At 31.8% G+C, this 60,948-nt stretch overlaps 1 protein-coding gene across 2 annotated transcripts; it reads right to left on the reverse strand.

Annotated features, from left to right (window-relative positions):
* Window positions 1–1,207: 1,207 nt before the first annotated feature.
* LOC143233922 (succinyl-CoA:glutarate CoA-transferase) lies at window positions 1,208–54,451 on the reverse strand. 2 transcript variants are annotated; one of them, XM_076470809.1, is made up of 12 exons: window positions 54,292–54,451; window positions 49,392–49,452; window positions 46,862–46,935; window positions 39,996–40,081; window positions 34,475–34,525; window positions 33,965–34,085; window positions 25,862–26,097; window positions 13,694–13,861; window positions 9,140–9,237; window positions 4,736–4,838; window positions 4,004–4,067; window positions 1,208–1,594 (listed from the first exon to the last, which is right to left on the reverse strand). In XM_076470809.1, exons 1-12 carry the CDS (start codon window positions 54,407–54,409, stop codon window positions 1,446–1,448), a joined length of 1,329 nt encoding a protein of 442 aa, XP_076326924.1. In that variant the 5' UTR covers window positions 54,410–54,451; the 3' UTR covers window positions 1,208–1,445. The 2 variants fall into 2 exon arrangements, with proteins under 2 accessions (XP_076326924.1, XP_076326925.1); XM_076470810.1 differs by lacking the exon at window positions 54,292–54,451 and adding an exon at window positions 53,987–54,081.
* Window positions 54,452–60,948: the final 6,497 nt, after the last annotated feature.

A 60,948-nucleotide genomic window follows, 5' to 3' on the forward strand; every position in this document is an offset into this window, starting at 1 on the left:
TTTCACCTTTTTTACTATGTGAGGTACGGTACACCTTACACATATCAAAACTTTAAGCTAACTGAAAATAATGTGTATCATGTTCCATAACTTCTTGTTCCTGCAATCTCAATTTCTTATTTCTATAGGCTGCCTCAGCAAGCTCTTCTGTTGGGGCAAGGAACAATTCTATAATGATCATTGTTTTATTTGAACACACTTACTGATTCCGTATATATAGAAATATTAAATTATGGTTGAAACTTTAGCAGTAGTTAGTTAATGTTTTATTATACTATCATAGTTAATGATAAATGTTAAATGTTCAATTTAAACATTTCCATTAAGGATAGTGATGTTATGGAAATTCTACTTGCTTCATACAACGAACTCTCACAGACTGTTTTATTTTTAGATACATAAGAAAATATGTGGTGCCAAAGAATTACTTACATTTTGCTTTTAATTATAAAAGCTTAACAGTATTCTTGAGATAATTATCTGAAACATTTCACAGATGTTTATGTTCTCAGACTGTAAAAAGTATTAATTAATTAATCTCTAACATTTATGCATTTGTAAAATTAATTATAAAACTACTGATTTTACTGAATACCTATTCTTAAATATGTACTTAATATTACATTTTTCAAGGCTAAAACAATTTTATATTGTTCCCCATATATTTTCTTATAATGTTATGTTGGAAGACACATATGTGCCCATGGCAATGAAAGAATAGACCTGATGAAGAAAGAACAAAAATACCATCTACAAATCTAGAGAAAAGTAGTGGCAGTCTATATGTAACTATTCAACAAACTTAGTAAGCAAAATGAATTCTTGAAATGTTGATTTGGAGAAAAATGGAGAAAACCGGTTGGACAGAATATGATCAAGATTTGTGTTTTGTTTGTTAAACCTTCACAATGCTACACAAGGGTTAACTGTGCTAGCAATCTGTAATTTTGAAGTGATAGACTAGAGGAATGATAGCTAGTCAAGACCACGCACCTCAAAATATTTATGAGGAGTTCTACTTGCATGCACTTTTAATTCTAATGTTTACAATCTACTTGTTATTATATCATACAGACTGTCTTTTTGTTTTTAGCTGAAATTTTCTTATAACCTGTATTTAAAAAACTATAACATATCAGAACTGGCAGTGGTCTATTCTTAATAGAAGCTCATATATACAAATGTATTTAATCTTCTACTCAAGAGATTGTTAATACAACAATTTTCTTTATTTAAATAAAACACTTTTTTTTAAATGAGGTTAAAACTTTTTGATATTACAAAACAGAAGAAAAATACAGTTCAAGCCTTTTTATTATGTAGACAAAATATTTATGCATGTCACTTAAACCATTTTTTAATATTTCAAAATTAATTTGTGACCTCAATTTTTGAATGCCAAAAGAATTATGATACTGTTAAATAATTCTCTATAACATTTAACACTAAGAAATAACTTTTTCTTCACGGAGGACTTGAAGATCTGTTTGTGTTAAACCTAGGAGACTTGTTAAAACATTATTTGTGTGTTCTCCAAGACTTGGAGGTGGAAACCGAGGTTCGTTAACACTATTGCTATATTTTACTGCTGGACCTGAAAGGAATGGATATATATTAATCATTTTAAGTTGTAAACTTTAAAGATGACATACAGAAATAATAGATATATAAAATGATAAAAAACATATAATCCAACCACTTTCAAACGTGCTTAGGTCATAGGTTTTTTATCATTTTGTATCAAATGTTCTTGAACCTACATCATGAATGTGTGTGTGTATATATATAATGATTTAATTAGTATAAATAGTCCTGAAATAAATGTTATTAGCACTATCAATCTAGAAAAATTATAAATTGAAAATACTTCAATATCTAATACAGAAATACGTTATTTATTAGAGTTTAAAATTAAAATAATTGATAAGGATATGAATGCAATTATTTTTAATAAAAGAAAATATTTTGCTTTTCCAATCTATAGTTTACTCTCTTTTAATAGTAATGTATCATATCATTCTGTTATAAGCATTATAACTTTGCAGTTATTCAGATATTGTAAAATTTGTAATAAATTACAACACATTATCAGTAGTGTTGAAATACTAATACAAAAAATAACAGTTAATGGATTTAATAATGAAGCTTTTAAACAAAATTATCATACTATTCTGTAATAAATATAAGAATGTCTTAAATAAATATAAAGAAATAAAAATTAGAGAAATTTTACTTAACATTTCTAATAACTATTTTTAATTATGAATAAGGCCATTTAACAACTTGGCACTACTTTATGTGAATGCACACCTTGCTGCATATAAAGGCTTGTTTAGAGCATGATAGTCACAGCAGAATTAATAAATGGGTGGTGGTTGGGATCTATGCTACTTTGTTTAGATAACTGGATGGGATGCTTCATATTAGTATATTTTGTCTTCTGTGCTATCAATTATTGCTTTTCTACCATACTGGGGTATGGAATGCTAACTTTAAGAGGTAGTTTTCAACTTACTTACCCCCAAATTATTCTTATTCCAATTAATTTTTCTTCTTTACTTGGGGGAGCAATCACCTTCTCATGACTGTTTGCAGGCAGTGAAGGATGATATAGATGTGGGCTTAAGAACCCACATCTTGCTCTCCTAATTTCTATTTCTATATCTATTACTACTATTTTATTTCTTACGTGAGAGTGGCGAATGGAGGTTAAGACTGATAGATGGTGTATCCCCATCACAATGTGGTTTCTACATTTTCAGTCACCTCCAAAGCCTAGGGTACATTTTATATTTCCACATTATACTTTGCACCCTGAGATCTTTTCAATGAGTGCAGCATTTTTTGTTTAATTTACTTTTTCGTTTTGGCATGTTTTTTTAAATTATAACAAATTAAAATAATTAGAAGTTTGGGTTTGCTGTTTCAACACAGTCCTTCCTTGTGATTTTTTTACTTAACTTTATTATCAAGAGTATTGATTTTCACTAAATTTTTACAGATATATTACTTTTAGAAAAGAGTTTATCTGATAAGAAAAAATATTCTTATCAAAATACAGAAGAATTATTTGAAATACTAACAAATTAATTCAGTAAGTTTTTTTCTGCAGTTCAGTCTTTGTTGAATCAAATAACTTAAAAATGGAAATTTAAGCAATGAAATAAAACTATTGCAATTTTTAATTTCCCTTTTCAAAATTTAAAGTTATATTTTATTTTACATCAGTGGTATAGTGAGAAATAAAAAAATTGGTAAACTCCCATGTTTGATGCTCCTGGCCAGAGTATGAACTCTCTTTGCCCCAGTGAAAAGTGAGTAAATGTTGCTATGTCATTCAAATGATGAAATAAGTAATTGCCATTTACCAGCATATTCCTTCAACTATACCACTGTTTTACATATTACCATTACCCATACTCTGAAATAAAACAAATGTTGCTGTTTATCTTCTAGCACAATATAAACTCATTCAAACTTAGCAACCATATTTAACTTTACCTTGATTGAATCTCAGTTAATTTTTTGAACGAGGATATGCAATTTTTTATTTATGTTTGATAGCTAGCTAACTTCTGTTTTCTCTGGGGCTTAATTCAGTTACCACTTACATATAATTTTTATCAAATTTTCTCCACGATACTTTTTTATTAGCTGGGTTAATAATTCTATACTTCCTCTCTGCAATCACTATCATGAATATTTTTTGAATACAAGAAAAGTACTAACAGTTCTTAAAATAATAATACAATAAACCCATCTTATATACAAATAAGATTTATAAATTTAGATTTAAGTTAGTAATTTCCATGTTATAGTTTAAAGAACTATCAAATAAAGTGAAAATAAAGAATAGCTATATCACTGTGATACATTTTAAAATACAAGAAAAATAGCATATAAACATTTTAGTAAATAACTGTATTACTCGATATTTGAGCACTTTCACTGTTAGAAGATATTGGTTGTTATTACATTCTTGTTCACAGAATGTCATACTAACCTATTACTTTGATTGACCCAGCATTTCTTTGTTCCATTTCTACAACCATTCCATTGTGTTGGACCTACGTTTATCAAAAGGAACCAATTTATTCTAAATTTCTTGACCAGTGAGGAAGGAATTCAATGCAACAATTCACTGATTTATTTTGACAGTTACTAAAAGGTTTGAATGTTAACTAAAAGCATGTGACTGGTTTAAAGCATGAAATTTTGTCCTACATTGAAACAAAGTTTAAAATACATATTGTTAAAAAATTTATCCCCAAAATTAAACTTTTTGTGATCTCTATAATCCAAAGTATTTGATAAAAATTAAAGTGTTAATTTCTACAAAATATGTGTTTGGAATGCTTTCAGATTTTTTCCTTTGCAAACTTTGAATACAAGTTAAGATCAGTTTATATAAATACATTTATTACATTTTCTAAATATAATGAAGTTGTACCTGTATTTTTCATTTCTATGAAAGTTAATGTGTTTACATTTTTAATTTTACAGACCTTATTCTTTTACTGAATACCCTCATTTTCCTAACATGTTTAAACAATTTCTTTGCTTAATACAAATGCAAGCCACTAGATATATGATCAGTGGAATAATGACAATGAAGAAAACTTTCCATTAGTGACTAAATACTTGCATGATTAGTAGGTTATGGAACATGTAAATTGTTAAGTATATTTGACAACTAATGAGTAGAAAAGTATTTTTATATAACATAATAATTTACCTGTGGATCATTAAAAACTTGCCCTATGTTGTTGATTGGTCCATATGGAATGCCAGAACCATTAAATGCTTTCAACCAGTGATCAGTGGAGTACTGGAAAAACCTGTACAATATATTTCATCCTATTATAAGATTATTAAACTAAAATAATAAAAAAAGAAATTAAATTAACAGAAATGGATAAATAGAGGTTTTTTTTTAAGGTATTAAAGCTACGCTATGCTAAGTTTGATATTCTGGACACCAAACAAATATCCTGATAAATTAACCTTTTCCAGACTGGATATCACTTGGTTGTTTTCTTCTTGTGTCAAAAATATTTAACCAAACATGACATTTAGAACAAACTTCATAAAAGTATCTAATTTTGGCCAAAAGTTTCAAATAATAGGATTTAGTTTTACTGTTATTTTTTATGTAATGAAATTGTGATAGACATTGTTTTTAAAACAACATTAAAATTCTTTATTTTTCTTGGAATTTAGTTTTGATTACTATATTTCTTTTGATACTTTATTTTGCCAACTCCAATTATAAATAATGAAAAACACCACAGAAACTAATAGACATTTATCAGTGATCTAGAACTTGATCTCAAAATCAAGTCGGACCAGGTAGCATTGTTTTTACTAATAATATTATTAGTCAGGATGAATTTATATCTGATAAAAATAGTTTATTTTTCAATACAATGTAGGTTCTTTCATTTATATGCATTGCTCGAATACGATGAGATTAATAATATTCAGTAAATAAGAATTTGAATATTTTGCCATCACCTACAGTACTGTCTAAACTTAGCTCTATAAGCTTATCTGATATCTTATAAGAGAAGAACATTTGTGTAACTTTCAAATTAATTTCATTTAAAAACATTTTCAGTAATGAGAAGAATATCTAAAGAAACTATATACAGTTCTGAGATCTGTAATATGCTTAAGTTTTATTAACTTCCCACTTGATTCCCTTCTTATCTGAAGGAGCTATATTTAATTTCTTTCAAACCAAAACCATAAGTTACTTTCCACACAAATTTAGTGACTCTACATTGAGGTAATTAATTTATAATCTTGTCTGTCTAATGACATTTAAACTTTTCCACTTTCAATCTGAGCTTCATTAATACTTGTTAAGACTACATGTTACAAAACAATAAAAGAGTGGGATTGAGAGGATGTATCAGTAAAAATTAGTGAAAGGGAAGGAAAATCATTTGAGAAACAATACATACACAGATGGTTATGTTCCCAAAATACAATAGTTTCTTATCACATATAAACCTATGCTTTGGGATGAACAGAAAATTAAAAAAATATATATAAGTGTGGTGTTTACAGATGAGATTCTTGCAAATTAAATAAATGTTAAAAAATTGGTAAAACAACAATTCTAAAATATTTCTATGTTAAAACATTTTGAAATAGATAAATTATTACTTTTATTTAAATCTTGAAATTTGATGTAGGTGTATACTCAACACCTGAAGAGTACTCCCTAGTTCAGTAATGGATAAATTACTTTTGTATAATAATGCACAATAATAACATTCTTAGTATTGAAGTTTAAAAAGAAAGAAAAATTAAATGAACTCTTTTGCTGCATATTCAGATATCCCCTTGTACTTACAATAATTGACAAACATACATGTATATAGCAAAACCTTCATGATTATATTCCTTATTACAAAACTGTCAACTTTGAAGAACAGAACCTATATAAGGACAGCTTCTTTATATCTTGGACATTGTTATCTAAATAATTTGTTTTATATTTTGTACTGATTTTGGCCTCTAAATGAATCAGTTTTGCCAATTATTATGCCATTTCCTGGATAATGCATTTCTTATAATTTTCCTCAATTTGCAGTTGAAACATTATTTTTCGTTATCCATTATAGTTTTCAAGGAATATTGCTGTCAGCTACATGATATACAGCTTCTTTCAAATTCATACTTTTATTTGTTGGTGGATAATTGACACTTTTTAAGAATAAGCCTGAAAATTAACTGTGCTGTGGAAGGGTAAAACTAACTGTAAAAATTCCCTTTAGACTGGTAATAAAGCAGTGATATTAATTTCAATTTTTGAACACTATCAAGTGCTCTGAATGCACAAAAAAAATACATAGGACTAGAATAAATCTGAAGAGCAGTGCTTAAAACAGAGAAACCACTCTGTGGAGAATAAACTGAAGGTTGCAAGTGACAAAATATTGGGATATATAAATAATGATTTGTGGTATTCCTCTTTATCATTGATAAACCTAGAAAAAACCAATCTAAGATATAATGAAGCAGAACAAGCCTAGTACAGGCTATCAGTTTCTGCTCTGGTGCAAGGACAACACCGTGAAGAAAGATTATGACTAGGCAGGTGGCAGGATCCTAAGTAATGGGGGGTTAAAAGGGTACCAGGGACAAAGGATGTAAGAAAAGAAATAGTAAAAGAAGTCCCTCTCATAAAACCCAAAAAACCTTTGGAACTGCAGTGTAAGATTGTCAAAGGGTAACAATATAATATTGTCAAATTCCCACTGGACTGGAACTCTTTGGTCAGTCTCTAGTACTGTTGGAGACATGCCCATCAATTGGTAGTTGGTTAGATAAGAACCAGGTTGAGAAAGGAATAATGGTGTTTTGTCTGGTGCAAGGACAACACCCTCAAGAAAGATTATGATTAGGTGCAATGACCTTAGAGACAGAAAATACTGTACCTCCTCAAACAGATGCAAGCTGGTGGCAGGATCCTATGTCATGGGGGATGAAAAAGGTACCAGAAACAAAGGATGTAAGAAACGAAATAGTAAAACAAGTCCCTCTGATAAAACCCAAGGAACCTTTGGAACTGTAGTGTAAGATTGTCAAAGGGTAACAATATTATATTGTCAAATTCCCACTGGACTGGAACTCTTTGGTTAGTCTCTAGTACTGTTGGAGACATGTCCATCAATTGATAGTTGGGTAGATAAGGACTAGGTTGAGAAAGGAATAAGAATGTTTTGTGGCTCCAGCTGTGACAAATGTGTAACCAAGGAGGAAAGGGTCAAGTGTTGACACACTGTTTACACAGGAGGTTCAAAAACCTCAGATACATGATTGAAAACATATCACCAAAGAAAAAATACAGAAATCCAGAAAAGAAAGATATAGCAAACATATCCAAGACAAGGTTATATCAAGACTCAGAAAATTCAAACTACAATGAAACCATGTGTAAAGCAAGATTGAAAGACAGCAAACGAGGCAACAAGGAGGTAATACGGAATCATAAAAAAACAGAAAAGTGGATGAAACATAACATACAAGGAGGGGTAGACAAAAATGCAGCAAAATCTGGTGGTGTAAAAGACTGTCAAATCTTCATGAGCCTAAACAGTTTTGGCTTGATCAGGAATAGATATTGGGACAAGTTCAGGAGAAAAAGGTTGACCCATACAGCAATCACTCTTATAATTGATAAATCCCATGATGGTCCTCCCCCATCTTCAGCCTATGAAAATAGTGCTTGACATATGACAACCAAAGTGAGAATACGAACCTCAGATTTCATTGTAAAAATACATATAAAAGGCAGCACTGAACAAGAATAGCTATTCATGTGAGAGGAGTTAATGTACTGTATTGGAAATCATTTCTTGATGCAAAATATTTCTTTTTTAGTTGAAATCTTTTCACATGCAAATCTTACATATACTTTGTGGCATTTAATGTAGTGATATGGTGTACTAACCTTCAATAACTACACCTACACTAATCAGGTACTTTCGATAGGGAAAAGTGCATTCACGATGTAAAGCATTGATTCTGTAAATGTTGAATACAATATTTTTCTTAGAATTTACTAGTATGTATCAGTATCCTATACATTGTAACTTGCAGTAAAAACTTACAAAACATCGTAAATGAAGAATAAAGCCACTGAAAATATGAACAATCATTCATAATAATTAAGAATCCAAATGTACAATATTGGGGCCAAGGACTTCTCAGAAGCATAAAACATTTAGATGAATAACTTATTTTGTATAGCACATTTTTAAATATTGTTTTAAGTTTACATATGCTAAAACGTTTTGAGCACTAAATTTAAAATATGATTTTTAAAAACTAGTAAAATTTGGGATTTTTATATATGGTTTTGAACTTTGTTACCAACATATAATGATTCTTATTATAAATTAATAAAATTTAAATTCATCCTACATGCTTTATGATGACAGATCCAATAATAACTTGGCATGCCAGACAGGATCTGTTAGATAAGTTACACAGAAAAGATAGAAAGACAAAGTTGAAACAAAGAGGATATTTGAATATTCTAAACCTAATAATCTTGTTCAAGTCCTCTGACAGGATATAATTTATTTTGCAAGAAGAAGAGATCCTTAAAACAGAATTAACTTACCTAGAAGACAATTCACACAGAAGAACTTGTCGATTTGCTACACGATTTCTGTTGGTTTTATACCTTGAGTCAGTCAGCAGATGATGTAAGCCCAGACACTGAAAGAATATTATAATGCACGAAAATGACAGAATTAAGTACAATGTTAAATGTATAGATTTTGTAAGTGGTAGAGCAGAAATAAATGAACAATAACAAGTTAAATTTTGTAACTGTGTGAAACATTTATTAAATAATAAACTTGTTAAGTAATAGAGTAAATTATCATATGTTGTCTGCAACCACTATATTTAACATTTTACCAATATTATCTGAAAGAATCAGTTATAATTTTAAGAACGTATCAGAGAAATTAAGGCAGAATATGTTCTAATACATCAACCACACCACAACTGCACTATTCAGTGGTGATAGTAATCATTACAAGGTACACTGTACTTTTATTTTACATGTTTACAAACATTATTGTGTTAAAGGCAATGTTGTTATATAATAAGTGTAAATGCACTTAATGACTGTAAGAAACTACTGCAAATATTACATATCTGTATACAGTTGACAGCTGTTATTTAATCTGCCCTTAAATTACCAGTTCTAGTCCAACAGAGTAGTAATTTACAAAGATGGAAGTGATATATGTAAAACATCACAAGTCAATAATGATGACTGACTGTAAAAAATGGGCAATCAAACAGTACTTTTACCTCAGAAAAACCTTTTTACAGGTTCAATTTTTTTGTTTTATAACAGTGTTACAGAATCTAGAGTAAGCAGTAAAAATTGAAAAAACAAGGCAAAGTACATTTCTACAGAAAACATAAACGAGTAACAATTTTTAATAATACAGCCTTGATGAGGCTAATATTATTAATATCCCACTTTTCATTCATTTTGAAGTGAATCACTTATTAGATTTCTTAAACTGCTTATCAACTATTTCCAAATCTCAAACAAACAAACAAAAGACAAACACACATTCTTTTTTTCACATGTAAACATCTGCCAAACATAAATGAACTGGGCCATTACCTAAGCAGATTACTATTCTAACAGAAACAGATAACTACCATTGTCTTTCAGTTCTTGCTCATTTAAGATATTTAGTCTGACACTGAATCAAATATTCAGAGCCACAACTAAATGTTGTGCCAGTTTGCAGATGATAAGAAACTGACTCTACAAAACCAGACTGTATGCCATAAATGGAATAAAGTGCAATACACTCACAACAAGATACAAGAAAACTCACTTACAATGGAAGAAAAGAACATGTCAAGTTGACTAATGACATATATAGTAAAATAGTTTTTACAGATGAGATTTACTTCATCCTTCAACAGATTTTCACTCATTCAAAGAGAAACTGAAAACAGAAAGGTTCACTTTCCTATAGGAACATGATATGTGTACCAGTAGTTGACACATAGTTTGGACAGGGTCAAGTAAGTAAGTTAAAAGTAAAGAGCTTTACTTTCCACAAAATAGTATTGGTACTGCAATAAGTTATAAAGACACATGCAATGACCATTTGTACTTCAAGTAATCATCATTCCACTTTAATAAATAATAATGTCTGCTTCAACCATGTTAATACAACTACCATATTTTTTGAAGATAAGAATGATCAAATAGAGTGGCTCACATGTGAAATGTTCAAGAAGCACATATGAAGTGCTCTAGGAAGGTGCATTGCCATCACATACTTCTAGTCTCTAATAATGTCCTAGAAATATCCTTTTCAGGTAATTGGTTAAGAATATATCAGGATCTTATCAAAACTCAGATTTTAAGTATGTTGTCAGGCTGTCCTTGTCATTTATGGTAACCTTAATTCATATTAACATTTTATGACATTTAATTATGTCTTTTCATAGTTAAATACATTATAAATTCCAATTATCCTTCAATTGATTAGTGAAAAAAATGTACTTGAGATCTGCTAAATAACTATTATGTTCCAAGTATTTCTGTCATAAAATATTGTTATATTTATGCAAAGAAAATCCTTTCTTACATAATTAAGCAAAGGTTTATAATTATGTAAAAAAAGTCAAAAATACACTGCTCTGCTGGCCAAAATCTTAAGGCCACATACATATACACTGCTAGCCAAAACCTTAAGGCCAATGAACATAAAGGAAAAATATGCATTTTGCATTGTTAGACTCAACCACTTATTTGAGTAGAGCTTTAAAAGATGAAAATAAGAAAAGGGAAAAACAAATAAAAAACTTTTTTAGCATTTAATAGGGAAAATGTGAATACTATAAAATTAACCTAAATACTAGCTCGTCAAAAGTTTAAGACCATACTGAAATGAAACATTAATTGGTAAACACATAACGAAATTTAGTCATTTGTGTTCAAGCATTAGCATTGTCATCATCTTCCACTGACATCTCCTGTGTTATATTGGGTAAAAACATGGTAAAGGCTCAAAAGTTGACAGAGTTTAAATGTGGCAGAATTGTCGAGCTGCAAAAGCAAGGTCTCTCTCAATGTGCCATTGCTGGTGAGATTGGGTGTAGTAAAACTGCTGTTGCAAATTTCTTAAAAGATCCTGAAGGATACGTAATGAGAATTTCAAGTGGTTGGCCTAAGAAAATTTCGCCAGCGTTGAGCAGGAGGATTCGACAGGTTGTCCGGCAAGACACCAGCCAATCGTCGAACCAGATTTAGGCCCTTATGGACACAGAATGCAGCTCAAGAACAATCAGATTGCATCTACGAGAGAAAGGCTTCAAAAACCAAAATCGTCTTCAAAGGCCATGCGTCCTTCCACACCATGAAACAGCTTGGTTAAACTTTGCTGAGAAGCACCAAACATAGGACAAAGAAAAGTGGATGAAGGTTTTGTTCTCTGATGAGAAAAAATTTAACCTGGATGATCCATATGGCTTCCCACGTTACTGGCATGATAAGGATATCCCACCAGAGACATTTTCTACACTACACAGTGGAGGAGGTTCCATCATGATCTAGGGTGCTTTCTCCTTCCATGGAACAATGGAACTTCAGGTTATACAGGGTGTCAAACAGCAGCTGGCTACATTGGCATGTTAGAGGGAGCATCCTTATTGACTGAAGGCTCTCGCTTGTGTGGAAATGACTGGATCTTTCAGCAGGATAATGTTGCAAACCACAGTGCCCGCAGGACAAAGGACATTTTCATGGTGAATAACGTGATTCTTTTGGGCCATCAAGTGTGTTCACTCAAACTGAACCCCACTGAAAATGTTTGAGGGTGGATAGCAAGAAAAGTCTGTAGAAATGGACGTCAATTCCGAACAGTGCATGATCTTCCTGAAGCCATCTTCACCACTTGGAATAACATTCCAGCTAGCCTTCTGCAAACACTTATATCGACCATGCTGTGCAACTCACTATTGAGACCTCTTGTTTGGCACTTCCTACCCTGTTTATGACTTCTTTTTGGTATGGTCTTAAACTTTTGACCAGCTAGTATTTAGGATAATTTTATAATGTTCACATTTTACCTATTAAATGCTAAAAAGTTTTAAATTTTATTTTCCCTTTTCTTATTTTCATCTTTAGAAGCTCTACTCAAATAAGTGGTTCAGTCTAACAACACAAAATGCATATTTTTCTTTATGTTCATTGGCCTTAAGATTTTGGCCATCAGTGTATGTTATTTTTAGAATAGAAAGGGTATTCTTTGGGCTTGACATGTTTTCTCCATCAATATTTTTACCCACCACTAAAATAAACAAAGATTTCTGTTTTGTTATCTAAAAACATTTGTAAAACAATATTTAATGTTTTAAAATAATTTTATATTGAAGAAACTTCTTAATGAGGTATGTATGTTTCATTTATTTGATTGACATGTTATGATTTTGTGTACAAGTTATGTATATATACACACAGCACATATAAATAAAATAAGTATTATAATATTTTTGTAAAATGTACAGCATTGTATCTGAAAACACATATGAAATGAAATAATGCACAAAGGCAAAAATTGAAAAGATTCATGGTATATGCGAATTAAGGAAATTTCAATTAATACTAAATTAGTAATGGAAGGTTTTGCTCATGTTGCAAACTGACTGGCATCATTAAAATGTAATATGAAAGAACTTTTCTATGTAACGTTCCTGCACAATTTGCATTACAAAGAATTCCTAAATTTAAACAGGTAGACTTACTGTTATATTGTAAGAAATGTTAGAACATTGATTTTAGATGGTTTTAAATGTACAGACAGACAGTAAACTGTTAATTTCAGTTTACTATTTTTTATTACATAAAGTCAAAATCCATGCTGATCTGTGAGCATAAATTTTAATTACATAAATCAAATCATGAATTAATTATATTTCAAATAAAATTCATTGCTCAAATTACTTCAGATTTAACAGAAAATTACTGATATAAGAACTTGATTCATAGTTTTTTCATTGAAATGGCTAGCTTATGCATCTAAATTTTATCAGATCGTCCTTTTTTGTTTTCTTTTAATAATGTGTATCACACATTTCATAATTTTCAAAATGAAACATAAAGTAATGTTGTAGCAAATAATCATACCTTACAAAAAATCTTAAACTGTTCATCACTACCTGCACCAACAGTAATATACCCATCACTGGTTTGGAAAGTTTGATAAGGAACTATGCTCTCATGAGCAGTTCCCCAACGTACAGCCTCTTTACCAGCGTTCAGGTAGTTGGATCCAAGATTGGCAAGTAATGACACCTATAAAAAGGTATATGATGAATAGGTATTATACCTATCATAACAGAAATTTACTATTTTGTTACTGAAAATTACAAATGACCCAAAATAAGTTTATACCAACAATCAAATTATTATTTTGTTTACCACTATGAAAATTTTTTATTATTATATTTATTAACAAAAATAGAAGCTGAAGAAAAGGAAAGAACACTGATACCAAATGAATATACATCTTCATTCGTCCTGATTTTTTTGTGAAATTTAAGTCTTTTAGTTTCAAACCAGATGTTATGGTCTTTTATATACTGCATCTGAAGCATCTCATTTTAATGACCAGCAGTAATCAGCCATCATTCTAATGTTCTACCTTCCCTGATACCTTGTCTCCATTTCCCTGATGTGTTGATGAAACCTTTCCCTTGTTCTTCTCTGATGGCACTGAGATTTTCATGAAAGTAGTCAACATGTAAATGTAAGAAATGAATTCTCAAGCTCATATTATAATCCAGCTCTTTGAATTTATCGAACATCTTATTGATGATATTTTTGCAATTTAAGTTCTGGTTGTTTCCTAAAAATTTGTCAATAACATCTTTAAGGACAATCTATGCATCTTTTTAAAAATGTTTCATCAAGCCTAATTTTAAATGCAGTGTCAACCAAACTTTCAGGTCCAATGTTTTTTATTCTGGTATCAGGCTAACTCTGTGTGACCATTACTTCTTTATCCAGTGATGGTTTCATGTTCTGTTGTCCCATTCACACAAAAAACAAAAACTTTGTACAGTTGGATTGTTGTCTCAACAACATGCAAAGAACTTTAAGTCTCCATAAAGTAACCAACCACACTTTTTGTATTTGATATTATTAAGAAGAAGTTTGATATTTTTGTACATTTCCTTCAAGCGAACCAAATGAGCAACAGAAACAGATGCATATATGCCACCACTTTGAAGGAGAACACCTTTTAGACTTCTTTTGGTAGAATCAGTGAACAATCATCACTTACTTGGCTCATAGACTGCAGTTCTTAGCACTGTTATTAATTAAACAACACTGTTGCAGTAAAACAAAGGATCTTTCTCACAATTTCTGTACTAATAAAATGATGTTTTTGAAGAAAGTAACTTCTTAGCCTGAAGTCTGGACCCCAAAATATCTGATGAATTTAAATCTCTCACCAAATCATTATGTTCACCTCACGTGAAAAGTTGTGGTTCACTAGATGTTTCAGATTGTAAAAAAATCCCTATCATAACTTCTATTGAAATCAGATTCAGAATCAGATGAAACTATATCAAGAATCTCCAGTGGAATAGGTACAGCTACATCAGGTTCATGAGCAGTCATCTCTGTGGTTTCTAGCCTCATGTTAGAGCATTGGTATTCCAAAAGACATATTTTTTCTTACCTTCAGTCCATTGTCTCAACTCTTTGACACAAATAGTGCAAATTATGTGCAGAGCCCATAATTTGTTTCGGTCCTGATGTTTTATTCCAAAATTACATATAATATGCTTTTTAGATAAATTCTGTAATGTTTTACATTTATTTCTTTACAACAAATCTACCATAAACAGAATTTGCTCAGGTCATTTATACAGCTTTTTGTAGCCACAGCAACAAATAAATAATATTTAAAAGGAGAACAATGTCAAAGTGCATGAACAAACAAATACTATCCAGAAATGATAAGTTATGTCTGTTAATATTAGTAGTGTGTTTCTTGTTGGCTCTGGAATGATTGATAAGACTCTTACATCATGATTGGTCTAGATAAATCTACAGCTAGTGGTTGCCAATATTTTAAGCATAACAAAAGGTGCCTCAATTCCAATGAAAATGATCTACTTATGTAAAAGTGTGCATGATGTTTAGTGAAAAATCTGTATGTGAAGAAGAAAAATATGTATTTTCAGATTAGTAATTACTGTAGAACATGTAACAATTTCAAGACAATAAAACCTGTGTAATTTATTATTTTAAAATTATGGTCCCCTTATTGTGACCATGATATGAATTTAGAAATGAGTTTACACATTCACAGAAGTTTATATCTGTTCCTGATGCAAAGATGTCATCCTATATTTCCTATGTCAATGTTTAGAAATAACTTGAATCAAATGTTTCAGAATAAGAACATCTAAAGAATATGTTGTTGTTGTTAAGCACAAAGTTACACAAAGGGCTATCTGAGCTCTTTCCACCATTGGTATTAAATCCCACTTTCTAGCAGTATAATCTTAAGAATATACAATGTATTAACATTAAGAATAAATCTTACGAAAAATATAATGTTCCTACATTTTAGCTTTAATGCTATCAATGTTACAGAAGTAGAAATACAAATGTCATCTAGTCATGTTAGCTGAAAAAAGTTACAAACACTTACAGGGCATTTAAAATCATACTAGTAACATGGCATCAACAGGGATTATGACAGAAGATGAGCTACTATAATCACCACATTAAAAAATATATGAATGAAATTTACTGTTTGTATTATCAACAGAAATTAACTAGCATCGAAAACAATATTTCTTATGTAGAATAATACATTATGGGTATCAGGTGACATTTTAAATCTATGTCTTGGTATTCTTTACAATAAAAGGGAAGGGGATTACACAAAGGTGTACAGTCTTATGCTTGTGGATAATATTGTCTCTTTTGGCAGGCAAGTGTTGTGGTTAACCTTATCAATAATAAGACATTTTTCACTCTAAAATAATTTTAACTCTTAAAATTGTGAATTTGGCATTACGGTAAATGAAAACGTAATTTTGGATTTTTTTTCTTTCTTCAGTACTAGAGTGTTATTTTTATCAGAAAGAATTCTAAGAAAGATAAAATGTTCAAACAGGATCATAACCTAAATTACAGTTAAGGGAAGTGAAACACATCAAAATGTCTATAATAATCTGATTTGCATATATAAAAATTGTTAATAGTTATTAAGCCTTGCATGTCTATTATGCTCCTGAATTCTTTGTTTCTGTTACCTCCACTGAGTTAAAACTGGTAAAAATTTTTGTCTATGTATTTCAAAAGTCAACATTTTTCTAATTTGAATAATACTTATCTCCTGTCCACCTATATTTATTACTCGACCATCAAGGTTACTTTCTTTACCTATCTAAGCATTGGTCTGATTTTTCTCTCACTTGCTCTAGTCACTTATAACCCACTGAGTTGCCCTTGGTGATATTTATCTTGTAATACTTTCCATCTACATCAATGCACCCTCTATCCTGGTACTGTATATAAGCACCTTTTTCAGATAATATTATCACTTCTTTCAAGACTGATTCAATCACACTCTCTAACATCAGCATCTATTGAGGAGTGTGTGAAAGGAGGCAAGTATGATTGGAAATGTTATTTTCAATTTAGGAAAATGTTAACTTCCAAAACATACAAACCTGTGTTTCCACTTGTAGCTAAAATCCCACATTGATAAGGTGGAGGAACTAGTGAGAGCATTATCCATATAAAAAGCATCTGTACAGACCATGAATGTGTTAACAAAAGCTTGGCACCTTAGTAGAGGAACTGCACTACATTCAGAACAGGTACGCTCTTCAGCAAGAACTAAATTACTGTATCATAGGTGGAATGGAACAAGGGTTATCACTATAGGCCAACCCCAACCAGATAGCCAAAGCTCTACTTCTCAAGGTTAGAATTAAAGGGTCTTGGTACATATATCCTACACTGATGGCTAGGACAACTAAACCACAATGTTATAGATATATATATATTAATTATAACTTATAAAACAAGCTGAAGCAAAATAAATTAAACAAAAAATGCTGCACTAATTGAAAAGATCCCAGGATACAAGCTATAATGTGGGATTTTAAAATGTACCCTAGGTTTTGGAGGTGACTGAAGAAGTAGGACTCACATTGCAGTAGGGATACACCATTTATAATTTTCACTAAAATATATGTATATATAAACATACACACACACACCTATGAGTAGATCCCAACCTGTAGCCACACAGTGATACATTCAGAGCCATCGGAATCACAATGAGAATGCTGATATAACATTTAGGAATAACAATGGATCTGTTGGTCTATCTTAGCTGTTCCATCCTCTAAGCCAAACTAAAACAATGAAGTGGACAAACCTTCTCCTCCTCCTCCTGAAGAAGCCAGAAAGGCAATACCCCAGGCTTGGAATGATGGGATTGTGTATGCCTTACTCAACAAAAGGAAACAATACTCATCCATTTCGAATTATGAACTTCGATCCTGGCTTCATAACTGTGTAGAAAAGGTACATTCACTTGCCCCAGATATATGGGGAGGATACAAAACAACTGTGCTCAATCAATAACACAGGATGAGACCACTCCATGTTTGAAATTAGGAGGAAATACTGGGCACTCTTTCATGGTCAAAAAGAAGGGTTATGCATACCCCAACTGAATAGCAAAGTATCAAATCTGAACTAGTGTTACAAGTAAGCTTCCAGGTAGGCTGGTGACATTCCTATCAACATCTCAGAAAATATCCAGGGACTCATATAAGAGGGCCTGCAACTTTGCCCTCTTTTCCAAGAACCCCTGTCCACATCCTCAATAACTGGAATCATGGGTTGAAAAGGACTCCCTGAAAACAGTGCAATAGGTGAACCAAGCTCCTCAAACATTCAAAAGCAAACTGGCTATGATTTATTCAAACCAAAGATTGGCAGGGACAGGTCAGATCTCCTTATGCCTTACTCATGATAGTCTGTGAGTGGTGGTCCATAGCAGAACAATAATACCACACATTCAGTTCCTAGGTGGTCTTATGAAACACCTAATTTTTATAGAGCCTGTTGCAACCTGTATAAACTATATTGAATTAGTAGTTGCTGGTGCAGAATTGGATTGATAAAAGCACATCTATCTTGGTAACATTTGCCACACTGAGAGATCTTGTGAAAACAAGGTAATGGACCCTGAAATTTTGAAATGAAAATACCCACCTCTCTGGATAATCCAGCAAAAGTGATTAAGATAGCTACAGAAGGTAGGCAAAATCCTCAGGTGAAAAGACTGTCAGATCATGCAAATAATGTGAGATAAAGGTATTGGGAAATGTCAACATTCTAATCCACACAATGATTTCCAGTAGGCGATTTGATCAGGTCACTACAAACATAGAAAAAGTGACAAATATGATTATATGAGACTTGCAAAAAATTTCTCTCATTCAGAAAGAGCCCAGGATAAAATCGTTGTCTAGCATCTCTAAAGCTTTCATGCAGGTAGTAAAATATTCAAGACCCACACCAAACACAAGCAAAATGGAAGCTTGATTGAACGTGGAAGTAAAAAATAGTAATAAGATGAACCAGAGAAAAGTATTGACCAAATACTTGATAGTTCTTTTTACTATCTGACAGTGTGTTTGGTAAGAAGAACTGATCTGAGGATGTAAAGAGAATGAGAAAGTGGTCTGTGGAAAAACAGCACAAATGATTCCAACCAGTGATAACTGCAGGTCAGCAGTCACAAAAATTAAACCATCAGGTAAAGCAGATACATGCCATATAAGAGTCAGGTCACAAACAGGTATTGAGAAGGAACACTTAATGATTCCTGGTTTGTCCCTGAAAAAGAAATGTACAACTTTTGAAAGCCTTTAAATTATAGGGTTTTTATTTATTTCTATCAAGACTCCTTGAACCTACATGTTTTTCTAACACCATTAATGTAACCCTAATATACCTGGTAGGTAACTGAAATGGTCATTTGGGACCAAGTACCCAAAGAGAGAGACTTGAGGAATCTTGTAAAATGTAATTGCCTTGAATAAGGAGATTTGAGAAGATGCAAAACTTCTGCCAGAGCCAGGTAAAAAAAGAATTATAGTTGACATTACAGATTGAAATAGGCTTAACCAGTTCTCAATACACCATTGTCAATATGCATGTCATTACTATTGACAAATGTGCTTTTCAAACTGAGTGTTTGTGTTTTTCTTATAGGCTATCTGCTGAGCCCACCTAGGAGAATCGAACCCCTGACTTTAGTGTTGTAAATCCATAGACTTACTGCTGTATTAGCAGGGGGGCACCTTTCAAACTAAGAAAAACTGAGACAGATACATGGCAATTTTAGAAATTAAGTCCCAATGCTATGTGAAAGACAGCATAACCTCTATGCCAGAAACACCTGGATAGCCAGGTATACCATATCAGATGTGGCTGTCTCCACACAGTCAGCTTAAAAAGAAGTGGAAGAGATGGACACAATGGAGGGGACTGAAAAAGCAGAAACCTGGGTGTTGTAGCTGATCTAGTGCGACTAACAGAACCTGACATTGTGTTGGATTGGTTGGTTGATTTAGTGTTTTACGGCACAAAGCAGCTAGGCTATCTGTGCCAAGCATCTGGCAAAAAGTTAAAATTGAAGTAAATTTAGTAAAATTCATAAAAGGAAATTAAGGTAAAGCAAAACAAAGTTCAAAAAAACATAAAAAGCATAAAACCAATGTTTACGTCTAGTCTACAACATTAAGAGAATAACTACAGTAATACAAGTTGTAAAGGATTTTCTGTAGCGTAACTGTAATTATCGTGACTCACCAGAAAGACTAACAGGTGAGTACAAAACCACTGTCAGTCACCTGATGTTGGCCTTTCCAGTCCTGGTTCTGAGTTATTTCATGTTATGGTCATTTTCAAAATGTAAAGTAATAAAAGTTTTAAAAGACTTTTAGCAAAATTTTAATAATAACTTGCCAGAACAGCTAACAGTAGTTCAAACAGCAGCATTAGTCACCTGAAGTTGGCCTTTCTAGTCCTGGTTTCAAGTTATTTAACATTATGGCCAATTTCTAATTTCAAATTGAACTAGATGGACTGTGATTCTTAAAAGGGAACCACATTAAAAAAGTTTTAATGTATAAATTAAAAATTTAAATTGCATTAAAAAAATTAATAGCCTTTAAAAAACTAAAAACATTACCAAAGTGGACAGTGCCACCATCACCAATAACACTGTCTAATGTTATGGACAAATCTTGGGACAGAACACATTTAAAATGGTGCCATCATTGAGAGTCATATTTGAGTGTTTTCTATGGTTAAAAACATAAACATAAACAAATGCAAAATTAAAGAAGCCTTACTTATACAACAACTTAAACCCAAAATAAATCAATGCAAAGGAACACCTTTATACCTACATTAAAATAATACAATAAATAATATAAAATTATATATTCAAACACCTAACACCGCCCTCTACATTCTGACACTCAGTTACACAACCCCTTTCAAACATGTGGTCAGCTTCCAGTCAGTTACCTCTTTCTTTCTTTGTGAACCTGACGATGACCGAATAAGGTTGAAACGTTGTTCGCTCCTCTATGTAAAATATTTTCTCAACCCAAACGAGCCGTTTTTACATATATATTGAACAAATGATTTTTTTGCATCTTAGGGTTGGAGAAAAAGATGTATTTGAGGAAAATGAAATGCCTGTATCTGGAACCAAAGGATATGGATCTTGGGGTTTGATGGAATGTATGTAAGGGACAGAGACAGGTGTTGAAGTTGATTCATCAACTTTTTTAGCCATAGAGGTCAAAAGACTTTTCATTTGTTTTAAGAACAATTCTTTTGGAGGCACAGAGAGATATGTCTGCACTCCCATTGTAGTTGTGGAATGAAGTGCAGCAGCATATGTCCGAGATAATGTGGTGGACAGAAACTTTTGAGCCTCAAAGTAAGTAATGTTATGAATCACTTTCAAACGTTGCACCTCTTTTCTTCCAACTATTTAGGACAAGAATGAAAGTAGGATGGGTGAGATCCATTGCAATTGATGCAATGAAGGTCTGTTTCACACTCACAGGCATCATGGTCCTTGCCACTGCAACGAACACAAATCAAGGAACCACGACATGATGCCTTTGAGTGACTGAATCACTGACACTAGAAACATCTGAGAGGGTTTGGAATGTATGGCCGTATCCTGCAATTAAGATAACCTGCCTTGATGGTGGCAGGTGGATGTGATGATGTTTTAGAATGAGGATATTGGTCAGCATCGTAATTCCATCATTGCGAGTGGAGATATGCCTCACTGCAAAAACTCTTTGAGTGGAGAAACCAGCAAGAATCTTTGACTCGAGGATGTTCTTCAAGTTTCTCTCAACAATAACTCCTTGTGATGAATTCAAAATAGCATGAGGTGTAACCTAAATAGGTTTTTCCTCAATTGCCTTTGAATGCAAGAGGAGTTCACTGTGTTAAGATGTGGATGCTTCTACCAATATGTCATCAGATCGAAGCTTCTTTACTGAATTTGGAGAGCCAGCAAGTCCCTCCAGTCTCTTCTGAATAAAAAAGGGAGACATTTGCCCTAAAGGTTTGTCTGAAAGAGAATGTAGGATAAGAAAATGAGGTACAAAAGGTGGTATAGATGTTAAAGATTGCTGCTCAGAATCTTCATGACATGGTTGCTTACCTATGGACTGTTTTTTTTACTATTTTATTTAAGTTTTTATTTGGAGGATCCATAATAAAAAAAAGGGAAATTTCGGTGCCCACTGACCCCTCCACCATGAAGTCCTATGAGGGGATGCATTACTTGGTTGACCCTTGCTCAAGTGAACCAGCCAATTGACCCAAGGGGGGCCACCCCAAGGCCACCAGTCTACAGAAATTCAAGACCAAAGTGGTGTGTTAGGGTTGGATCCCTCAATCATCAGGATCCTCTCCTCCCCTTCATGGGTCACCATGCACGGCAAACACATGGGTGGATGTTTAGATCCCAGAAGAGGTAAAATGAAAGAACAGAACCTTCTCTGGGAGGTCCCCTAACTGCATACAGGAATCTACACTGAGAAACATTGTGTTGGAACAAAACATGTTTAGTACCCTGGGTAACATATGAAGTGAACACTAATAGTTGTAATCCCATCTTCTCCACACAGAATGTATTTAATGCTGAAGCCTATAGATGAGTTACTGGACACCAAGTTGCCAGTAGTTTGGTGATTCATTGAGAGGCTAACACACTGATTACAGTTGCAAAATAAAGAGTCAATCTAACAGAACCTTGCAGTGAAACATCTATTCTGTCAGGAGAATCTATTTGGATTGAGACAATTGACTTGCTAGCACAGGCATCACTTGTGAAACATGACAAGTTAGAATAAAAGGTGATAAGACAGGAATGGTCCTGAGGAGTAGGTTCAAGTTTCAAAAACAAGTAGCCCTAGACCAAGTGTTTCCTTGAAGAGAAATACAGGTCACTATCATGGAATAGAGTGAAGGCTCAGTAAGCCCAGACCATAATGGTGTTCTGTTAAAAAACAATAAGAATAAAAACATAGTGTAGTGAATCCACTTTATAAGTACATAGAGTCAGGAATTTCTGACTATTGGAATATGCATTCTATACCTGAAGAAAGGCAGAAGAAGAACTCATATTTATAACGGTGTCTTGATTTAACAACCCCTTGAGACTGAAGAATGATCTCCACAAAGGAAACTGGGGAAACGAGTGGATCAAAATTTATGATCGTGTGTTTACATAAACACTAATAAAAGGATCTTTTGTGTTTTTTTCATAAAGACACAATGGGTTTGAGTGATGCCCACATTATCAGAAGAGAAAGAACCATTTGTGCAGTGGGAGAAGTGAGTAAAACTGTAGTGTCCTATTTTATAGCATTGAGCTGGATAGGAGTTAGCTGAGCCATTTGATGACATACTGAAATAGAGCAAGAAAAATGTCTCAGTCCTGAAAGGTAAGCCTGTCTTGGTTGTTTCTGAAAGTATAAACAGGATCTGACAATTCATAAGATGGTGCCAGTGGTAAATAGTCTTTCAGGGAATGGTGTATGAGCAGTATGATGGAATGAGAAAAAAAACTCATACAGTACAGCAAAACTCACATGAAGCCAATGTGAGTCTGAATGTAAAAACCCAGAACTGCAGTACCTGATCTTTGTGCATAACAAACAACAATAGAGATGGAATTACACTACTATGGCAAAGTTCAGATAGGAGCCAACTACAAGCAACTTAAACATTTACAATCCCAGTAAAAAAGAACATCAGCACTGATTGAGAAATGAGTAACTTGTGAGCCTTGGAGAACTTTGGCATTGATACAGAAGAGAAAGATCAATGACTGAACACCAGTCTCCCGTCTGCAGAGGTTCAACAACTGTAAGGAATAAAAATTATGACAAACTAGCACAACTAGCAGAAAATGTTAGAGCTAAGTTGAAAATCCTGATGAACTGCAGAAGACAGAAACCTAGAGGTTAGATGGATAAGAGTGGTGAAAATGTGTACTGAATGGTTAGTTGTGACTCAAGGACATACAGTTCTCCTTGACCAATTCTTGTAATCAAGCACCCACAGCTCCTGAAAGTAAACAATAATCATCAAAGCCATTGGTGATCCAATCAAACAGTGAAAATCTTAGATATAGACAGATTCTATTTTTGGCACCAATGCACCAAGGAGCTTATTATGGAGTTCAGAATGCAAGAACAGGAAAAGAACTATGACTCCCTGTATAAGCTGATGTAATTCAAGCCTCCAAGACAACATGGAGGAATGTAAAAGCTTAAAATTAAACCATCATGCATGCTAAGAATGACTCCAGCTCATAGTCAATGAAGTCACTGATCCCAAGAGTTTTCTTTCAAAGTGAAGTGAAAGGAAAACAAAATGTTGAATTTGTAAATTTGCATACTTACTCTGTCCCATCAGGGGATATTGAACCATTAAATTTAACTGTAAACTCCACCTCAGAACTTTCAAGGAGTAGATATATTATTTAAGAGCCAAAAAATGCTTCCAACTCATGGTGGTAGGCTAAATAACAAAGTATGAACAACATATTGGATAGACTAAACTAGCCTTTCATTTAACTAAGAATTAAACCTTCCTGCATGAACCACAATATCTGTGTATGGAGGAAAAAGTTAAAAATTTTCTCCTACACCTTTCAGCCATCAAGAAAGATGAAGGCTAAAACTCAACTGGGTAAAGCTCAAACCATCACACACTTGAAGAACCAACAGAAGAAAAAGAAATCATAGGCAGCTTATCCCAAACTAGTCTTCTTTTTATTTTCAATAGGTCATTTAAAAACTGTATTGATTATTGTTGATTGAAACAGAATTTTGTGAGGTAAAACTGTTTTATTAAAGCAAAGCAGTCTTGGGCCATCTGTAATGCCCATCCTAGGGAATTGAACTATGGGCCCCAATGCTGCAAGTCCATACTCTTACCAGTGTTTCACACACTGTCTAAAAATCCTACAGCAGAAAAGAAGGCACAGCAACAATCAAATCTAAAGCATCTCAAAAATGTTGAGAAACACCCTCAACTGCACACTCATAACTCCATGCAGAACATATGTCTCCATCTCACTATAACTAAAATTACTGATAGTCTTAACTGAGAAAGATCCCACACGATTGTTTGTTGTGTGATGCTAGATAGGATGGACCCAATTTATTTTTGTGCTAGCATTAATAATCTAGAAGTTCATACCATGAATTAGCTTGACAATCGGAAGAACCTTTTTTTAAATTACTATTATTACAAAAATCAATTAGATAACACAATAATGTTCAATGTTCCAAATGCTTGTAATACTGGGAATATCTGTTAGTGAAGCTTTGTTAAGAAAAAGTGTTAACATTATCTGAATGAGGTGCTTATATACAGTACCAGGATAGAATGCTCATTGAAAGTGTGTTAAGAGAATCATGAAATATATATCACTAAGGACAATTGAGTAAGGTATAAAAGACTAGCACAAATGAGAAAAAATCAGCCCAATGCTTTTCAGTCCTTCTGTCATCTGTAATAACTAATGATATTGGTATTATATTTGTATTATATGAGAGGTGGTAGTTGGGTTAGCTGTCTGATATGCAATGTAGTCATGAATCAAAGTAAATTCCACTTTTCCCAAAAGTTATAACTTCATAAATATGAACACCTCTACTGTAAGCAGAATCACTGACAACAACGTACCTGTGTAGACAGAAGGTTACAATCTATCTTTTGACCTAGGCCTGTTTTCTGCCTTTCCAGCAATGCTGCTAAAATTGCTCCATGTGCATACAATCCTGTAGCAAGGTCAGTCATGGCTACACCAACTTTACATGGATCTCCATTCTCTGGCCCTGTAATATGGAGCAGGCCTCCTATTGAAGCTGCAATTACATCATAGCCAGCTCTGGTCTTGTATGGACCACTTTGGCCATAACCTGATACAAAAAAAATGGTTCAAATATTTAAGTTTCAAAAATTAATAACTATTTAAAACTAAAAGAACTTAGACAACATGTTGCAGTTTTTTTTTAATATTCACAATAAATAATACCTCAGGTATTTGTTCTCCAAATTTATCCAGGAAAAGTGCAATAAAATGGACTTATCCTGAATTCACGTGTATATGAATATAAGGATGGAAATCACAGTTGGTTAAATTCACAATAACATTGGATCCGATTTTATCATAAAAACGTGAGAAAAAAATCTTAGATTTTTAAAGCTTATTAAAATATCAAGAAAAACCTGCAAGCTTTAAAATGTTTCAATATCCTGGTACAGGCTAATATTGTACATGACAAATTAGAAGTTCATTAAAAAGTTATCATTTATCAATGCTTTCTGATGTCAAGATTTTGTGAAAAAGTGGAAGGATTATTTTTATTCCCTAGTATGCTATTCACCATGCTGTTTTATTTCTATTTTTAACAATGATTCTGACTAATAAATAACAGTGAACTTTTTATTAACTTCAATTATTTATTTAAACTATAATAAGCTTGTTTTATAACTTAGTAATAATTAATTTTTATCCTATGTATTGCTAGGAAGTATGAAAAAAAAACAATTTCTGTGCAGTAAGTACTGAGCTTCAATCTTCAATGTTGCTGGTGGAAAGTCTCTTCCATTATAACTTGAATCAATTATTTGAATGTTTTCACAAAGGTATCCAGATTTAGTGGACTTCTGTGCTAAGATGACTGTGTGTATTATCAGTCAGGTGATTGTATAATACTTTTCATCTTTCCTCTTCTTGTTTGTGATTCATATCCTATCACTTTAGTATAATTCCATTTATCCCATGGCTATTGCAGACAGACTGGTAATAAGTCTTGTATGTATATTAGTTCCATAAATTCTAACTTTTGTTGGTACTTTTGTTTCTACAGTGTAATGGAATTCACATTTACAAGGAATGAAATGAATGATGTTTTTCCTCTTATTTTACTTACTGGTGGTTTAACGAGTAATAGCTGTGATCATATTATGTTGTGGCTTATGAATATAGTTTCAACATTAAGCTAATTTTTACATACATCTGTACATATCTTTACATATCTGTACATTTTCAGATAGCATGGGAATATGGAAGTGAGTCTGCAATTTCTCTTCTTGTTTGTTCTTGGTTTTTCCTTTTTCATTCTTACTCAAGTGTTGGATGTACATTGTTAAAGAGGATTATACTCTTTTTTCCTTCTTAGCTTTTTCAGTACTACAAACCAGGCAGACTGTGACATTTATCTTTATGCTAATGGGATAATTCGACTTATAATTGAGGGTATTATCCATATCTCTGAGTTTTAAATTCCTGTGGTACATGGGTCATGCATCTTGGAAAACATCATTTAAAGGAATTAAAGAGTTTGTTATTTTTTATTTCTATTGCAATACCTTGTCCAGGTGCTTTATGAATGTTTAAATCTTGTCTATAACGTGTGTATTATAAATGTACTGTCAACATATCTAACCCAACTCTTGGGGAACAGAATTACTGTTTAGAAAAGGACAACGTTAAAATGTTCTATTTAAAGGTTACTGAGTGCTAGTAAAAGATTATGCCTATGGTTAAGTTTTCATTTTACTGATAGTATTTATATTAGCTACTTATTAATTAATATTTAGAATTATGTGATCATACTCACTATGACAGTTATGGTTTTAACACTTTTTTGTTAGTTGTATGAAGAAATGAACAAGAAATTTAAGGTATCTCTCGAAGACCAGATAAGTAAAAGAGTTTTCTTCTTGACATGAAACCATTTTATCAATGATAGAAAAATTTTTAAATAATTTGGAAGCATAAAATTGAAAAGTACTGCTTAAAAGCTTACTACTCATTTTGGTAAACTTAAGGCAACAGTAAAGTTTCATCTGAAACCAAAGCCATAAGTGCTACTTACAACATACCTTGCTTGATGTTTAAGCTATGTTTGAAAAACCACTGAATCAGGTTTAACATTATAAGTATTACAACTGTTTCCCAACGTTTCCAGTTATTGTAAAGTCATGGGTCAAAGTATGAAGAGAGTATAACTTAAGAAATGACTCTTTATATCAGTATTATGATGATTGTTATAGTATTTACTTCACCTGAGTTTATGTATTACTGAAATAGTAACAGACATTTTTTGCATTGCATTCTTCCATATAGAGTGCTATCACACTACTCTGATATATACAAGATGTTTAAGTGTTGTTCCCCTACATTGTGTTATAGAACATTTAATGTGTGTGTGTGTGTGTTTTCCTATATCAAAGCCACGTCGGGCTATTTTGTGTCTACCAAAGGAAATTGATCACCTGATCATTATAAATCCAATATTTATCACTGTCCCATCAAGGGACAGAAAATTTAATAAATTATATTCTTTGGTGTAAGAATATGTTATTTATGAATACAGTTAATGTTGACTTCCCTCAGAGATAATAACTGCTCAATAATATCAATAATGAGATGAAAGAGTTGTGAAACAACCATTAACATTCCCCTTTTTCAAACTAATATTCCACAAAGGTTGGTTGAGATTGGCCCAGTAATAAGTAGTTGGATAAGAGATAAACAGACAAACACACAGATTTTTGTGCCAATGCATATGTCACCAGTGGTCTTACAGAAACACTCCATCTCTATAGTGAGCATTATAGTGCAATCTGTAAATTGTGCAGGTTTGATTAAAGCTAGTGGATATAGAACATGAGACCAAAGGAACATGGCAAGCTAAGACCAACATATGGTGATTGTGGGCCAAGAACAAGAGATCCAGGGTCTGAAAGCACAGGCACTTAGATTTAGTTGTCAGTGTACCATAACTACCTTCTGCAGCAAGAGAGAAAGGAAGTGAACCGAAGCTTAATGACCCACCATACAGAATGTTGATATGGAGAGAATACACTTCAATTGACCAGAAATCAGAAATATCCAAAGTAGTAAGGTAAGCACCATGACCTTCTAAAACTAGATCCATGAACAGATGTAAATTTTGAGAGGATAGGGGAAGAACCACCACCACCATGGTCTGGTCCCTCTCTAGTCACCAAGCTAGGCATATTCTGATTGGAGAAGAAAAGAAAAGTAAAAGGGTGGCCCAAAGGATCTAAATGGAAGTTACAATGATCAAGAAATGTCCACTGAAAGGAATACATGTGAGTTTGACACATGGGAATGAGAGATTCCAAGGAATCCCATTTCCTCAAAATGAATAGAACCTCTTGAGCTATGAGAGAATGTGAGGTAAAGGAGAAGAGGAGGAGGCTGATCTCAACAGAGGTTGAATTTGAAGAAAACTCTGAAGTACCAAGTACCAAGGTAGTGATTGGTGGTAAGTATGAGCTTCTCCACCTTTATTAGAAATCAAGCCTTCCAGTGCTGTTCCTTATAGAAGTAGAAAAGCGTGGTCTCTGGACTGTGAATGGGAAAAGTGAGAAGGAAATAGTCATTCATGTAATTATGAGTGCCAAGAGCCATTGAGTGAAGATGTCAGGCAAAAGTTCTTTGCACAAGACAAAACACACAAGGTTAATTCACACAGTAGGATCTAAAACTGAAACTCTTGATTTCTAGCTATAAATAATTATTAATGATGGGGGTACTATGAGAACAAACACTAATTTGTACAGTATGAGGAGAAATATTGAATTCTAATACCTAGAACATCAGTTGGTGCAAACCAATTAGGCTATGTGCAACAAAAATGTAGGAAATTTAGCCAAAATGAAACTCAGCCCTACAAATGGGGATGAAATTATCACATCAGCAATGTAGCAATGCAAAAAATTAAGCTCCATGCTGAATGATATATACAGTACAAAATACCTAAATATATTTAGCTGACAAAGTACTCATTAATATTGAATTGACAAACCATGAAATTTTACATATTTTATAAAGTATGCAATAATAACAAACATGTAAACTGACTAAAGTTGCATATAAAACAAAGTAATGATTAATATTTCATTTAAAATAAATTTTAATTAATTTAAATGACAAAGGACACACAAATATTTAACTTACCAAAGTCCAAGCACTGATGACATGAAATACTTAATTCTCCTGTGTTTAAAGAAGGAAAAACACACAAAGAGTGTTTGAGCTGCACCTATCACTGGCAAATCAACTAGATGCAAAATAAATATGTCAAAAACTGGAAGGTATGGAAGCAATAGGAAGAAAGGTAGATAAGAACACACATCCATCAAAGTGAATGATGTAGAAACATGGGACAAGTGCAGAAAAAAAAAACAAGAAAAATTTTCCTTGTCTTAGACCCACAAAAAAGAACTGAATTGACTAATCAACTGTAGAAAAAAGGGTATGGAAAGTGAAATCTAAAGAGCTGTAGGGTGTGACAAACCAAAATATGAAGGTGCTCAAAAAGATGTTCCAAATTATCTTCTCCTTGATTTTATTTTTCCTCAGCGACATTGTTATGTTGAAAAGGAGAAGAAATTGCTGGTCAAACATGTGAATCTAGGTCCCTGAAAATTAAGTCCTGTACCTCCTCTATAGATAAAGTTAAACCAGTAATCTTTTTAACTGTAATGGGAATTACTATAGTTAATACATTAAATTGTGATTTCATACAAAGTTATTGTATAATTTGATAACAAGAAACAAATGAAAAAAATAATCAAAACAAATACAAACATAAAATAAAAATTATGCAAATTATAACTTTGACACTTGTTAGGCATTCTTGGTTATTTTTTTTAGAAATATTAATGATAAACAAAAATTGCTAACACATTTTAATAGAAGTAAAATGTAACATTTATGATGGTTTAGTAGGTCAAGGTACTATTTATGAATGGGAAAATTAAAAATGAACAGAAGTAAAATTGTGGAATTCATAATGTTTCAAAAGATTAAGTAATCATTTTTGAACATGAAATGAAAAAATCAGAGAAAATTAAATCTTGCATATAATGGGAATCAATTAACATTAATCAATCATAATACAATCATTAATTGTCAGAACCATTCTTATACAGCCTAGATGTCTGTTCATGTTTCTTGTTTATTAATTAGTGTGGGCTTTTTAAGTGTACACTTTTTTATTTCTATTGTTAAGATTGTTTTCTTTTTGTATGGTTTTATTGTAATTTTCCAAAATATTAAATTTGTAACGTGTACGTTTGCCTCATTTGTATTCTGTTATTACAGTAAAAACACATTGATATTGATAAAGTACATTTCTTCACATTTATTACAGAAAAAAAAAAACAAATACAACTTTCTTTTGTTGATGTGTTTACTCAAAAATCTGGTCAATATTCCAAGACAAACATACTAATACACAGTTGTGCCCTGCTCACACTGTTTCATGGTATTTAGCAAAAAGATGGTTTTTATTAATTATTTAATTTTGAATGCTGAAATCATACTAAATTTCAATACATACACATATATAATTTCTAACTTTTCACTAAAATGCAAGTAAGTTGATTATAAAAATAATAAACATAGTATTATGGATACAAATCTATAAAATCAGGATTCTTTGCAAATAAATGTGATTTGTTATTTATCATATTTGGATCCTGGTTTATCACAAGGAACAAAAATTACATGGAAAAAGATAAAAACGTTTAACAAACATAAAGGCAACATGTTTCTCCACATATACTTGAAATTTAGCTCTCTTTTATCAAAAAATTATGATACCTAACAAGAAAATAATGCCACTTATCATACTAAATGTAAATATTATACTTTCTATATATATATATTACATGTTCATAGATTGATTTGTCCCATGTAATTGAAGACATGGATAATGAAACTAAATAATTTCAAAATTAAAGGTATAAGACTCTCAACTAGATAAAAAAAAGGATTATCTGATTACAGTTTTCTAAATATGATTCCAACTTTATCTAATGTTTGCATTTTGAACGGTTAATGTTAGTTGATTCTTATATTATAAATATGGTTAAGTAAATTATCTGTACTGTGCCATTTGTTAATATGAAATGCTTTATGCAGATTTTAATAAAATAAGAATACAATCAAAATACAGAAAACATAACTTATTTTTTCTTTTCAATTATTAATTTTCTGGATAATTTTTGAAGACAGAAAAGAAAAAAAAATTAAATAATGCACTGAACCTAAAATTTTATAATGGTGTAATATTAAAGCATACAATGTTTTTTCTACCTTCTCCTATTACCATGAATGTTCTTCTAACTTGTTTATTTGTACAGGTTATTTCCACATAACACATTGATAAAGAATGTTGTTCAGTTCCTTTTATCTTAGCTGTTTGTTTTATTCACCTAGAGTGTAGGTTTTATCTTCCTATTGGAAAGATAGCTGTAAGATCATTTGTAGTATGTGAAGTTAGGCTGCTTTTTTGTTTCTACTTAAAAGTCATATGATTTCTTGAGGTTATGACCTCTTTTATGTCTCATTGGAAATAACCAGTCATATGAGTAGCACTAGCCATTCCAAGGTAATTCTTTTATATTAGAAACTTAATTCAGTAACATGAGCTATATTCATTCTGAAACAGGATCTCTAATCTCTGTTGCAGTTTCACCTAAGTTAATTGTTCCACTACATCCTGAAATGATTTGAAAACTAACCCTTAAGTAAGGACAACTGCCCTTAGTGGCAAGTATAGTACATTTTTACTATTCTATTTGAATAAAAATTCTGTATCATAATCGCAGATTGTATTCAGTGTTTCCTTTGAATGCAATTAGTAGCAAAATACCAAATTATTTTGAAGTGAATATCTTAAACAATTTCCCATTATTCTGTGGAACTCTCTTGTTACTCTTTGAAAAAAACATATTAAAATGGCATTTTTTAATGGATATAAAACTAATGATTATAAAAAATAATGTTTATTTCAAAGTAACATTTGTGGTTATTTTATGAATAAGTCTATTACATTTTTTTTTTTTTCATTTTGCTTGTGTTATTTATGTACATGATTTTTTTCAAAGAATTATTGGAAAGACTGAGGGGAAACTCATCAGGAATTTCCAATATTTTGTATTTTCTTTTCTCTACAGGATGGTAACTCTGTTTTTTATACAAAACCAACAACATCTCCTGTTTCTTTGTATTTAAACAACTAAAAATGTTTTGTTTTGACTATGTCATTATTTACAAAATACATCCATAACATCTTAATATATCCAGTACACGGCAATCACATTATTGTACAATAGAATACAATTATATCTAACATTATTGCAGAATAAAGAATCTAAAATTATCATAGAAATAGTAAAAAAAAAGTGACAGGAATGAAGTAAAATTAATATTCGTAATTATACCCTTTTATTTTTTTCGTCAAGACATGTATATTGTTTGTCTTCAAGACATGTATATTGTTTGTCTTCTGGATAACTGTTTTTTGAAGTTATTTTCAAAAGATACAAAATACTTCCTAATATGGGGAATATACTAATACATATGCACAATGGTCATAAAAAGTAAAATAAATATGCTCTGTAGTAGCTTGTTAAGGATCTTCACAATTTCTAAAGGGATTAATTACTTCGCTAAAGAAGAAATGTTGTCAAAAAATGTTCGAGGTTACTGACAGCTATCAAACAATTATTCTTAATCTACCTTCTTTCCACATTGTTGTCAAAGATTCTACACACCTGGTAACTTTACACATACTGTTGTCCTATATAATAGATATTCACATAAATTGGTATAATACATTTTTTTATGATTTAAGAGATTTCTGATTTTTTTTTTAGCTTGGGTATTCAACCTCATTCAATTTTACTTAACAGGCAGTTTTTTTGATACAAATATATATAAATAATTTTCTGTACCTGATATTGAGCAGTAGATTAATTGGGGTGCTACTTTGGAAACTTGGGTAAAACCTAATCCTAGTTTATCCAACTTTCCTGGCAGGTAATTCTCAACCAAGATATCTGATTGTTTAGCTAGCTGTTAGGAGACAAAGACATGATCTGATTTTTGAAAACACATGGACTTTATTAAATAAAGTAAGCTTTATAGCACATGTGTATACTACATTTTTATAAGCTGTCTAGAACAGTGTGAGTGAACACAAGGAGATTTGTTTTTTAAAAGTTCACAAAAGATAAACACACATCTCCTTTAAAATACTATGTATATATATATGTATATATATATTTATTATGTATTATGTATAACTATTAATTATGTATTATGACTTTGTTTTCTCCAGCAAGCATTTTTTAAAACAAGACATCACTTGTTTAACAATGGGTTTTTGTTTTAAGTGATATACTTATTTCAGTTTTTAAAGTAAAAATATACATTTCCATCTTTTAATGCTTTTCTCTACTTACATCCATCACCAAAGACTGTCCTCTAGTGTCTTTCAAGTTGACTGCAACACTCTAAAATAATTAAATTAATACAGTTAAATATTATGACAGTTTTATGACCACATAATTTGACTTAAAATACATTTCAGTTCAAGTATCCCTGATGATATACTAAATATTACAATGAAAAAATATTAATATATATTGATATAATAACAACTAATAATAATAACTACCTGTTACTACTTTCAATTTGTATAAATGTATTATCCCACAAAAATAATTAAAAATATTCCTTCAAAATAATCTGTCTAATATGACATTTGAAAACACAGCTGCATATGCACATCTGGTATACGTATTAGAAAAAATAAATAATTTAATTTCTTTGAACTTAACCTTTGCCATTAAAGTGCATAGGATGCTACTTAGTGAATTAGATTATAATTGTTAAAGTTGTTAATGCATCATCAAAATACACTCAGTGGCCACTTTATTAGGTACACCTATCTAGTACGAGGTAGGATCCCTTTTTGCCTTCAGAACAGCCTGAATTCTTTGTGGTATGGATTCAACAAGGTGCTGTAAACATTCCTTAGGAAATTGATCCATGTTGACTTAATAACATTACACAGTTCCTGTAGATTTGTTGACCACAAATTCATGCTCAAACCTCCCATTCCACCTCATCTCAAAGGTGCTTTATTTGATTGAGATCTGGGGACTATGCAGGCCTTTGGAGTACACTGAAGTTACTGTCATGTTCGTGGAATCAGCTTGAGATGATGCATGTTTTGAGACATGGTGCACTTAAAAATGGGTAAACTGTGGCCATAAAAGGATGCAAGTCATCAGCAGCAATGCTCAGGTAGGTTGTGGCATTCAAATGATACTCAATCAGTATTAAGGGGCCTAATATGTGCCAAGAAAACATTCCCACACCATTACACCACCTCCACCAGCACGTAACATTAACACAAGGTAGAATGGATCCATGGATTTATGCTGTTTATGCCAAATTCTGACCATACCATCTGCATGTTGCAGCAAAAATTGATATTTGTCAGGCCAGAGAACATTTCTCCAATCTTAAATTGTCCAATTTTGATGATCCTGTACTCACTGTAGCTATATCTTTCTGTTCTTAGCTGACAAGGGTAGAACCCAGCATGGTCTTCTTCTGCTGTAGCCCATCCACTTCAAGGTTTGACATGTTGTGCATTCAGGGATACCCTTCTGCACACCACTGTTAAAAAGAGTGGTTATTTGAGTATTTATGACTTTTCTGTCAGCTTGAATGAGTCTGGCCATTCTCTTCTGACCTCTCTCATCAACAAGATGTTTCTGCCCAAAAAACTTCTGCTTACTGGATGTTTTTTGCACCATTTTCAGTAAACTCGAGACTGTAGCGCATGAAAATCCCAGAAGGTCAGCAGTTTCTAAGATGCTGGAACCGTCTGATACCAACAATCACTGTCAAAGTTGCTTAGATTACACATCTTCCCCATCTTAATGTTTGTTCCAAAAACAACTGAACCTCTTGATCATGTCAGCAGATCTTATATACTGAGTAGCAGCCACATGATTTGCTGTTTGGTTATTTGCATTAGAGAGCAGGTGCACCTAATAAAGTGGCTATTGAGTGTAGATGTCATGTCATCCAAGAAATCATTTGTACACTATTTATATACTTGCATTTATTAGCATTGTATATATCACTAATTAAATGGCTATCCATGTTGTGGCACCATTATATCACATTTACTGGACTTTCTAATTGAATGCACCTAAAATATGATACATTCCTTGATATACATAATGCAAGGCTTTAGTCAGTGAAAACAAAAATACAAGTGATCCTCATCCTTCTGAAAAAGAAAAAGTTATAGCTTCGTACTAGCTAACAAGAAATATATTAATTTCTAAGACACAACAGAAAGCACACATATTTTGTTGTAGATTTATTACTATTTAATACTTTCAATAAGTTATTGTTATTCCTAGTATTTTCCATGGTTACCAAAAACTGACAGTTTTTGATGTTTTCATAATATTTTTTGCAATGTTTTTTGTTTTTGTTTTTAATTCTAAGTCTCTAAATAAGAATAGCTGAGTTATTATTTGGATTATCCATCTCTAAGCTCCCAAAAGAGCAGCACTGATGCTCAAGTAGTTAAACAGGAATGGGCATGTGATATACATGTTTATGAGTGGTTTACTCTGGTAAATATATTCTCAGAAACTAATAACAACAGTAGCTTTCTATTTATAGTTTACTACTACTTATGGCCCAAGTTTGAAGTCCATTTACATTCATTTGTTGCAAAATTGAACTTTGAACTCATGGGCCAAGTGTGTGCTATAACAGTTATGGGTAATTCTGACTATTCAGTCAAATAAAGTATAGCCCAAAACTGACCAATAGGTACTATTTAACAGCAATTTTGTTGTTTCTTTTTAAGCAAAAAGCTACATAATGGACTATCTGTGCTCCTCCTACCAATGTTTTAGCATTATAAGCCTTCAGACGTAACACTGACCCATTGGGGAAAGAATACAGCAAGTCAACTAAAGACTAAAGAGAACGAAAAAAAAAAACTATTTACAATACCTCCTGTAAATACAGATTCCAATACATTGAAGAAATAAAAAAACCAGGAAGGTTAGAGATCAGGAGCATAACAGACATAGTACATGAAATATATCTGCAATAACACATCATGCCACAGAAAAATATAAAATAAAAGGTATAATACAAAAATGAATTACAAACAAGAAAATGAACACTATAATAAGCCATCTACATTCATCTATCTGATAACACATTCAATCGACCTAACCAGTAAAACCAGAAAAATCTTGTAAATATTCACTTAGTTAATTGATTCTAGTTTTACAATCAAGTAGATAATGCACTAGACTTCCAATAAGCAGACCCAACAATGAATTGCACATACTACAAATACAGACAGTAGTCCTTCTTATGACATCCCTACTGATGGCAACAGATTAGCAACCCAAAATGCTGAAGAAAAATTGTTACTATATCTCTCTCTGTACATATAAAGTTACTAACTAGTATAACTAAAGTGATTATATGGATTATAAACCATAACAGTGACTGACATCTAGTCTTCACAACCATCTTGTAAGTACTTAAGGATTTTCTTTTGTTAACATAACATAATAATATATAACATGACAGTGTTTAGGAACAACAAGGGACGTATTGGTCCGTCTCTGCTGTCACATCCCCTAAGCTAAATTATTATAAGTTAACCAAAAAGAAGCAACTTTAAGACAGCCCTCTTTGTTCAAGTTATCAAGGTTTTCTCTTAAACTCACTTAAATTTACTGCTTCCACAATGCCCACAGGCAACTTATTCCAAAGATCAAACCACCCTCAAGAAAAATAAAGCTCTGTTAGCTGAAGATAACTCTTATCTTGCCAAAATTTATACTGATGTCCCCTAGTCCTACTATTCTTGCTGTTAAGTATGAAAAAAAAAATGCACCAACATTACCAATTTTCTTTACAATTTTAAAAACCTCAATGATATCCCCTCTACTTGTTTCAAGAAAAAAACAATTTCAAATATCTTAATCTTTTGTAATATGACAAATTCTCCATTTCAGGTACCATTATTGTCACCTTCATCTGAGCCCCTTTAAACAATTCAATGTCTTTCTTAAGGTATGCAAGTTGAGACTGAATACAATACTCCAAGTGCATCCAAACCAGTAACCTACACAATGAAATTGTAATCTCTTCAGACTGTATTTAATATCTCTGTAGATACAACTTAAAATCCTATTTCCATCCAAGTTATACTTATAACTGAAATTATAACCCACATGAATTATCTTGCACTTATATCCTTTTGTAAAGCAGCAATATCCTCTTCATAGCTAGCAACATCCAAGACTTTAATATCAACAGTACATTTAAGTGATTTATTGATCATTCCTTCATCTATGTCACTGTAAATTAAAAAGAGTAAAGATTGCAAGACTGAGCCCTGAGGTACACCACTTATGACATTAATCCAGTTTGACTAAGCCCCTCTGCTTTCTTCCATCCTTCAACCACTCTTTTATCCTATTAGCTAACTTATTCTCACACCCTAAAGTGATCTAAACTGACTTATGAATATTATTGTTTTTGAAATAACATTAATTCAACAAAACCAAAACATACAAGAAAAACAGTTAGTATTTAGTTATATATATAAAGATAGTAAAATCAGACTTAGATAATCATCTAAGCTATTGACCATGGCAATGACTGATATCACTGCACAACAATTTTTTTGAAAAGTTTTGCTTCCTGAACAGTTTTTGCTGGTTGTAACAGGTACCTGGTAGGTATGCACAAATATAGTTTTGGTTTTGCTTCACCACGTAGGAACTCTGAGAAATAGACAATTAACTATTTACTGGCAATACATATTTAATTGCATTTATGTTTCTAATATGCTATTAAGTTCAACATAATTAAAAGTATTTTGCTTCTGATTTTCATTTGTATTCAATGTCCTGTGCATTATTTTGCAGTGTCCAACAGTAGTCAGCAAGCATTGACGAATTCCAGTTATCCTGATATTGTTTTTCCATTGTTGCAATGTCCTGGTGAAACTGAAGATTTCGATGAAACAGTACAGGATGAGCAAATTTGGATGTGACTTTCGTGATAAGCAGCCAAATATCTTTTAGGAACACCCAACAGTGTTCAAGAAGCAAAACTTTGTTGTGCAGTGTATTCAGTCTTCACAACCTCACTATAAGATCTCAAGGATTTACTTTTATAAAAGTGATCTAGATGAGTTATAACTATGCTTGCTTTTGAAACTACATTAATTCAACAAACTGAGCCATATTTTTTTTTATATATAAGAATGTGTGAGGAACTCAAAAAAAAATAAATCATGTATCTTGGAGCATTGCTGACATAGTGTAATAAGCCACTGAGGTCACATCAATTAATTGTTGTTAGTAATGTAAAGAAGAAGCATGTCTTGACATTAATGAAACTTTGAATAATATAGATATGTAGAAACGAGCTGTTTCTACATACATATTTTTCTCCACAAGTGAGTTTTCTCGACATCACTGATTTGAATAATATAAAATCATTCAGTATATTATAATAAAATGTGAAAACTGATTTCACTAGTATTTAATAATACATGTTTCTAATGAATAGATCAGGTGATTAACTCAGTATCATCAATTATCAATTAGTGGTTTGCAAAATAACCAATTAACAAAAAAAAGATGACTGAATTGGTTAATATCATGAAAACAATAAATTAATCAAAAATTAGTGTTTCTAATTATTACTGTGTTCAACCAGTTCAACTATTCATTTCTCATTATTATTTTCAATTAATTTAATTTTATTCAGCCTAATAGCTACTAAATAGTAATCAACAATATACAAAAATAAAAAGGAAAAAACCCAATATACATTATTTACCACATGTTGGGGAATAGGGAATGTGTAAATAAATATACAAAATTTAATTGACTACTACAAACTTACTTTTTTATTCCTATTGACACATAAGAAATAACAGCTTTCTTCTTTCACAAATGGGGGTCCCCATTGTCTTGTCTCATCTCCACCTCCTAGAAAAGGACTGATAAGATTGTTAACTGTTTTCTTGCCATCTCAGCAATTAGTAGACTAAAATATAATTTAAACCTACTTTTTGCTATCGCTAATTTCAGTGCAAACATCAAGATAAAAATTGATTGTTAATGAACTGACTTCCACTGTCTGAGGTTTATATAAAGAATCAACATTTTGCACAATGTTTGGAATATATAAAGACAATCAGGATTTAGAACATACATACATGTTATGGATGGTTTGTTGTCCTTCAAGTAGTCAGTGGTATTTCTCACCATTCTCACTATTCTATTTAGGTTGTCATAGAAGGATGTGTATAATTATTGGCATTGAGAAGTACCATAAAGTACCAAAAACTTTAGAAGTCTGTGACATGGTCATTACTAACAGGGGACCAGCCCTTTGAAATACTGTTGCACCTTCAAGCTAATGCTGTTCATTAATTTATTTTTAGATTTATTTTAGAGTTGGTTCCCTCCAGTCAAGAAGTGCTGGAACCTTGATTGGTCTGCAACCTGAATGAAGCCTGATTTTGAACCTGTAAAGGGAATGTTCTGATAGTATAATCCTCTAGTATGCTGATTTCATCTGATGATGATAACAATTAAACCCTAGAATTTAGAAACTCCACTAAAAACCATGTCATTTGATCCTCACGACCTGTTTGACTTAGGAAGATATTGCATTCTCAGAGCAGGATAACATCACCTGATTAATAAGTCTACATATGGAGGAGGAGGTCTGGTCAATACTACCAAAATGACATGTGACTGAATGGGAAATTCAGCCTGTCTAAATATGACTCTTTCCAAACAATCAACTTTTAAGCAGCTATGAAAGGACCATCAATAGTTTGTTCTGAATGTTGCATAAAATTGACTAATTTTTGATGCACCATAGCCATCACTTTATAGGCCAACAACTTCAGTTCTAACCATGTGTATGAGGTTGTGAAAATCATTGACGGAGTGACAGCAGTTGAATTCATTCACACAAAAAGAAGACAGTACATGAACTAGTGTTCATAGACTGAAGGAAAAAAAAGAAAGAAAATTAAGTTTTCTTAACATCTTAAATCTTGTTAAACTGACAAAGAAAAACATGTCTGGTGTTATCAATGCTGAGGAATAGAATGAAGATCATGAGTGCAAAAGCACAGAAGGAGCTAGAGTACATGTAGGTTGTATCACCCTCATTCTGGTGGAGGGCTTTTACTGCACTTCAATGTCATTATGCAATACTGCAAATCACGAGAAATCTCATGAGTTTAGGTGGGAGTTGCCTAAAGGCTAGTGGGATGCAAATCACTAAGGAAAATAGTTTCCTTTGTGCAGAGGCATGTATTGCTTCAGAAACTAAAGATGCAGTTGAATTGAGTGCCTCATATCAAAAGTAGACATACTCTGCTCATGAATTAATAAAGACTTCATGATTTCTTGTATTTTACATTGTTTCCAGTCTATTTAATCCATTCTCATTAAATTAGTTACTAGTTACTCAGAGATAAAGCAGTACTTCATCATCACTATCTTGACCAAACGGACATACCTCAGAGTGTAGTATATGAAATTATTCTGCATCGCCATCTTTGTTTAACATGGCAGAATTTAATCTGAATTTATCATTTATTTTGTGTATGTGCAAAACATTAAACCGAGTTTATTCTAGTTTCCATTGCTTCTTTATAATTCTCAAGTAGATAATATTTTTCTTCCTATGGGTGTATTACTGCATGTAATACTGAATATTGTGCACAGATAATCAGTGGAAGTTCCTTAAAGGTAAATCAGATGATCTCAAGCTATGATTTTCCTTATATTTAAATCAAATAGACCAATAGGTAGTGCATGTGTTCTAAGAATACATTACTCTAAATATTTAGGTATATAACACTATGATCTCTGAGTTAGCTCCCTCTCACTCTCATGCTCAAGCCCTCAATTTGGTATGTGAAATTTTAGTACTTCCTCTGTAATTATCATTGCCTTACCTATGTTTAAATAAAAATATTCAGCAACATGAGTATAGCACTAGTCATTATAGTAAATACTACATTTCTTGAGAAGTAAGAAATGTTGAATTTACTCATTCTAGTATGATGTAATTCTTATTAAATATCTTCATAAATTGTCAGGAAATTACATATAGTTAACTATACAATAAAGGAATAATTCAAATAAAAGGATAAATAAACAGTTTCAAATAAAAAACTTATACTGTGCAACATTTCAGGCAGATGCCCTTCTTCAGGTAGTAGATATTATATTATACAGTAATGGGAATGTTCTTCATACTGTGCATGTTATTTTGATTGTGTTCTTGAGTGCAAATGAAAACAATTTTCATTGTATTTTACATTATGTCTGGTCTCTTTCTTTTACAAATTCAGAGAAGTCAAAATTAATTCATAAAAATATCTTTTTGAACATCCAGTTATTCTGTGGTTTCCATCACTATAAAATGAACTAATTTTTATTATCCGAATATATGTTCACAAAGTTCTTAGATGAATTGTATACAAAAGATAATAGATGCAGATTTTTCTAATCAACAAAAGCATGTTTGTGAAACATACAGGTAATCAAGAAAATATCAAGACAAGAATATATGCAGTAGGCATTTTTGTGAAGAGACAGTATTTGCACAGCTGTATGCAAAAGAAGCACAAAGACACAAATTTGTAAAGAAAACAAATGCTTATATACATAAGGCTGCCAATGCAGAGAAAGATAAAACTATAATTTCTTTTAATTAAGTTAATCAAAATTTTAATTAAGAAAACTTAGAATTAACTATTTCTCAACTAATTATAAATATTAGAAAATATGAAGCCAATGTAACCCTGAAAGGTAGTATTATTGAAATAATATTAAATGAGGTCTGAAAAGAACCACGATTATATATTTTGAATAAAGTACCCTTTTAAAATATCTTTAAACAAGAAATATGCTAAAAGCTAAACTTCTGGGGATGATTTTATTCATGTAGGTCATGCATTAGTTACACATAAACCTGAAAATTCAAATCAATGTTCATCAAAATATTAGTTAAGATTTAGAATTGCTACACTTTTGCTAATAAAGCTAAAACCCTAGTGAATATTTGCTGATAAAAAATAATGAACCAGTGCTTCATTTATAAGACTCATGATTATATGGGTGTCCATAATGTGTATAATTGCATCATGATAATGTATAAAGCTAAAAGGTAATATAATTATTGCTTCAATCCTGAATTTGTGAAAATGGAGAAATATTTACATGATTATTTGTTTAGTTTCTTCAACCATTCAAAAATATTGCTTTAACTGAATGTTCTGAGGCTGATTTCTTTGGACTGACCTTATAACGAAGAAAAAATATTGACTATAATTCTAAATTTACTACATACATGTACATAAAAGGTGGCAAGCTTTTGTACATTATTGTACATTAGTGTACATTATTGTATGCATAAAAGTCTGATGAGATTGAAAAGTATTTGTACTCAAGATATGTCGATTTGGTTTAGTTTGTTTTGAATTTTGCACAAAGCTACTGAGGAGCTATCTGCATTAGCCATCCATAACTTAGCAATGTAAGACTAGAGGGAAGGCAGCTAGTCATCACCATCCACTGCCAACTCTTGGGCTATTCTTTTACCAACGAATAGTGGGATTGACCGTCACATTATATCACCCCTATGGCTGAAAGGGTGAGCAAGTTCGATGCGATGGGGATTCAAACCCACAACCCTCAGTTTATGAGTCAAATGCCTTAACCCACCTGGCCATGCCAGGCCTCAAGATATGTTGATAAATGGACATTAGTCTATCACAAATTCTGACAAGTCAGAGTTCAAGATCATGTCCATGTGAAGAACAAAAATAAATATTTCATTGGATATTTTAACATCACATTTGTATAACCCCTAGAACTTGCTACATGTATATTTACAGTTATTTTTTACAGTATTCTTTAATAGAATATCTGGTATTTATTTTCTAGTATTAATTGTTGCTAAGTTACCAATCTAGGGTAAAATAGTTTATATCTGTAACACCAAATACACATTGGCATGTTGAATGAAACATTGTAAAAGGTTGTGGTATGTGTATTTAGATCTCATATGCATAGGGATGAAGGTGTTGCACCTGCTTTAACCCTTATGTAACGGGTCAGGATTCAAAAGCTGTCATCATGTTTGTTGCTTTGCATTCAAAATTTTATTGAACCACTATTTTATGAATTGATGTCAATAAGTTTGGAATCAAATTGTGGATTATAATTCAAACTTTAATATTATATATGAGCTCATTTCTTAATTTAAAAGTAGATATTAAAAGAACACAACTAAATATAGATTTTAGTGAGTCATATGGTATGTTGAATGCAGCACTGTTTAAAATTAGATGTTTGTGATGTCAAAATACTACGTTTATAATTTCATACGGATTAGTAACTCAAATTACTAATATTACAAAACTAGTATATAAAATAAGAACTTCATATCTTTTTACTTTTGCTGACATATGGCCTATGTGCTGAATCAAATGTGGTGGCCCCTTTCAACTCTTTCCATTTTTTGTAATGGTCCCTCATATACTCAGTATACTGACATGTGAATAGCCAATCAACAGTTTAGAATGTCCCAATAGTGGTTTTTTCAGCCATTTTAATCTTTAAAAAGGCTATCTCATTCTTTCAATCCAAGTTTCAAGAAGGTATGTTGTGTCTTCAGTCTGCTTGAGGTTTCACATTTTTTAAAATCTAAATAAATCTTAGTTGCTAAACTTAATAAAATATAGTGAAATTCTATGGTACCAGTGTAGTTATTTATGATTTTTTGGTTATTCAACTACATGTATGAAACCAAAAAGAAATTTGTTCAATATCATCTATGTGCAAAATTTAAAAAGGCTTAGCAACCTATGTCCAACAACAACTGAGTACAAAGGTCATAGTGAAAAGAGATAACTGTTTGCTTTACTTCTTGATTTATTGTTCTATATTTTAAGAGAAATAAGTTTAATAATTTATTTCTAAATAGTAATAATCTATATACATATATGTAATATACAATAGCTGAAATGTGACAGTATATTACAAAATACTAGTCCACTGAAACACAGCCAAGACAAGGAAGACTAAAGGCCAGTTTTATATTGTTGGATTATAATATCATAAAAATAATAAATATATACATTCATATATAATGTTATGAGGCTTATGCTACCTAGACTAATCACTTGTTTTCTTGTGTTATAATACATAGTCATTCTAGCAGGATAAAAGCTAATTTATATTTATTTACTAATTTTTTTATGATGGTTGACAGACCCTACATACTTATAGAAAATAATATGACAAATAAAGTCTCACTGAAAACAAACATTTGAAAGGTATTTAGGAGGTTTTAAAAATTACATAAATTGTATCTGAGATTTTTGGGATAAAGAATGGTTTTAAAATCATAACATGAAATTGCTTTGCACTCAGACTAGTAACAAAAAACTTTTTATATCACAAATAGATCTTTTGTAAACATATCTTATTAAAAATCTAATTTTTTTGTATACACAATACTTGTAATCTTTGCTAAAGGTCTATCAAAATTTGTGAAGATATACATGCTGTATCAAAAGTTATAGTACAAACACTTAATATTTGCAAACGTGTATATTATACCCAGCCCATAAATAAAGGGTTAAGAATAGTATATGTTAGTCATTTTTAAGATATTTATTATAAATTGGAGCTACTGATGCATGTAGGACATAAATCATGATAATAGTTCAAGTAATTATGCACTTATTGCTCTATGCACAAAGTGAAGCAGTATAAGCTGACATCAGAAAATTATAAGATACATACAGGGAGTTTGGAAAGTCACTGTGCACTTATATATTTATTAACAGACAAAACTGCATAGTGACTTTCCAACCACCCTGTAGTTTTATGTGTATTTTCCATGGTACATTTATGGTTTTATATAGTCTTCACAGTACTATCTTCCTCTTAAACTTTAGTTATATTGCCAAATAATATAATGTTAGAATTAATATTCTTGATGTTGGTTACAAAATGAAATCCTATCTCTTAAATCTTATAATTCTTCATCTACATTGACATTCACATTGAGGTAGTAGAAACCACTGAGAGGATTATTACATACTATACAAAAGAGATTGTGCTATACCGAGAAGACTATAATGTTCATGAATTTAACAATAACATCTTTTATTTCTGAAAGACAGCACTTGTATCTCAAAATATTATGCAATAAACTAGTAGCCAATAAAAAGTTTTGTGTGTAAATTTACACACTAACTTAAAGATTTCTAACTAAATGTAATAGAAAAGAAAGTAGAAAATAATAAACCTATCATTGAATACATTTATTGAATTTTAAGTCAAGGAACATAAAATTTGCCAAGTTATGATGTGTATAACTTCTATCACACTGCAGTAGATCAGTTTATTCTTATATATCTATTTATATACATACACACATTTGTGCTTATTGATTAATATTGCATATACTTCAAAATATCTTTATTGAGAAAACATATTGAAAGATATATATATACATATGACATATAGAGTTGAAATTAATACAATAGATAGATTCCAGAAAACCTAAAGTAGCCAAGTGCTTTTTATAAACATGATTGTTCTGAAAACAAAACAAAGTTTTTAACATATTTAAAAACATTACAATTTTTACTTTGAGTTTTAAAATTTAGTAAATGTATTTTTTAACTAAACACTTTGATGAAGGCAGGGAAGAGAACAAACCTGGGTGTTCAATTTTTATGACTTCAGCTCCAAGGTCACCAAGTATCATTGTACAAAAAGGACCAGCCAAGATTCTAGGCAGATAAAAATTATTTATTATTTTTATTAACATATGTATGTTTGAAGAATTTTGTATTATAATTACAAGTATCCTTAGCAAAATTACAAGAGTTTGAAATGTATTTACCTGTGGAATTCTATGTATTTACCCATTCCTGCACACATAAAGCGATCTTGATGTTTTTCTGCCCTCTACACATTACTAAAATATTTATCTGATCAGTGCACAAGTTTATATCATGTGACTACCTTTCACCAATAGTACTGCTTCACCTATATTGGCACAGCTAGCTCACTTTGCTATTCCTGTTCAAACTTCATTTTTGAGAATTGACAAGCTTCAAAAGGAAAACACCTCCAACAGTGAGGAAGGGTAGGAAGTGTGTTAAAAGAGGCACTTCTTAAAAGTACGTATTGGAAATACATTTTCAGTGAAAGAAAAATGTTAACTTCCATATGGTTTCCCCTTCTCACACAAAACATTGCAAAGGTGGAGGGGCCAGTGTAGGTGTACAATATCAAATCCAAGTAGAAAGTCACCACCCAGAATGAACAGATGTGCTCTGAGATGAAAATGAAGCACACTTGTGGGTTACCTCATTACTTCTGGAATACATATACTCTTTGTCCTTGAAGTAGGAAAGGATGTGCATGAGATAAACTGCACAGACAGAGTATGAGATCCTGTAACTGGTATTATAAGGCAGACAAACTCAACCGTAGGAGTAGGGAAGAGCCTTCTGGAACTGAAATTAACCAGAAGATAGGCTTCTACTGCACCCAACTGTAGGAACAGGATGATCCTATTCTGCATCTGGTATTACAATGAGGTTCCCTGTAGGATGGCCCAGCTCCAACCAACATCTGTCTACCTAGGAGTAAGTATTCAGAGGAAATGGAAGAAGGGAAACCAGCTATATCCTCTTATTACTGAGCATATAATCATGAGTTTGAATGGTAAAGTGTTAAATGGTAAACTGCCAGGAATTGGAAGGTGTTAAGGGACTTTTGTGCTCCAATGAAGGAAAAAAAAAAGAGGAAAGTAAATGTAGTAGGGAGTCTAAAGGAACATTACACTGAAGAAATCCCCTTCTGTTAGCAATTCCCTATTTTGAAAAGCAGACTGACCCCAATTTATTCAATCAAAGGGTCAGCAGGAATGGGCTGAAATCCCCTTTTTGGTTTACTAATGTAGTTCATGAGTGATGGTCCACCAGTGAGTGAAACTTACTGATATCTAGAGACATATGTATGTATATATATCACTTAGTATGCCACCAATAGTCTTACAGAATACCCCATCTCTACAGTGAGCATTATAGTGCAATCAGTAAATACAGCAATACCTAACTAGGCAACATCTACCTCAGAGTGGGATCCCATTGTCTGTGGTTAAAACTAGGATTATAGAAATAAAATCATAAATGAAAGGAGGTGATAAGATATATCCGAGTCAAAGATCAATGGATGTGTGTAGATTCACCATGGGAAGAAAATAATGTTCACCACAGGAAGATACAGCTAGATTATGCACATATTAACCAGCAAAGGTACTGGAACTAGCCCACATTCCAGCCTGAAGATCTTGTCCAAAGAATAATGAAGGCAAGGAACCAAGGTTATAGTGATTTGACAGATCTGATGAGAAGAAATATTGTGGAGATGGCAATTTTTGGATAAATCCAACTATGCCAGTGCAAGGAGTTGATGAACCCAACCAGTTAGCATTATAGTGGACAGATCAGGTGAAACAGAAGGGTTTTGTGGAATAAAGTGTTGGAAACATGAAGCCTGAAAGGAGGAAGGATATGCCATATATCACCACAAAAAGTGAATCAGACAAAGAAGCCCATCAAGATCAGAATGTGAGTACCAGTGGCAGATGCAAAATAAGGCAATGGATATGTAAAGCCAAACAGCCTTCATGGGGATTATAGTTCCATCTGTGTGTTGTGGTAAACCCAGGTCTGTGCAGGTTTTGCAGATAGTAGTAGATCTATAGGAGTAGGTGAATATATGTCTATCACAAAAAATGAAGTTGACATTACTTTAAACACAATGCTAATATATTTGAAAATAATGAAGAACAGTTCAATAGATTTAAGGTAAATTAAATAAATATTAAATTATTTCACATTTTTAATAACCACTACAAAATTAGGTGCAAGAGTTACTCTATCCATTTTTTAAATTTGGTCACCCAGAAATGTTGGTCTATTGAAAAAGTGAGTTGCATAACAAAGATGAAAAACTTATCATAAACTTAAAAAATAATATGGCTGACAAGACCTAACATTCAATTAATATTTTAAATAAAATTCTCTCTCAAAACCAAATCTTTGCACAAATGAGATTTAAAACGATTGTACTGTTAGAGTTGAAAGTTCTTCAAATTGTTTATTTAGAAATTAGCTAAAAGTGTTTACAGATCAATCTACCTGTTATGCAGAGACAATATAAGGTACCTTACCTAGTTAAGTCAATAATTCTTACACCAGAAAGAGGTCCCTTAGTTTCACTTTTGGCAATATCTATAATGAAAAACATATAAATATCACTATTAAAATACTGAATAAATATCAATCACCAATGCACAAAGGTGCAAAATATAAAATGAAAATTAGTTTTTTTCTCTGTTGATGTACTTAATTACTTTTACTGTAGTTTATTTGTGCAAGATATACATGTAAAAAAATGTATATACATGTTCTCTACAACCTATTAATTTTTCTAAAAAATATAATAAATTTCATTTAGCATAGGATAGAAAGCCAGATTAATTATCATGAATCAAATACATCAACTTTAATGTGTACTAAACATGTAAAATAAAAAAAACTGAAAAAGAATAAATATACATCTTCATAAACCCAAATAAAGCTAAGATTATCTTTAATGCCTTATGGCCATTTACTATCTACAGAGTATATTCTATTCTATGGCTTTTTTATCATGGTGTCAGGAAGTATAACTCTATTTGTTACTTCAACAAGCAAATACAATAAAAAGTACATCTCTAATACCAAGTATCTGCTTTGCTTAGAGAGGAACACATTATTGAACTAAGATTTTAAGCTAAAGAAAGAAAAGAATTAGAATTGTAACCTATATTTTTCACTGTAGATTGTTTCACTACTGTGATTTATACAGGCAAAACTGAAGAAAATTTAGAGATATATGGAATAAATTCTGTAGATAACAAGACAGTCACTCAAAATATCAATTACAAAATAATACTATGTGTCCCACTGAGTCAAGGTTAAATGAACTAACAAGACAAGACACAAAGTATAACAGAAAATAGACAATTTTTATAAAGAATATTTAATATTAACAACAATTGTGTATTGCTTAAATAAATTTGACAAGACTATTGCTTTGATAGGATACCTTCACAGTGATTAACTCTCTTAAGAATCCTGACTACATGAAACCAAATGATATATCATTATTTTGACTAGAGGTAACATTTTTCAGTATGCAAGACAGGTCACTATGCATATGGGAAAAACGAAAAAACCTTATTGGGTTTAAATGTTTGAAACATTTTGAGTTACTTTGTAGGACAGTTAAAAAGTAACAAAATGTAGTGTATGGTTAAATTTTTTAAATGATTTTTTTAAAATATACAAGTTTTGCCATCACTTAATGTAAATGTTCATATTCATGAGTCAGACTGTAAAAATAAAAAAAAGTCCTCCATTTACATTTTATAAGAAAAGAAATTAGAGGATAATTTAAAAGCTGCTGCTACTGTTTAAAATAATATCAATAACTACATAATTGCACAAGTAGGATGCAGTTCAGCATTTCTTGTATAATTTAAGTAAGATGAAATCAATTAAACAACTAGAGTGCATACCTCTGCCATGCAGCACTGATTATACTTGGCTCTCAAAAAAATATGAAAATGTGTCTGTATGTCCATTGTTATCAATACACATGGACTACAGTATTTTCGGTTAATAAGCCGAATCGCCGAATAAGCCGAGGCCAATTTTCAGCTCTGAAAATGAGGGTTTTTGCTTATTACCCTAATAAGCCAAAGCCATTTTAAGAAGTGACAAGTTTCTTCAAAATGATTTCTTAGTCTCGTTTCAGCGTCAGCATGCATGTTGTGTGTGATCATTGGCGTTCTGTAGTAAAGCAGAACGTGTCGTATTGAGACAGAGATGGAATCAATATGTCATTTGCTATTGGCTCCACTCACTGTAATTAGGTAACCAATGAAATTCCAGAAACAACGTTTCACTGTAGTCATAACGTGCTTTGCTGATGGGACAAAATTACCGCCTATGGTAATTTTCAAAAGAAAAACATTTCCTAAGAAGAAGAAATTTCCGAAATGAGTGATCGGCCAATAAGCCGACCCCAAAAATCAGGTCCAAAATTTAGGGCCAGAAATTCGGCTTATTAGGCGGAAAATACGATATTTTTGGCAGGAATAATGATGAATAATATTCTAAATGTATCTACTGTATTTCATAAATATCTGATTTTTTGACTGAGTTATAGAGCAAAAACTGTGTGAAATATGGTTCTTATGTTAAGAAATAGAGCTTTTTCAGATTTGTCTGAACCTGACCCACAAAATCAATTGCTTCTAATTAAATCATAGTCCAAATGTATACCAACTTTCTTTCCATTCAGTTAATTTTGAGTAAACTTGGTGACAGATATACATAAACACAGAGAGAGAAAGGTGAAAACACAATCTCCATACAACTTCAGTGGTAGAGGTAACTACTGAGAAAATAGAAATAAAACTTCACCAAAGTGTTCTTCTTGCCTTCTCTTCCTTTAGAAATAGTTTCCAATGCAAAATTTCATACAAATGATATGTAATGATAAGTAAAGAAATCTTTATTTTTAACAAGTTGGAGTTATTTTCTGAAACATATAGTTACAGAAAAATCATTACAGCAAACTGTGGCACTAATATAAAGCTTTTATAAGCTACTACAGCTGAGAATACCTGTTAAGAAAATGAAAACTGTATAAAAAACAATGTTAGATATTGATCCCCTTCCTTCTGTTATTAATTCTTTAAAGACCTCATTGAATGCTACCTGCCTATACTGCTTTGTAGAAGGTAATAACTGACTAATTTAACAGATTAAGTAAATGTTTCTTTAAATTGAAAGTAAAGTCTGTACTTACATATTTTTTGGGGAAAAGGGAATTAAAATCACTAGAACGTATGAGAAATTTAAAACATATTAATACAATATTAAATGTATATATATTTAGATTAATTTATGTTTTCTTTCCTTTTCATAACAACAAAAAAATGTAATAAGAAAGCATTAAAATAATTAAGAAATTAATGGCCCCCTGTTAATATGCAAGTACCCAAAAGACTATAATAAAGTGGAAATGTGCCTTATTTCAGAGGCTTTTTTTTATCCTACTTTTTTGGTAAAGATCCTAAAACAGTATTCCATATATACTTTTGGGCAGTTTCTGATTGCCACACCGCAAGTTATAGTAATCAAAACAGCCAACTCTGGGTGATAGATGCTAACACAAACACACAGTTATACAATTTTGATAAGATGAATGCACCTTCATACTAAATTCTGAATAGAACAAAACATAACACTTAGTAAAATAGTATATAATTATGAGCACAAACTAGACAACAATATTTGAAACTCTAATCAGTTGTAGGCTTTGAATATCCAAACTATCACTTTGGTAAGTTTTTGACAAACCTTTTTAACATAACAATTAATTCGAATATTACCTTTTAAAATCTTCAAATATGAATAAAATTTATCACTATATCAGTTAATTTAAATGAATCTTTCAACCATCTCTTGTGCTATCATTTACATTTTAACTTTTATCACACAATATTGCACACTCCACAGTGTGTTAATTTAAAACATCAATCTTAATACAGGCTAAAGTGATAAACAGTAACAACACTAACCATAATATGCCTGTAAAAAATAGGTATATTTAGGTAAAATTAGGGTAATTTTCTTCAAATAAATCTCCAAAACTTCATTGAGGTAAATTTGAAATTTTAAAATTCTGGAACAATTTTATGTTAGTAAAGGATTAAAAAGGAAAACTGTAAAAAAAAAAAAAAACTTGAAAGAAAGAAAAATAAAATATGAAAACAAACAAAGGCAAATAGAAAATTAGAGAAAAAGAAACTATATTAGTATTAGGTTTTGTTGTTGAAGTTGTAATGCTATATTAATTTAAAACCAGTAAGACATACTGAGAGAAAAAAAAAACAAATAGAAAAAAATAGGTAACTGTTTGGAAAATGAAATCCTCTAAATTAAAGAAAATTCACAATCAAAGTTACTAACAAAGAATTTCATTCAAAGAATGTGCATATATTTTTGCATTATAGGTACATGTTATTTAATAATATAATACTTGTCATGATTATAATCAAGCTGTTAGTAAAAGAAAATATTAACCACAAATATATGTCAAATCATTACATGATAATGATTTACTGTTCAGTTTGAAAAATTTTATTTTTCCAAATGTAGTAGAGTTTACTATTACTACTACTGAGGATAGTTTTTTTTTGACAACTAAAATATTATAGGTATATATATATATATATATATAAACAAATTTATATTGTTGTGTGACAATAAAAATAAATAACCAAGAATTTTGCCAAAAGCACAAGGTTTTGAAATTAAGTTAATAAAAATAAAAATAACCATGTATTAACATTACAATACACAGAAAATACTACAGAAAAATTCCACATGCAATTTCTTTAGTTCATTATTCTAACAGATCTGTCATAAGGAGGTATTCTGAATGTTTTGAGCCATATAATATAAAATTATATAAATACATTAACTGTAGTTGCTGATATAATTTATATGGCAAATCTATAACAACCCACACCTACACATCATTGTTATTCTATTTAGGAACACAATTTCACAGTAGCAGTTAGAAATGGCCAATTTCCTTTCCGAGCAAAAATTACTTAGAAAGATCATCATATTAAATAATAGATTTCCATAGAACATAAAGACTAAAACACATGGATCAGAAGAACAAGGCAAAGATCAAACTTACTAATTATAATACGTCAAAAAAGTGCTTTCTCATTACTTTGTGTTTGCTCTAAGTAGAAACAAAATATTTTGTTCATAAACTATATGGCCATGTAATTAAACATATTTTCTTAATCTTCAATTCACTGAACTGAAACAATTGTCTGTGTAAATGTTTGATTATATTAAACCACAGTGCATTATCAAATTTTAATATATAATAATGCATAATAAATATAAAAATTTATTTTAGTAGTAATACCGAGAAATTAAAGGTTATTATCTTAAAAATAACTATGTATTGCAGAACTTGCATTTAATACCTACATTCATTATTAACATAATTTCGTTTAAGTACAAATTCAAAATTTTTATTCAGAACGATCTTTCGCAGAAAAACAATTTGAGGCACCAACGGTTTCTTTAATATTACGTTAAGCACCATTTTTGTTTTTTCTTTAACTAATTAAAGTGCTATCTGGTGTGAATATGCTGTAATGATTGCTCAGTTTATTTGTTCTCAAATATTCTTAGAATGCTAATATCTTACATCAATGTTTATATTTATTTCTAATATGAGAAATGTTATGGACAACATCGAGATTGTTGTATTAGTAACTAGATCAATACTTACTGATTTTTATTTATTGCAGCTCCTTTAGATGAAGCAAAATTGTTTCATTTACCATTTCCAAGTAATTCAGTTACTACTTGATTTTAAGATATCACAATGAAAAGTATACTGCCTACATCGTCAAAAATATTTCAGTAACTTATCATTTCTTCTGAAATGAGTAATTTTCAAACCGATTTATTCCACTTTAATTTCTCAAAGGTAGCAGAGGCTAACTTAACCCTGAATTATACCTGACTGGTATATTCATTGTATTGGCAAAGGTTTGTTTGTTTTTGAAATTCGCGCAAAGCTACTCATAGGCTATCTGCGCTAGCCGTCCCTACTTTAGCAGTGTAAGACTAGAGGGAAGGTAGCCAGTTATCATCACGCACCGCCAACTTTTGGGATATTCTTTTACCAACGAATAGTGGGATTGACCATCACGTTATAACGCCCTCCACTGCTGAAAGGGCGAGCATGTTTGGTGTGACGGGGATTTGAACCCACGACCCTCAGATTGCGAGTCGAACGCCTTAACTCACCTGGCCATGCGGGGCCAGAGATGTAAAAGACTGTAAGGTTTGAATCCACGTTTTAGTGTAAAACGTTTGACTACTTACCTGATATTAACCGAATATGTCACTACTTTCCATATGAAGTAAAAATTTGCAACAATTTTATCTATGGTAATATTAGTGTTATGTTTTTTTTCATTTTATTATCCGTTAAATGCACGCAACAAGAAATAATACTGTTGAAAGCTATATGATTCTAATATTGTAATTTATTTGGTGGCTGGAGAAAGCTGCGGACCTTTAAGGAGTTATGTGACATTACGTTCAGGTTTGCCTTAGAAATATCTAGAACGAGGATAGAAGATAAAAATATTTTGTGAAATGTGGAGTTGCGTTAGTTGAGATAGAAAGAGACAATTCTAGCGAGTCTTAAGCAAGAAGTTATTCTTACTGTAGGAAACTTCTTTATGCTTCATGATGTGAGCATAATCAATATAAAGGAATATTGCATGTTGAGAACTGACTTTATGAATAAATATGGGTGCGAGGTTAGGTTATCTTCAAATAGCTTTACAGTCCATTACCATTTACTACACGCAGAATGGACTTCCTGTGACAACAATGAGAACAGTCATTCCACCAGTAAGAAAAGAAATACTCAGGAATTATTAGAAATAATTCTTCATCTAATAATTGAGGCATAGTGGAACCAAATACTTTGTCGTATTCTGAGCTGAAATACTGATGGTTGGGTGATTGTGAATATAAATAACAAAGGCAAAGATGAAATCTCCCAGGAGAGACTTAAATCAGTTGATTATAAAATTCAAGGTAGCTATGAAGCAAATGCTGATAAATCTGGACTTCATCGAGGTGACATGTTAAAGCTGAACAGTTCTTGTCATAAAAGAAGATAAATGTTAAGATTAAGTAGGTGATCAAAGGATAGGTAATCTAAACCTCAGGTCATTTATCACAATCGTTTTGGAATAATGTCTGTGAGAGAACAGAAAATCAGTAACTCTAAGGAAGAATTTGTCACTGAAGCCTCAACCTACTGAAAGCCAATAGTTTCTGTAGGGATTATTTCCAGCAGGTCAACAAGGTTGAAATTGCCAGTGGATTTACTCAATCTAAGTTAAATTCTTCCAGCAACAAGAGACAAGACACTATTTCATTCATACACCACGTGTCTCGGAAGAGAAAACTCCTAAAAAGATTTGGTAAGTGGACAATTTAATCTAGTATTTTATTTATTTTTTGCTTTAAAATTGCTCAAGGAATATCGCAATCCAAGAACACCTTTAAAATTACAATTTTTTTTATTAGTTAGAATATTTTGCAGGTTTTTGATGTAAGTGATATTATGTCACATTAGTGATGGTGACACTTAGAACAAAGGTGTATTACAAGAATGACGTTTCATGAAGCGTCAGATTATTTTGAGAGTTGAGAGTTATTGGGCGACTTTTATTTATAGTGTTGTTGTTACAGAGATATAAACCTAGGCCTGATAAATAACGAAAGTTTAAAGGTGGTGTAATATTGTAGAAACGTTTAAAGGACGAAATAAACTGCTTATAATTATAATTAAGCACAAAGCTACACAATGTGCTATTTATGCTTTTCCCACCACAGGTATCGAAACCCAGTTTCTAGCATGGTTAGTCTATAGAATACCGCTGTGCCACTGGGGGGGGGCGGAATAAACTGATTTCATCTCATTAAATGGACTGGTTGTTGATTTATTTCCGTCCGATAATTCAAAAAGTTGCAAAGAAAAACTACAAAACGGAATTTTCAACTTTTCGAGGAAAATGTCACATTGAGCTTCGACAATTAACCTTGAATCGGAATGAAAATTTAATGAAATTCTGAAATTTGGCTATTCCATGATTAGGCATGTAAATAAAGTTCTGTGTTGAGTAAACAGGGAGGGAAGAAAGTTAATAGAAGAAGTCCTAGAATCGAGAACTTAGTATTCTCGATAGACCTCAGATATCAGCAAAAATTCACGAAAAGATGATCAAGTATTTGTTGTTTCAGGAAAAAAATAATTGAATAAGCATATTCAGATCATTAGAAGATAGTATTTCTAACAGCTAATCGTAAGTTACCAAAGCTGTTTAATGATTACAAAGTTCTTGTTAAACGTTATTAGAGCTACAATAGTTTTGGAGTTTCTAGTGAAAGAACCTGGTGGTTAGGGCGCCCGATTCGTAATCCCAAAGTCACGGGTTCGTATCCCAATCTCACCAAACATGTTCGTTCTTTCAGAGATGGGGTTTTATAATGTGAGAGTCATCTCCACTATTCGTTGCTCAAATAGAAGTCCAAAAATGGTGGGTAGTGACGATTAACAGCTTTTCGTGTTGCCTTTTATTGCTAAAATGAGAACGACTACTGCAGAATTGCGAGAAATTGTAAGTTTAGTCTTTCAGACGGGTTTCTTACAGTGTAATTTTATTTGGTACAGGGCTTTACTATATGTTTTTTGTCCCTTTAATTAAAAAGTTATTTTTTAAGTTATATTTTCTTTTGAACACAATAAGGCACTCGCGAACAAATGTCAAATTTCTGCTTTCCTGACGAGCGATCGAAGTAAACTCCAAATAGAAAGTTGTTTGGTTTTCTTATAAATTAAACCCAGAAAGTAATCAATAAATAGAGTTAATCCTATCCCCTAATCAGGTAATAGCCCTTAGTGTGTACATTTTCCAATAGTTACTTGAAGTAATTAGTGCAAAACATGCTATTTTCTAAAGAAAAAAGTATCTTATTTGCACATTTAAAGTAATGTTTGGTGTGGGCAGCTCAGTCATGTGTGTAATTTAGCAGTTTTATATGTAACTTATACCGCGCAGTTTTTGCTATTCAGGCACAAAAATGGAATATTTTGTAAAACTTTCTACGAAATTTATACAGAAGTTGCATGATATTACTTAAGTATATGAAAGCGGGAAATTTAAGTATCATTTAAACACAGGCATGCAATACTTGTGCACGAATTTCACATGAACAGTGAAGGAGTTATGCTACCAGAACCAGGCTGTGATAAATTATAGTGTAAAATTCCTTGTTTCATTATATTTCGGTATCCGCTGGTACAGCGGTATATCTAAGGACTTACAACGCTAAAACTAGGAGGTTCGATTCGCCTCGGTGGACTCAGCAGATAGCCCGATGTGACTTTGCTATAAGAAAACACACACATATTTCATTATATTTCGACTCTATATTTTTTCTGAGATGGTAATAGTAATGAGTAGATTTATGGATAGATGGCAGTTCATTATCGCCATATTACGTTAACAGTGTTCATGATCATGTTGGAAAGTAATTTTATTTTAATGTTGATTTTTGTTTATGTGTTGATCTTAATCTGTGATTTAATATGCTGTATTGGCTACATCAATTGTAGCTAAAAGTCTTAATTCAACTGTATTTTGTCTGTGCTTATTTATTTGGTGATTCAGAATGAGAGAGACAAATATACCGTTGTTGACGAGTGGCGGCTATTAAGACAAATATATTGAAGAAGTAAGAATTAAAATTAACATATTTGCCATATATACGCCATTCAACAGGCTGTAAAACATTAAGTACATGTGATGATATGTGTTGTTAATATAGAGTACGGTGCAAAAGTGTTAGGGCCAAATACTATTTTGTCATTCTTTCCATTTTATGGAGCTAATTTTCCCCACAAATTGCTGTAGACTTAAAATGCTCGCCTAATACTGTTACGTATACGTTAGATCGTGAAACCGAGACAGGTAAATTTGAAATTAGGAAAGGAAGATGCAGAGCACCTAAACTCAACGATACTAATGTTAAGTATCTTCGTATATGCAGCCGTCGGGATAGAAGAAAGAGAAACAAAGAGAAGACTCAATGAGAACGGAATACTTTGTCATGTAGCAAGTAAAATACCTTTACTTCGATCTCCCAATTTTATCAAGATATTGAAATTTGCTAAAAGGTACAGAAGCTGGACTGTTCAACAGTGTGAGTCTAGAGGCAACACCGCCAACTTTTGGGCTACTCTTTTACCAACGAATAGTGGGATTGACCGTCGCTTATAATGCCCCACGGCTGAAAAGGCAAATATGTTTGGTGTGACGGTGATTCGAGCCCGCGACTCTCAGATTGCGAGTCAAGTGACCTTACCACCTGGCTATGCCATAAACGGAGGAGTTAAACTTTGCTTCAAAGCGTAGTTTGTACGTCTGGTGGAAGAAAGGTGAAAAAACTTTCCTCATTGCATAGCACGTACCATGAAGCATTGGGAGGCGGTGTGATGGTTTGGGGGTGTGCTTATGCTTAGGCGGCAGGAGATATTTGCATAACAGGTGGAAGAATTGACCAACTCAAGTATGATCAATACTTTGATGAATAAAAAGTTACTTCCACAGAAACTTTATGGGAGTGTATTAGAAATATTTGAAGTAAAATACCAAGGGACACTTTTAGTGAATATTGCTGAAAGACTATGTGCAAAATATTAACTGTTTACTGAATTCAAGCACTTCCACCGAGTTTCTGTTGTACCAAATATAAATATTAACCAAATAATGATGTTTCACCTGTAATTTATCTTCCACTATTTATAAGAGTAACCTGAAATCTGAGTTTTGAGATCCCATAACATTCTTGCGGAGTATTGTACATATATAGCCGTGTGCCCCATGTACATGAGCATTGCACAAAGTCGTTGATGTAGGTCTTATCAATAAAACAAATCAAATTACACTGTCAAGTTACACATGGAAGGAAAAACACATAATTTGACCCGAGTATTAAAAGTGTAATGTATGAAGTGAAACTATGACTACTGACCTGTGAAGCATCATAGGAAGATGACGTACAAGATATTTTTCATTGAAATTTTCAGTTTCCATATAAAATATTTGCCAAGGAGTGGAGAGTTTCATTAAGTAAAATAAAAGTAACAAATTTATTGAGATTTCTAGATAGGTATAACCTGTAGTTAAAACACTCGTGAGTGCTCTTAAGTTATACACTGAAATGTATTATTTTATTGTTGCTTTAAGTTGTACTTTCCTTCTATCAAGATGTAGCAACAAGAATACGTTTTGTCTAATGGAATATCGTGGTCAAAAGTTAGAGGACAGCGTTCATATATTGCTGGCCTAAATCCAGTTACTTGTATAGGAACCTGTGTTTACACTTTTACTTCTTTTTCCATTAGAACTGAGCTCTGTTTCCATAACAACCACACAGTAGTGGAAGGCGTATGAGAGATCAGCTGAGTCATTCGGTGATGATGTAGTAGGTAACACAGCTATGTGCAGATTGAGTGTGTACCATAAGTACCATAAAAACTGCTTGGAGGACCAAATGTTCACAGTTGCAAAGGGAGACATCTTATACAAATAATACACACGCGAGTATATGTAAGGCTGTAGTAATGTTTATCGGTCAAAGCAATGCTTTGAAAATTTCCGGTTCCAAATCTGTTTTCCATAACAAATTTTACTTATAACAGAGCTTTTACAATTTCGAAATCTAAACTTCTAACAGATTTTTTGACTAATCAGAAACTGGGATTTCTAAAAATGTTCAACCCATTTTTAGATATATAACATCTTACTCTAGTTCACTGTATGAATGTATGATACGCAAAGTTTTATTTTTTATTAGAATATTTTCTTCTTTTTTATTGTAATATTTCTTTGATCATTTAATAACATTATAAGACCAGATATCATCTTAAAAGTAATTTATGAAGTCTACTTTTTCGTGAATGTTATATTTTGAGGGTTACTATCCAAATTGTTTCTTTCCTCTCTGTGATGAAATTTTATTTTATAGTTAAATTATGTTATATAT

Source organism: Tachypleus tridentatus, chromosome 12, assembly GCF_004210375.1.
Source record: "Tachypleus tridentatus isolate NWPU-2018 chromosome 12, ASM421037v1, whole genome shotgun sequence".
NCBI classification, from domain to species: Eukaryota; Metazoa; Arthropoda; class Merostomata; order Xiphosura; family Limulidae; genus Tachypleus; species Tachypleus tridentatus.

Bases quoted from the DNA above. Each gene is read 5' to 3' on its own strand.
- LOC143233922 (XM_076470809.1), bottom strand. From the start codon at position 54,409: ATGGTGCTTAACGTAATATTAAAGAAACCGTTGGTGCCTCAAATTGTT. The intron at 34,086-34,474 runs GTAAGTAGAGAA...GTCTCCTAACAG, and splicing joins GACAGTCTTTGGTGATGGAT to CTAGCTAAACAATCAGATAT. The intron at 26,098-33,964 runs GTACAGAAAATT...TTTTTGTATCAG, and splicing joins AATCTACTGCTCAATATCAG to GTTATGGCCAAAGTGGTCCA.